At 46.4% G+C, this 72,089-nt stretch overlaps 1 long non-coding RNA gene and 1 pseudogene across 1 annotated transcript; one reads left to right on the forward strand and one right to left on the reverse strand.

The window, feature by feature from the left end:
* Window positions 1-31,612: 31,612 nt before the first annotated feature.
* Window positions 31,613-37,351, reverse strand: LOC120660541 (annotated as a pseudogene).
* A 16,408-nt stretch (window positions 37,352-53,759) lies between these two features.
* Window positions 53,760-60,087, forward strand: LOC120660542. Its single transcript, XR_005669641.1, has 2 exons — window positions 53,760-54,407; window positions 58,308-60,087. It is a non-coding gene; the product is annotated as an uncharacterized LOC120660542 (long non-coding RNA).
* Window positions 60,088-72,089: the final 12,002 nt, after the last annotated feature.

Genomic DNA, 72,089 nt, shown 5'->3' on the forward strand with positions numbered 1-72,089 from the left:
CCATCTTCCATTTTTTTTCCTTATTTAATCTCACCCGGAACCGACTCCTTTCGCCACAAATTCATCTTCCTCCCTCAGCCAACAGCGCAGAAAACCCCAACTTCCTGTAGCCATGGCGATCTCCTCCTCCTCTGTCTTCAACTCATTCGGCTCTCCTCTCTCCCCCTCTTCCTCGAGTTCCTCCGCCTCTTCCCTCGACCCCATCTCCGAGAGCCGGGAACCGACGCCGGAGTATGATCCAATGGTGGCGCACGAGGCACTCGCTCCTCTGCATTGGTACGCAGCGGAGTTCGACTTCGAAGTCGTCTCCGAGGACGATGAACCCAAGACCGATGACGAAGACCTCCGGCTCCTGTTCCAGGAAGAGCCGGAGGAGAACAGTGACGATTGTTTCTCCTGGGACGGAGCTGACTCCTCCTCGGAAGAAGAAATCGACTCCTCCTCTGTTGAGGAGAACCCGATGGCCGAAAGGGCCTTCCGGTTCCTTGGCTCCTCCGAGGAGGAAAGCAAGGAAAACAGTGATGGCGGCGGCGGCGGCTGGAGCGGCGACGACGAAGCTAGCAACGGCAGCAGCACCGACGAGAGCAGTGGTAGCGACAACGATGGCGACGACAGCAGCGGCAGAGACATGCCGGCGCGAAGTCCCAAGCGCCGTAGGCATTAGGCACCTACGGGTGGTAGGAAGTACTGTAGGGTAGTACTGTAGCATAGATTGAGTCGAAGGATTCGTTCCTTTGTCAAATCGGCTCTTTCCCTTGTAAAGACTTTACCTTTAATGATTAAAGTCCCTCATCTCTTAGTTTCTTGCTCGGACAACCCTCCAAAAGCCGATCGCACCGCATCGAGCTTTACCAATAACCAAGAGCCGACGGAATTCAAAATTGGAAACAACCAGTATAAGAACAGAACATCACCTCCACTTTGAACCCAACTCGAAACAGATATTCCAAATCCGAGCGCAATTCGAGAATGCCGCTTCATAAGTTTGAACGAAAACTCACAGCATCCAAAACTTGAACCAGAGCCCGCAAAACAACCAAACCCTAAGTTAGTAGATCTAAACCATGGCGGACTCTGAAGCTCAAACAACGAGATCTCCAAACATCGATATGGCAATCTTCGGCCTGAAGGTAATATTCAGCCCATCCTTTCAACTTTTTTCAGCTCATCAATCCTCCGAATAAATTAAGCACTGAAATATGACACCATATACAAATTTCTGAATTTTTGAAACTCCATGCTTCAGACATCCTTTTGCCGCATCCTTCCAATCTCAACTCCTTTTGTCTTGGTCCACGAGCTTATGAAAATCCCACGGATCTGATCTCCTGTGAAGCGAATAGAATCCCTTTCATGTGTCAAGACATCAATTTAAATTCTTGGGCCGACTGCTTAAGAGCCTGGCCTAATCCACCTAAAAGCTGGATTACATGGTATAGCAAAGTAGCAAAAACCTACATGCCCTTGTGTCAAGAACTAAACATAGCTGATGCACTCAGTCTATCATTGTCCTCCCTAGATAAAGATGAAAACCTTCTGAAGACCATCGGCTATTTCTGGTCCGACGCTCTGAACTGTTTCCTCTTTGGTCATGGACCCATGACCCCTACTCTGCTAGATGTTACCATGATTACTGGCCTAGACATTATGTCCCCTGATCCTGCAGCTCACAGAATGGTAGAAGTCCCCTTCAAACTTTCATCTAAAATAGACTTCACAAACTGGAGCACTTACATGAACCAGCACATGAAAATGAAAGGTCCAGTAGGTAAAAAGGAACACATAGCCTTTCTAAATTTTTGGTTAGAACATTTCATCTTCTGTGGTCCTTCCTTAGCCCCAACCAAGAATTATCTTCCTTTGGCTTACCATCTGGCCCTTGGCAACCGCACCAGCCTGGGCAAGCTTTTCCTCGGAGAAACATACAGATGGCTCCATTTGATGACAACTAGCTTGCTCAGCCAAAGGAAACTCAGAACTGGAGGCCCTTGGTGGTTCATTCAGTTATGGGCACAACTCCACTTCCAGCACCAGATTCCAAACTTTCAAAGCCTAGTCAAGAATTCCTTCCCTGACGAGAATGGCAAGCCGATTAGATGCACCAGCTATGGCCAAGCCTTATTCAGCCTCCCTGGCATTAAACTGAACTCAACAGATGTAGCAAAATGGTTCAGAGTTTTCTACAAAGGCCTAGAGAATCCCCTCTACTTTCCATTCACTGAATCTGAAGCCTTTGAGAACCCAACTACCTTCAGGCTAGATAACTTTGCCGATGACAATAGCACTCGGCATCTATATTCTCAAATGATCCGACCTGGCTTCCTTCCTGTCGACATAAGCACTTCCAACAGAATCATCAAACCAGGTTATGAAACCTATCAACCAGTTATACCAGCTCGGCAATTCGGCCTAGGACAAGTCCCTCCCCACTTCCATATTCACCACTTGGTGGAGAGTAGAGCCGATCTACCTGACGGTCTTACCAGTTCAAGATGCTACAACAAGTTTGACAATCTCCACATTCCAATACCAGCCGATCTATCTCTTACTCCCTCGTCAACCGGCTTTAACACATGGTGGGGAATGTGGAAAACTCATGTATTCAGAAGAGCTTTAGGCCCTCTACTGCAACAAATTGATCCTGAATATACAATCCCCGAGGCAGAGGTACTGAATCCATGCACCTATTCTTTCTAAGCCTTCTATTGCTTTACTTGGCTAACCTTGCTCACCTTGTTTACAGCAGCAAGATGGTCCAGAACCCATGACCAGTAACAGGGAGCCATTCCACTTTCTCCCAACCGCCCCTGATGTTCTTTTTTGCAAGGGATCACCTCCAATGAAGAAAGTGATAATGACTGTTCAGCCAGACTCACCCCAGTCGGCCTCTAAGCGGAGACAAATCTCTGAAAGTGCTGCCCCCCCGAGTCCCAACTAAGAAAAGAAAGATCTTCACACGACGAATCATCAAGAAGACAGCACAGCCTCCCTCAGATCGATCAGAATCCAATACCAACCAGGTAATTCACTCTCCGAAACTTTTCTGAAAAATTCCTTTCTTATGCACATGTACTCTGGTTGATTGTAATCTTTCCTCCAGGACACAGCTGAAGACATCCTTAGCACTGGAAGCCCATCACAACAGAGAACCGCCGCTCATGAAGTCGATACTGGAACAACTGAAGTCCAAGAATAGCGAGAACCACCCATCATCCCAGCAGAAATTCGCAGTGAAGAAACTGCAATAGCCGATGTCGCTGTTATTGCCCCAACTGAGCCGATCACACTCGGACCGACCATCGCTTCTTCCTCACATCATGTAACACCGCATGAGCTGATTCTAAATCAGCCGATAACTCTGTTGATATACCTTGCTGCCAAAACTAACTCTGATATCTCCACAGGGCTTCAATATTTCAGATTTGCTCTCCTTTGACCGGGCATCAATAGGTCTGATCGCCCCTGGAGCGAAGGTACCACCACCACAACAGCCGATTGACCTCGCGGACCAGCTTCAACACATCAAAAATCTGCTATCTACTCCAATCAGTACCCTGGTTGATGACTCCAGCGAAATACAGAAAGTCCTTGAGCAGATAGAATCCCAACTCCCAGAGTCACTTCGGGTCAAGCTCTGGCCAGCCGGCCATCTTCCCTTCTTTCGGGCAGAGGTGAAAGCAGCGCAATAGAGGATAGAATTAAGGCATTCTCAAATTCCTCTAAAAGCCGACATCGCTGATAAGTGCAAGATGCTAAACCAGAAGAAGGCAACTCTGGATGCCAAAGCCGATATCTCAGCGAGTACAAGGCGACTCAGCCTCCTGGAGAAAGAACTAGCAGAACTCGAAGAAAAAGTCCGCACCACACAGAGACTGATCCAAGAGGAGAAAGCCTCGATTGCAAACTCCAAGCAAGAAGCCCATGAAATAACCAAGCAAATACAGGCAGAGTTTGCAGAAATCAACACATTGAGTCAACAGATAGTAACGGGCGATGACAAAGACGATGAAGCAGTCATAGCAAGAGCCGACGCCGTACGCGCAGAAGCCATCCATGCCATAGAAGGATTCCTGAACTAGTAGAATAATTCAGAAAACATTTAATGTCGCCTGTTACACTGAAACTTGTATCTATTAAAAACATCTTAAGTCGATGGTTACACATCGGCTGCCTTGCTTCTCATATAATTTTTACTTGCTGGCCAACTCAACGTGTTGGCCTTTCTCACTTTTGCCCTTTTTTTTACTGGCCAACTCAATGTGTTGACCTATCTCATATTTTTTTTACTAGCTAACTCAATGTGTTGGCCTATCTCATTTTTTTACTGGCCAACTCAACATGTTGGCCTTTTATAATGCAGCCAGATGGATCTCATCGGCTCTTGTTAGTCGCCTTCCCACATGCTCAGAAAATATTTCTTGAGGGGTTGGCCATTGACGGCTACAGAAACTTGACACCATCTAATTCTTCAAGCATGTACGCATTTCCAGGCAGGACCTGATCAACCTTGTACGGTCCATGCCAAGTAGGAGACCACTTACCATACTTCCTGTCTTTAGTTCCCAATGGTAGTACTGCCTCCCAAACTAGGTCTCCAACCTGGAATTCTTTCGGCTTGACCTTTTTGTTGTATGCACGAGCAACTTTAGCCTTGTTTTCCTTGATCTTCTCAAGTGACCAAAGTCTTAGCTCTGTAAGATCCTCCACATTATCGCTCATCAAGGCTGCATACTCTTCAGCCGATAGATCATTCTGAAACTCAACATGCCTTGATCTGGCCGTGATCTCCCATGGCAACACAGCGTCTTGACCGTAGACCAGATGGTATGGTGACGTCTTGATGGATCTGTGACACGAAATACGACATGCCCACAAAGCCTCTGACAACACCTCATGCTAGCGCCTAGGATATTCATCGATCTTCCTTTTGATCAGCTTGATAAGGCTCTGGTTGGATGCTTCAGCCTGTCCATTAGCCTGGGCATAATATGGGGATGATCTGATCAGCTTGAACCCCATGTCATCGGCAAACTTTCTAAATTCCTCCGATATAAAGACCGATCCTCCATCGGTCATGGTCTGAGGAATCCCAAACCATTGAATGATGTGCTCTTTAACGAAACTGATCACTTCTTTCGATGCCACCGACCTCATGGGTACCGCCTCCACCCATTTTTTGAAATAATCCGTGACAGCTAACACCCATTGGTGACCATTGCTAGATGGCGGGTTAATCTGGCCAATCATATCCATGGCCCAACCCTGAACGGCCATGGCTTAATGATAGGATTCATTACTGATGCCGGCACCATCTGAATCTTGCCGAATCTCTGACATGCCTGACATCCTTTGTAATATTTAAAGCAATCCTCAAGCATGGTAGGCCAGTAATATCCCGATCGTCTAATCAGTCATTTCATCTTATGAGCCGATTAATGAGTACCGCAGGCTCCTTCATGAACCTCATGCAAGAGCCGATTCAACTCCGATGGCCCTAAACATTTAAGCAGCAGTCCTTCCAAAGTCCTGTAGAACATGTCGTCCCCTATCAGAACATACTTCAGAGCTTTGAGTCTTATCCTTCTGGGTGCCCCCCGAGCCGAATCCTTCAAATAATTGAAGATATTGGCTCTCCAGTCTCCAGGTTCTAGAAACTGAACCTCTACATCGACCCCATCGGCTGTTTCCTTGTATCCGGAAGCTATCTGTGCCAAGTCATTGGCTTCACTGTTCAAAGCCCTTCGTATCCAGTGGAAATTAATGTACCTGAATTGTCACATCAACTCACGGCACTGCATCCATATCGGAAAAAGAAGCTCGCTCTCACATTTATATTCTTCCGTGAGATGAGAAATCACCAGTTTCGAATCCCCAAATATTTCCACTGCTTCTGCACTAGCTTCCAGGAGTAATTCCATCCCCTTGCGAACGGCCTCATACTCTACTAAATTATTGGTGCATGGAGTAGCCATCCTGATGAAAAAAGAATAAGTCGACCCACGAGGCGATACCAAAAGAATTCCTACGCCACACCCATCATCACAAGACGATCCGTCGAAAAACATGGCCCAGGCACATACAAAAAGTGCAGACACGTCAGTGTTGACCCTGTTTGCAATGAGATCCGCCAGTGCCTGTCCCTTGACTGCCTTTGCAGGTTGATATCGGATATCGAATTCTGACAACGCAAACATCCATTTTCCTAGTCGGCCTTTTAGAATAGGTGCCGACAGCATATGCTTGATGACATCCGATTTACATATGACGATCGTTTCCGCCGAGAGCAAAATATGTCGAAGCTTTGTACATGTAAAGAATAAACAAAGGCAAAGCTTTTCAATTTTAGGATACCTCGTCTCGGTGTCCAACATGCGCCTGCTGAGGTAGAAGACAATCCTCTCCTGATTGTCATGTTTCTGAATCAGAACCGAGGCGATGGAAGTGTCACCCACGGACAAGTACACGTAGAAAGGCCTATCATGTTGAGGCAGAACCAATACTGGAGGCTTCGACAAATATTCCTTGATTTCAACAAAAGCCTGCTACTGTTCTGCCCCCCAGTGAAACTCATCCTCGGACTTGATCTTCACCAGACCCATGAACGGCTCGATACGCCTAGACAGATTGGAGATAAATCATCTGACAAAGTTGATTTTGCCGATGAGCTTCTATAACTCCTTCTTCGTAGTAGGCGGCTTCATTATCTTCATCGCTTCTTGACTCTTCAAGCCGATCTCGATTCCTCGCTCATGTACCAGGAATCCTAAGAACTGACCGGCCGATACACCAAAGGCACATTTCTTCGGGTTCATTTTGAGCCCAAACTTTCGAGTTCGCTCCAAAACCTTACGCAAATCTTCTAGATGCCCCCCAGCCGATGTGGACTTGACCACGACATCCTAAATGTAGATTTCTACCAGCTTGCCGATGAGATCGTGAAAAATGTAATTCATGGCGCGTTGATACGTTGCGCCAGCTTTTTTCAATCCAAATGTCATAACCAAGTACTCGAACAAGCCGACCGCGCCTGGTACTCTGAACGCGGTCTTGCTTATATCCTCTAGGGCCATGAAGATCTGGTTGTAGCCGGCGTTACCATCCATAAAGCTCAGCATTTTGTGACCGGCAGCGGCATTGATCAACGTTTCTGCGACGAGCATCAGATATTCGTCCTTTGGCGTCACTCTGTTGAGGTCTCTGAAATCCACGCAGACTCTCCATCGGCCATCCTTCTTCTGTACAGGGACCACACTGGAGATCCATTCCGCATATCTACATGGCCTGATGAACCCTGCGTCCAACATCTTTTGCACCTCTTTCTTGACCTCCTCCAGGACTTCAGCCTTCATCTGCCTTGGTCGTTGTTGAAACGGCTGAAATCCTTTCTTAAGTGGGAGCCGATGTTCGACGATGCTTCTATCCAGACCAGGCATTTCAGTATAATCCCACGCGAAACAATCCCGGTATTCCTTCAACAGTGCTATCATCAGCTCACGCAGGCCCGGGTCTAGCTTCTTGCTGATAAATGTTGGTCGAAGCTTATCCCCAGGACCGATATCAACTTCCTCCAAATCGTCAGCTGATATAAACCCAAACCCCAACTTGCTGTCGCCTGTAAAATCGATTGTGGATGCAGGCGACTCGTCATCATCTGCCATGTCGACAGCAAACACGGGGAGATGACAAAAGAAAATTTTCGACCGACCGAACGGGCCGGCCGTCTCTATATTACCCCTCGAAACTGAATGCTCATTAATTAACCAACTGCCATAGGAGGCTAAAGTCTGTCCACAATGTAACAGTTTCGACCCTAAACAAGAATTGTCTATTTTTTTGGGGCCGGTCGCTGGGACCGGCCTCTCTAAACTTGCTAGGCTCCGTAGCGTGCCAGGATGTATTTATTCTGTGAGGCCAATGGATAAGACCAGCCTCAATCTGTTTTTTGTCGCTTCGATCCGATCACAGTCTTCCAGCGCAATCCCTGAGATCGGCTCTTGCCCTTCCGCGTCCCAGGCATTCATGTCTGCGAGCGAAACCTCGCTGGAGTCATCTGTACGGACCAGCTCCACTTCATCGCCATCCCATTGGACCAAACACTGGTGCATCGTGGAAGGAACACAATAATTGGCGCGAATCCAATCCCTCCCAAGTAGCACTGTGTACGTACTCTTACTATTGATGATGAAGAATGAGGTTGGGACGGTCTTGCGGCCAACTGTCAGCTCCACATTGAGGACGCCCTGTGCCTCCGACGGCTGGACGTTGAAATCATTGAGCATCACGTTGGTCTTGATAAGATCAGCAGCAGAACGACCCAATCGGCGCAATACTGAGTACAACATTAGATTGACCGCGGCACCAGTGTCGACCAACATCCTATTCACAGGCTTGCCATCGATGAGACCCTTGAGATATAATCCCTTTAGGTGCTTGTAGCTTTTCTCCTTGGGCTTCTCGAAGATGATCGGCTGTGGGCCAAGATCCAGCTGCGCGACGGTCAATTCCTCCGGTTGGGGCGCCCGAAACTCCGACGGGGGCACGAACACCATATTCACATCAGCCGATGGCTTTTCATCGGCTCTTGGCTGCTTGGGGCGCCACTCCCTCCATGGGGGGCGCCATTCCACCATTCGCGGGTGCCTGACTTGCTCTGCGAGATCCGGACGCGCTTTTCTCAGCACGTCGAGGTACCTTGCTTCTGCCTCCTCGAGATTGTGTAAGCGCTGCACTCTTCGCTTCTGTGAGCGGCTGAGTGTTGGCGCTCCTTAAGTATCTATTTTATCCACTATTTAACTTTGATAATGGCATGAATTTAATATCAAAATCACTAACCATCCTAACCTCGGCCCAATTATTGGTCATTTTCGCGTTTGCACATATATTTTGGAGGTACTTCATTTTTGCAGGTTTTTGACCAATTTTGGAGCATGAAATGAGGAGGCCCACGATCACGCGATGACACGAAGAAAGACGAAGGCCAAAGCCCGAACAAAGGACCGAAGGCCATGATGATTAGAGGCCCGTTCGTGCACATCCACCCTCCAATGAAGCCCAAAGGACAAAGCCCACAAGATAAGATCAAGATACTTCGGGGCTAAGCAAAGTAAAGAGAGATTTAAGGAAGGATTTTCCACCCTATCCTTTTCCTCGAAGAAATCTCGAAGATAACGACGTCTAATGGGGTGCAATCGTGAAAGGCATAAACTCTAGAAGACTCCAGGAGACTTAGGGAGAAAGGAGGACACGAGGCGGCGAAGAAATGGGCTAGGCCGGCTGGCTTGGGTCCATTGGGCCGGCCGGCCCAGCCCCTTTTTGAGGCGGTTCGGCCTCCCCTTTGACCTAGGGTTTCCTGAGGCTATTTAAAGACCCCTCCCCAAGGTTCACGAAGAGATCAATTCGGGAGACGACGCCAAGGAGCAGAGAAGATAGAGGGACACCTCTCGGAGAGCCGAGGGTCGTGCTAGTTGTCTAGGAGCTTCCCTAGCCGACATGGGAACCTTGCAAGGAAGACCGCGTCAGAGTTCTGGAGCTAGGATCATCAAGATCAAGGTAGGGCCCCGGTTGTGATCTTGTGATGTACAATCATTCATGGTGAAGTTATTTGTGATTCCGAATGTTTAGCGACCATGTTCTCTCTTTCGATTTCGTTCTTTTCTTTGGGTTTGCTTCATCCTAGATCTATTATCGAGATAGATCGCTTAGCATGATCTAGTAGTCATGGTGGCTAGAGGTTCATGGCGGAACTACCAAAGGGGGTTCGACTTGCTTCAGGGTACTTTCGTCCAAAGGGGGGCGTCGTGACAGGGCGTTGCCACTGAGTAGGTGGGGTATCGAGGGATCGGATTGGAGATTTTGAGTTTAAAGATGCTTTTCATTGAGATTCACATCTATCTTACTTCACTACATCTAGCTGGAACTATAACATATACATGATCTAGGTGATCTAGATTGGTTATCTCTAACTTTCTCTTGCTACCTTCGGTGTTTGTCGTTTTTAGTAGATTAGATTCGTTTTTCACCATCTCAACACAAAGGAATCTCTATGCTAGTAGATTGTTTCTTGTATCTTTGGTTCCATGGATTGATAAACCTTGGGGGAATACTCTAAGGGAAAAGCTACATGAACTGTGCGCTTGTGGTATACAAATCGGGAGCGCTAAGGAGCATCAACACTGAGCCCGTCAGGACACCATCGTGGACGATGATACTTATCTTCCCCTTCTAGCTCAAGATCATCCCTGGATGGCCGCTCAAAATGGTCGTCGTGACATGCTTTGGGCCCCAAGCGCTGGAACACTGACGTCTCGCCTGGCTGGCGTCCCCAAGGCCTGCACTCCTAGCAATCATCGATAGTAGGCAATCGGCTCTTGCCGGAATTCCAACAGTACCTGAAGAACGGGCAATGCCAGTGGTCACGTATAGCTTGGCGCCTCCCCAGCGTCCTCCCTGTGCGGTGATCATACTCCTCCTCTTCCGATTCATATCGGCGGTGCAACTTGTACTGATACTGGTATTTTTCCAGAAGCCGATTGGAAGCTAGGAGTTGATTGCGGATGTGACGCACTTGTTCTTCAGTAACATGTTGCTACTCCAGCTTGTCTTCATCCTGGGGCCATTTGCCAGAAGCGGCCTCTTTCCTCTGCTCGTCACGGTGGCGCATGAGTCCCGCCATGTTAATCTGGAACGCCAAGTTCTGGCCCTCAGGTCTAAAATCCGACAGCTCCACCACCATAGCTTGTGGGAATGGTTGATTGTCCACCTTCATCGTGTGTTGGGCCAGAATTAATCGGCCTTGCTCGATAGCCGATTGGATCTGCCGACGCAGCTCCTTGCAGTCAGTCGTGGCATGGGTGAACGAGTGATGCCACTTGCAGTACAGCCTCCCCTGCAGCTCTTGCGTCGTTGGCAGCTTTTGATTCTCTGGGAGCTTCAACTGCTTTTCCTTGAGCAGTAAGTCGAATATCTGCTCTACCTTGGCCACGTCAAAATCAAAGCCCTTCACAAGCCCCTTCTGTTTGACCCACTTGCACGGGACGGGGTTTGCCCCCCGGGTCCACTCTGCCATAGCCATTTCTTGTTCCCCGCTAGAATCATCAGAATCATCTGCTTGGGCCATATTCACATGGCGCTTGAATTTTTCCTGGTACAGCTCAGGGTGATAATGTTCATGTGTCATGAGCTTCTGTACCATGTGCGCCAGTGAGGTGAATTCCAACTGAAAAGCCAGATCCTTGATCGGCTTAGCGAGCCCCAGATCTGCCAAATTGACTGCCTCCTTTTCTGTGATGCGCGATGAGTAGCATCGATTCTTAACCTCTCTGAAGCACTGCACGTACTCTGACACACTTTCCCCCCGGTTCTGCTTGACTTCGGCGAGGTCGGCAATCCCGGTTTCAACAGCCTCTGAGTGATACTGGGTGTGGAACTGATCTTCCAGCTACCTCCAAGTGCGGATCGAATCTGGGGCCAATGATGTGTACCATCCAAAGGCTGAGCCCGTGAGATACTGACAGAAGAATCGGACCCTCAGAGGATCCGATACCGAAATCATCCCGAGCTGAGTTAGGTATCGGCTCACATGTTCGATGGAGCTAGCCCCTTCTGACCCGCTGAACTTGGTGAACTTCGGGAGCCGATACTTGAGTGGTAACGGGATCAAGTCGTATTCGCTTGGGTACGGCTTGGAATAGCCGATCGCCTTTCTCTTGGGTAGAATGTTGAACTGAACCCTTAGTATTGCGCTGATCTGATCCACACTAAGAACTCCTGGGGCCGAGGGCTCAGCACTCGGCCCGGTAGCGTACTTCGCTAGCCATGCCTGTTTCTCCGCATCTGCCCCTGAAGCTCCTGTACCCACCAAATGTCCCGCGCGTGTTGGACTGATGCTGTCAGGTATGTACACGCACGTGTAGCCGTGCGGGATCTCCTTAGGCGGCTCGTTCAGGAACTGGCCCTCCCCGGGATCACCGCCGATCTTGTGGACGACGTAGATCGGCGAAGCCTGCGGACCTGGATTTGTGATCGAATACGATATTGGCGGCCTAGATTGAAGTGAGTCCTCTCCCCTGTGACTCCCCAGGATTGGTCCTGATGGGGAGTACTGGTTCTTGATCACCTCATGGACGACACGATGTGCCACACGCTCGAGCTCATTCACCAGGCTTTCTGAGTGTCGATGAAGCGTGTGAGCCAACATGTAGTTCATCTCCTGGCGCAGGTCTCTGGTGCGCTCCTCTGATGGTACGGACAAGTCAACGTTGTCGAGAGCGCCTTCAGGTGAGAACCCCTTCCACCTGATGTCGTGGTTGCGGGTCCTCTCGAAAGAGCCGATGAGATTGGCTTCGAACTAAGCTTTGAGCTCATCGTATTTCTGCTTGTGCTCGGGGGTCAGCTCTTCATACGTGACAGGGCTGGTAATCGGCGCTTGGCTCTGAGGTCCAGTCATTCCGGCGGTGGACGTTGTTGCCGATGAGTGTCCAACCAGGCGTGCCAGAATGTGTTGTCAGTCAAAACCCACCGGCGAGTAGTGACAGGCAACACGAGGAGCCAGGAGGCTGCCGGGGCGTTGGCTGGCACCGGTCCCTCGGTCAACGGCACAGATCCTGGCACACGCCGTCGCTTCTGGAGATGAAGGACGTGCCACCTGATCTATACCCGATCAAGAGGGTGCGAACGTGCCTTTGACGATTTGCCTACAAACACAGACATGTGTAAACATTAGTCCGAGCCGTGGTCGGCTCCCCGGGACGACTCTTGCATCGGCTTTAAAGAGATGATCGAGTCCCGGTGTCAGATTGGATCTGCATATCCAGATGGTAATGGATAAAGCAAATAACTGCAAAAACTGCTTCAATTAAACCTAGCTAATCTAATCCATGACGGTAACAGCTTCACTGCTAGATCGGAACATCCTACACGTAGTTAGGCCTAACAAGCGTAAACGATAACTAAACCTTAACCAGAAAAGAGGCCTAAGAACATGCGAAAGCCGATTCCCGGATCAATCCCTATCAAGATCAAGGCAAAGCATCTAATACGTCGCAGATTGTCAAACTGAACTAAATCTAAAGATACATGGCCCACATGGCCTAAACACTCACGCAGGAGCTGATTCGTAAGCCTCCTTTAATTTCCTCATTAAGCCCAACTCACTCGCGGCCCATTAATTAACCTGTTAATTTATGGTGATAACACTCCCAGCTGTGTTGGCTTATGAGCGAAGGGAACTGCCTACGCTGGTTGTGGGCCGCGCCGTGTCCGACCCAGGAGACTGGTTGGGCTGTCCCTGCACGAGTCAAGCCCGTCAGGGGTCCCGAGTTTACACCCCCGTCACCAAGGAAGAACAGAGAATGGGGAATGAGTTCTTTCTCTATTCAGTTCATAACCCAGACAGTAATCAATGGTGGCCTTTATACCACAAGCTTACCAGAGTTACAACGGGCCTTGCCATGATATAAGACTCAGCCCAAGATGGCCCAGACGCTGCCCGGTCCATGACAAAGAGGGGATCGGCCGGCGGCCGCGTCGCATCCACACAACACATGGGGGGAGAGAGAGAGAGAGAGAGAGAGAGCCCGGCCACCGCGTCTGCCTCTGGCTGCCCCTGCTGCTTGGCCTAGGCGGTTGATTTCTTTTGGTTGTTTTGTTTATTTTATCCCATCCCTTCCGGTTCCGGCCTTCCGCCCTTCCCCCGCTCCCCTTCGGCCCTCCCACGGCGCGTGGCCGCACGGCGACCACAATAACTAGGGGTGGGCACAATTACCCGAACCCGAACCCGAATTACCCAAACCCGATCCCGAATTACCCGATCAATATTTCGGGTAGGAAGTTAAGAAACCCGAATTTAATTCGGGTAATTTGGGTATCGACTCTCGGTATCCGAATTACCCGAACTTTACTGAAAACCCAATATGTCATGGCCTAATCCACTCACTTGATCCCAACAACCCAATAAGAAATTTATTAGTTTGATTTTTTGATTGCTTGTTTGTTTGATTTGTACAATAATAGTAATATATTGATCTTACTTTTGTATTTGATCCTCTTTTTTACTTATTGCCTAATGGGAAAGACAAACACTTAGCAGTTGATCGGGTATTTCGGGGAAACTCGAACCCGATATTTTCGGGTACCCGAAATTTCGGGAATTCCTTTTTTCGGGTAGATTTCGGGTAGCATTTCTAATTACCCGAACTTTTCAATACTCGAATTACCCGACCGAAATTACCCGAATGCCCAGGGCTTGTGAAACCCTGGAGCAGCAGTGCCCCACCGCCGACAATTAATTAACGAGAGCCAGAGCCCAGAGCCTTGCATGCTGCATTGGCATTGGCATTGCATTGCATCCACTGGATTGACTAGGCGGCCAAAGGCGAGGCCTCCATCTGGGTCCGGCACCAGCCACTACAGGATAACATAGAATTAAAGGCATTTCTTAAAGTCGACTACTCAAGCTACCGCAAGGTCCTTGCTCCAACAGGCTTGAGTACTGAAACGGTACGCACGGGTAAAAATTGCCCGGGGAGGATGACTCTGGTACATACCTACATGTTCCTGCATACAAGTAGATACAAGATCAGGAAAAACGCATAGGAGCATAGAAAAGTACTCGAGCAAAGAGGCCAGGCAAGGAGTTTACCGGTTCCGGCGGCTTCTCGGCGGAAAACAACTCGGGGAGGTCAGGAAGGGCGCTGATGCCAAAAAGCGCTCTCTTCACCATCTTCAAGGCCAACCCACTGTCCAATTCTTCAGCAGACAAGCGGGAAGGATACCTGGCCCCAACATATTGATATCCAAAGTGGTTTTGCTTCTGCAGAGGCTACACTCGCCTTTGCAACCACGACAACACCACCGAGGCGCCGATAACTCCAACCTCCCTCATCTCTTGGATCTACTTGAGCATATCCCGAACATTAGGCATATCTGATTCCTCGACTCGGACTTCCAATTATCATTTGGCTTGGGCACTTCGTGAGTCTAATCAAGCAATTGAGGTGAGTGGTTCCCTATGTAGAACTAGCAATCTTTCCATCCTAACAAACTACTCGGAGTTTCTCGACGTACTCAGGCCCCCGACCCTGATGCAACTGAAAACCATAACCCCCTATCTTGTGGGGATTCCTGCCATCTGGCTGAGGTTTCAGGTGGAAAAGATAACGAAAGAGATTCCAGTGGGGCTGGATCCCAAGAAAGGTTTCACAAAAATCAACATAGATAGAAATGTGCATAATGGAATTAGGATTCAAATGATGGATCTGAACCCCATAAAAAGAAAGAAAACCCTGAAGATAGTTAGAGGCTGTAAGAGCAAGTCCGCTCTCGACGAAATGTTGAAAAATGACAAGTTCATCAACATTATCGTAAGGCACTAAATCATACTCGGGGGCTCACCACTGCACTACTTTCTTAGGCTGAAGCAAACCCTCTTTCACAAGACGAAGCAGGGTAGATTCGTCACACTTACTTTTGCTCTATTTGCCCTTGGGCGGCGATGTTTCTTGTGGCTTCCCCTTCGGAGTGCCCTTCTTCCCTGCCATTTCCTCCTCCACGGGTGGATTCTAAAACTCGGGGGCGGGAAGGGGAAGGGTCTGAGTAAAGGGGGAGGTCAAATGAGGCGAGATCTCGAAATGGCAGCACTGTGAGAAGTGGGGATGATATAGTCAAGAGGCAAGTGAAATAACCCTAGGTCACCGCGGGGTTAAATAGCCAGCGGGATGGCAAATGGGTAATATTATGGAAGCTGAAGCAGTTTTCACCAAGCAGATGTGCTTTCACATAGTAATCGCTGCAAATCCGACGAGTCGCTTTTTCTTGGACCTGTCTCGAAAAAGGAGACTATTGATTTATTGCTATAATTGAATCAGTGTACATATTAATCTAAGTATGCCACGATGTTTTGGACCCTTCTCTCCAAATTTGGGAATTCGGGAACAAGGCTCGAGGGCTACTAGATATATATGTGCATCAGAAATTTGTTTTTCAAAAACATTTGAAAAATATTCGATCAATTTCAAGATTCAAGATTGTGGGAACGGAACGGGCGACCAGAGGGGGATGAATGGGAGCCTTCAAAAACTCAGTGAAAAAGCTGACTCCAACTCACTGCCCCAAAACCCTCTCTTCTAATCGCCAAGATAACACGAGTCAACTGGTGACACGCTCTTTCTAGAAATGATTAGGAATCCTTGACACAAAGTGGAAGCCGAAAATCTACTACCAAAAACACTCTCCAAAGAAAATAGAACAAAATCTAACTAATTCTTTTTTTTCTTTTAAATAGGCAAGCAAGAGTTAGCTAAAATTAGCTAGATTAAAACTTATTAAAACTGACTAGCTAAGCATGCAAGCAAGGATTAACAAGCAAAAAGTAATTAACTGAAGCTAACTAACCAGGTAAGGATTCACCCCCAAGAACAAAAAATAATTAGCATCAAAGTAGAAAATAAACAAACGTGAGAAAATAAAAAGGGAAAAGGCTCACCATGGGCCACGTGCTGTACCTTCACGTGGATCAGGCCTGCTAGCAGCGCTAGTGCTCCTGGGCCACCAGCAGCGCCCTCCTGGGTCACGCCTGCCCTCTGCTGGCGTTTTTTCTATTTTTATATTTTTAAAAACATTTTTTATAAAAATATATTTTTTATTTCACAATTTACAGTTCTATATCCCTACCGCCCAGCAGGGGGGCGGCAGGGTGCCTACCGCCCGTCTGCGGGGCGGGCGGCCCCCTGCCGCCCCCTGCCGGGCAGTAGGGACCTATATGTAATTAAAATTTGAGTTCTATTGCATGGAGGCCCCTACTGCCCGGTGGAGGGGCGGCAGGCTCCCCCAATATAAAAGCTGAGGTTCCCCCCACCTGCATTTGCAGCAAACAACATCCATAGAGGGAAAAAGGAGAGACGTGGTGTGAGGGAGGGAGTTGCAACAGCGAAGTTCTGTCGGATTCCGCACTTGTGATCTGCAGGTAAGTTATGTATGAATCCATTAATATTGTAAAATAATTTAATTTAATTAATGCTATAGTATTAAAATTTCATTTCAGTATTAAAATTTCAGTTTATTACAGACTTGTTTCTAAATTAATTATAAATTAAATAGAATTAAGTTTTGGATAGTGAAATATAGTATTAAACTTGTTTCTAAATATTGCAGCATAAGGCAATAGCTGCCTCCAATTTTGAAGGATTTTCATGGACCGAAGAAAAATCTAGTATAATACTTGAGATCATGACACATCTTGTAATCAGTAAGAAGTTGGATGTATTAGCAGATGGTACGATAGAGATGGTGTTGTCCAAATTAGTTGAGTTTAAAGATTTTACATTATTTCGTGGTATTACAACGCAAGATGTAAAGGAACACCTGCTAGAACGTCGGAAGATATACATGAGGATACGTGAACTAGCGAATCATCCTAATGTTATTAGATTCTTACAAAATACTTGTAAGATATGGATGCAGTCAGAGGTGTATGAGATGCAGATTAAGGTAACTCTTATTCAGTTCTAATCCCGTCCGTCATTTGTAATCCATATTTACGAAATAGTAAAATTATTGTGTAATTATATGCTAGGATTATCCCGAGGACACGGAGTTGATTAACAAATTGATACCAAATTTTCGTAAATTGGTATGTATCTTCGGTGGATTTATGCCACAAACTAGACGAAGGAGGTAAAGAAGATCTTCGGGTGATAGTTCTTGGCCTCCTCAAGAACAGATGACCGGAGGTTCGTCAAGTCATGCTGCACCACCTCAAGCACCAACTTGTGTTAACTGGGATGACGATATGGATGACTTCATGCCCTCCAAACCATGGCCTCCAACACATGATATTCCTCCCCCTGTACACGAACCTAGAACCAGAAAAGAGAGAAAGGGAAAGGCAAGAGGTTCGTCAAGTAATGCTGCACCACCTCAAGCACCAACTTGTGTTAACTGGGATGACGATATGGATGACTTCATGCCCCAAAATCATGGCCTCCAACACATGATGTTTGTCCCCCTGTACATGAACCTAGAACCAGAAAAGAGAGAAAGGGAAAGTCGAGAGGTTCGTCAAGTCACGCTACACCACCTGCAGCACCACCATCTGTCAACTGGGATGACGACCTCGATGATTTCATGACATGATATATAACATATGATGTTCATCGGTTTTAGATTGTGATATAAATTGTGACGGGACAGCAGACCTCCTGTACCTTTAATTGCAATACTTATATGTTTGCTATGTTTGATTGCAATGATTATATTTATTTGTGAATCTTGAACCTCGTGTGGCTCTATGATACAATACCACATAAGATACAATGAATGAAATATAAATAGAACGTTAAACAAAATACCACATAACATATTACATTGAAGGTTTTATTCGTTACAACCAAATTCGAGAGAAATACGCACTGCCAACTAATTAAACAAGACATCTAGACATAGTATATACATAATATACTTAATTTCATACACACAAATACTTTGCAAGCTGTTGCGTGCACAACTAGATGCGGTGAATTCTTGTAGGTGGAGCCGATCCATCCGTCGGATTCCCAGAAGGTCCAGCCTCGGTACAGATACAGAACAAGCTGCGATGACATGGGAGCATGGTAAGTGATGCACCTTTGGCTTCTGGCATCTGCAGAACACCCTCCCATCAATGGTTATCAAAACTTCTTGAACTATCCTTTGTCTGCGAACACCCTGTCCGGTCCTGTCCCTGCATGATACCTCAAACCTTTGCTCTTTTATGCCCATCGATATAACTGAGTGAAATCGAGCCTTTTCCATCTTTTTTTTCCATGTACTCATTGACCCTTCCGTAAAAACGCACTCCTGGATCATGAAGTAAGGAAGCGGTTGATGCGTACCGCTCCCTAAAATACCTTACACATCCATACATGATGAACTCAACAATGCCAACAAGAGGAAATCCACGAACATGATGCATTACCATATTGTAACACTCAGCATGGTTGGTCGTCTCGATCCCGTCACGCCTCCCATCTGTGTCATACAGAAGTGACCACTTCTCTTTAGGTGCACCATCAATCCACTGTGTAAATGGTTTAGTAGTTCGAACTAATGAATCTGTAGAACGTCTCCTGCTGGATGATGAGGTCTGGCTCTTAAGCAATTCGGCGCTCATGTCATCAATTATACCCCACAAAGCATCGAACTTCCTCTGCTGATTCTGAGTGCACAATCGCTTGAACAAATTCATCAGATCCTTATTTTTGAACCGCTCATAAAAATTAGCAGCCATATGCCTCACACACCACCTACTGAAACCATCTGGCCATATAGGAGGTGAAAATGGACTACCTTCTTGGAGCTGCCTTATAGGTGCAAGGAGACCTGCATGCCTATCACTGATAAGGCAAACATTAGGCCTTCCAGCAACAACGTGATTCTTCAAACATTAAAGAAACCAGTACCAGCTTTCTGTGTTCTCATTCTCAACAAAGGCAAAGGCGATGGGAACTATCTGCTTGTTGCAATCAATTCTGATCGCCGTCAATATTGTTCCCTTATATTTCCCTGTCAGGAAAGTGTTGTCAATACACAGAATAGGAAGGGAGTAAATGAAGGCCCTCACACATGCACCAATGCAGAAGAAAGCTCGCAGCAAACTGCTTGACCCCCCTGACAAGCTCGGTACACTGTATGTATCAAAAGCACTTCCAGAATTTCTGTGCACAATTGCTTCAAGCATACGAGGTAGGTTGTCATATGAAGCCTCATAAGTGCCAAACCGCATCTCAAACACTTTTTGTTTAGCCCGCCAAGCCTTTGCATAGCTGATCACATATTGGAAATTCTATTCAATGTCCCTAATTATTAATGCAGACTCGTAATCCATTTTGTCAAGAATCACCACATACATCTTCTTGGCCACGAAAGTAGATGTGATATTACGGTGATGTCCCACAACACCTATCAATCTACAAGTTTGTGGTGTAACAATTGAACATTCCCAGTGTGTTTTGAACTTCCCCTTGTAGCCATGCACTCGCCATGTATAGTCTCTATCTGCACACCTCACCTCATATTCTTTGCTGCTAGACTTCAACACTCTGAATTCCTTCCTCAAAGATATAGCCCAGACCTTCACAGCATCCTTCACATCTTAAATGGTACGATACTTTGCCCCTTGTATGACCTTATTCACTCTGTATTCAAACTCCGGACATCTAATATCTTGTACCACTAGATTCCCAAAACCCTCTTCACGCCATTCACCTAGCACTAGGAAGCGCTCATAGTCCTCATCGTCCGATGAGTCCCCACATTGCTCTATTATTTGTGCATCCTAGTCTTCTTTCTCCATGTCCTCCACAATTCTAGGTATCAGCTCGCCTTCATCTGCTAAACCTTGTGGTTCTGGTTCTGGTTTTGGTTCTGGAGCTTGTACGTTCTCTTCTTCTTTATCCTCTTCCAATTCTTCATTCCAGTCATATGTTGTGTGTGTTGATCCTTCACCTAAATCACCGACCTTCTGGTGAATCTGAATTACCATTGCAAGAGGCTACCCTCTTTGAAGAGCTGTGTGTATGTAATGTTTCCATTCTTCCGTACTACTTATAAGCGTCAACTCCCAGAAATCCCCATTTGTTTCCCAGGAAGTCACGGTATGAACCGTAAGCAAATGGGTCTTTGGATTCACATTGAACTTCCCGTGAAACCATTTGCGTATGGAACCAAAACTCCTCTCTAGGGGTTTATCTAGACTGCACTGTCTTCGTTCCAATGCTGATAGATTTACTCCATAGAAATCACGAGTAATTCTATATAAATCACCGTAACGAACTTGAAACGCCACCTTGCTCGACATATCTGGCCATTCAAAGACTTAATTTTAATTAAACCAATTTCTAAAACCATGGTACAGCTTCAATTATAACCACTAATCTGAACCCTAAGCGGTTACAATTATAAAAAAACACTAATCATAGAATTAAAAATACAAAAAATTTAGAATGACAAAGTTGAGATATATTGGTTACATGTGGTTCGGATCTAAAATCCGGCAGGGCTTCACTGTTGCAACTCCCTCCCTCACCCCACGTCTCTCATTTTTCCCTCTATGGATGTTGTTTGCTACAAATGCAGGTGTGGGGGGCTCAGCTTTTATATTGGGGGGAGCCTGCCGCCCCCCTGCCGGGCGGTCGGCCTGCCTGCCGCCCCTCCACTGGGCGGTAGGGGCCTCCATGCAATAGAACTCAAATTTTAATTACATATAGGTCCCTACCGCCCGGCAGGGGGGCGGCAAGGGGCGGCCGCCCCGCAGACGGGCGGTAGGCCCCCTGCCGCCCCCCTGCCGGGCGGTAGGGGTATAAAACTGTAAATTGTGAAACCAAAAATATATTTCTGTAAAAAACATTTTTAAAAAATATAAAAATAGAAAAAAGGCCCCTCTGCTGGGTTGTGCCTTTTCCGGCCCAAGTGCGCCTGTTTGCCACTCGTGCCTGGCGTCCCTCAGGTCACACGAGAGGCAGGCGCCGCCACCACCGCCTTGCAGCTTGCACCGTCGCACCGCAGCAGCAGCGCGCCGCCAGTGGCTGGCTGGCTGCGTGAGCGCCGCACGCGTCCCGGTGCACGCTGGCCGCGGTCCGGCTGGCCCACCGCCGCGGCTCTCTCCCCTGTTCACAGCTCGCTCCAAAAACAGAGGAAGAAATAGAGGAAGAACAAGAAGATCCGAGACTTCGATTCACAAATACTCGCTCAAATCTCAATGAATCAAAGTGAAATTCGAGTCATAGAAGCACGGCAACAAGGACTAACAGAACCATGAAAAAATCATAAAGAGATGGAGTAAAACTCGCAAATCTAAAATCACACGAAAATACCTTCAAAAATAGCAGAAAACCAAAAACGCAGGGAACTAAAATCGAGAGAAAATTGCATGTTTGGGACTCTAAATGCTGCGCTTCACAGTTTTGCCATTCCAAACATTGACTTCGTAAAAACGAGACTCCAAACGTTAGGCACTTGATTATACTGCCATTTAGGGTATTTTTCCTCTTCTCTTTTTTTCTTTTCAGGTATTTGGGAGGGTGAAATGTCTTTCTTGCCCATCTGTATTTGTATCATGTTCTGGACGAATCGTCGAATCATCTTGTTGCTGCTATCTCCTATCGTGCTGCTGTCTCCTATCGATACGAACTGAAACGCAACCCTAGACACCGGCCGGCCACCCCACCACCGGCGGCACCCCACTACCGGCCACCGCAGCATGCTGCTCCCCGCCCTTGACGAGCTGAAAGGCCCTTGTTTGGTTTTGGTAATTGAGTGACAACTTAGATGGACTAATAAGTATTTATGCTGAGATACACAGGTGATTAGTCCACACAAAGACACTAGTATGAGCAACATGTGCCATGGAGGAGAAATGGCTAAGTGTTAAAGCTATACTCATATAGTGTGATGAAGGAACTCATTGCATATGAGACATGACATGGAGTCATGTGACCAAAGTGGAGAAGATCAAGACAAGGCTTGGCTTGATGGACCGGTTGCAATGGTGAAGGGCAAGTCAAGACTTTGAAGCGATGGACCGCAAGGTGGTGAAGTTTGGGTAAGACTTGGCACCGATGGACCGAGGCGACGGTGAAGAGCGAGCAAGGTCAAGATCGATGGACCAAAGAGGTCATGGGATGATATGGAGTGGGTCATATCATTCAAGGAAGATCAAGCCAAGTGTTGACTCATAATGATGATCAAAAGGCTTGATGGAAATTGGTGCTTGTGTGGCATCAACATTTGGAAAGATAAAATAGAATGCGCATGGCAAAGGTATGACTTGTAGGACATTTTATTTTACCGGTCAAAGGTTGTGTAGAGAAGTGCATGAACAGATTTAGGATAGATGGCGTATTATCAAGAGGGGCAAACTTGTTTGCATATCGGTCATCTAGTGCCACTTGAGCGATATAGCATTGCGATGTTGTTAGGATCAAGTGGCATGGTGAGATCAAGTGAAAATCCTTTGAAAATGATTGTGAAAATACTAACACACATGCACATGGTGTTGTTCACTTGGTGTTGTTGGCACATTTGCAAAGGAGAAAGTGTTGGAGTTGATGTTGATCAACTTGGGGAAGCAAGAAAGGTTTTTCGGTGTTCTCCGGAAACTAGGTTGGCTCTTGGAGTAGAATACTACTTTGATCCATTGTGTTTTGGATCAAATATTCAGTTGGGTTGTGTAGCCCTCTGAATAATCTTTCTATAGAGTCCAAGATCACCTAATTTGGACATTGGAGCAAAGAGTTATGGCCGTTTTACCGAGGTATATTTCTGCTGGAAATAGACCTGCGGACGGTCCGCTCCTGGGGGGCGGACGGTCCGCTGTTGTCTCATATGAGCTCGAACAAAACTGATTTTGGCTCTGGATGGTGGTCCAAAAAGAACTGCGGAATGTCTGATCCTTCAGGACGGACGGTCCGCCATTAAAAACTGAAACAAGCGCAGAAACTTGGTCTTTCTGTCTAGGGTGTCCAAATGAACTGCGGACCATCCGCCATTTGTGAGGCGGTCCGTCCGCCCGGGCTGTAACGGTCGACTTCGAGAAGCATTTATTGAGAATATAGCCTTTGGATTTGAAATGGCAGACCATCCGATCCCTGTGGGGCGGACAATCCGCGAAACCACTGTTTTCATGGGATTTGAGTGTAACGGCTAGTTTGGGGCCTCCCACTATAAATAGAGGTGGTGGCCGGCCATTTGAGAGGTTGAGCACCTTGGGGACTTGGTGTCCTTGTGTGAGAGTGCTTGAGAGCCCTCTAACTCACTTGTGTTTAAAGCAATTCATATTCGCTAAGTTAGAGAGCGATTCTAGTGCGTTGCATTGAGAGATTGCAAGAGTTTGGCACTAGGTGATCGAGTTGCAAGCTCGTGGTGCTTGTTACTCTTGGAGGTTGCCACCTCCTAAATGGTTTGGTGGTGTGTCTTCGTCGTGAAGTACGCAAGAAGATTGTGCGGTGCTCCAGAGAAGTGATTGTGAGGGGTATTGTGCTCACCCCACGGGAGTCACGAAGAGCAACTCTAGTTGAGCGTGACGCGAAGAGCAACAAGTGGTCTGGTCGGATCATGTGCTAGTGCTCGGTGCGAGCACTCCACGTGGGAGAGTGTGACTTGAGAGTCACCACTAGCAAGAGGACCGGCGGCAACCTTGGAGCTTGTCTCAACGGGGACTAGCTTGGTGGCAGCCAAGTGAATCTCGGGACAAAATCTTGTGTCTCCCCGCTAGTTTGATTTTCTTTATGCATAAATTACATTTGTGATGAAGTTGCTCGATATTGTGGTGCTTGTGTTTTGAGTGCAGGAACATGGAGATATATTTGAGGAAGTAAATTCAATCATCATCTCCAAGTTTGGCTTGATTCAGAGCTCTCTAGCCTCATTCTTCAGTTTGGGAGTTCACTGCCCGGGCAAAACCGGTGGCACCAGATTTGGAAAATCAGTGGTACCGGATTTTCTAGACAAACACAAGATTGTATTTACTTGCTCATTTACTTGTGCTAGTTTGTTGTAGTTGCTCGTGTGTAACTAGTGTGCTTGTGTAGTTAGCTAGTTTTTCTCTCTTGTGCTAGTTTGTTTGTGTAGCTAAGTAATTTTGAGCTCTCTAGTTTGGCTTGTGTAGCCTTGCTCTTGAGCACTACTAGTTGTGAATAGGCTTTGTGCGCTTTGCATACTAGTATGAGTAGGAGTTTCCTCTTTTCTTGAGTACTAGTGCTTATGTTTGTGTGACCTTGCAAACTAGTTTTTCTTAGGTGAGCTCTACCTAGCCCAACACCTTAGTTGCTCCATTAGGATCATTTTGTAATGTGCAAGTTATAGATAGAGGGGTGTAGTAATGGCTAGACCGATTAGTTTAATTCTGTATTTATTTCAGTTAGCCGGCAATGTTTTAAGTTTTAGAAAGGACTATTCACCCCCTCTCTAGTCCGCCATCTCGACCGTACACGGGCTCCCGGCCCCGCCGGCTATGCCCCAGGGCAGCGGCGACCTGGCTGTGCTGGGCGTGGGCGCGCCTACCCCGGCCGATAGCGGAGGCGTCCTAGCTCGACCCGGCATGGGCGCTCCTGCCCCGGCCAAGAGCGGAGGTGGCCTGGCTTGGAAACGTCTGCGCGCCCTCCCCGGCCAGCTGCAGCGTCGCCATGTGTGGCCAGGCCTGCTGCACGCCCGCGGCAGCGGCCGCAGACTGCCTGCCAGGGGCGGCGGCGCTCATCCTGGCGGCGTGCTGCACGCCCGCGGCAGCTGCAGCAGCCTGCCTGCCTGCCTGCATGGGCGGCGGCGGGCCAACCAGCCTGCTAGGTAGGGGCGGCAGCAGTGCTGCAGGGGCGGCGGCAGTTCCTGCCCCAGCGACAGGAGACGAGAGCAGCGACTCGATCGTCCAGAACCTGATGCAAATACAGAGGGGCGAGAAAGACATTTCACCCTCCCAAATACCTGAAAAGAAAAAAAAAGAGAAGAAGGAAAATACCCCAAATGGCAGTATAATCAAGTGCCTAACGTTTGGAGTCCCGTTTTTATGAAGTCGATGTTTGAAATGGTAAAACTGTGAAGGGCAACGTTTGGAGTCTGAAATATGCAATTTTCTCTAAAATCGAGGACTCAAATCTTGAGGACACAAGGAAGTTAGGGCCTACTTTCCCATCAAAATCTTCAACAAACCCTAATCCGAAAATTACAAGTGAAAAAGAAAATGGGGAGAGAAAGCCATGCCTATTAATAATAAGAGGTCCTCGACGAATGATTAAAATACCCATACGCTAGTAACTACGGTGACCACCCACGCAGGGGTCCATCTTTTTATAGAAATATCGATTGGACATGCTGCCTTCACGACTTTATTTCGCTTCGACACAAGCTTCGCGATGGCGCCACGTGCCCTCCACTTCGGTAATGCAGCTGCACCGGACGCGCCTCCAGTTTTGAGGCCCAAGCCGGCAAACCTGCCTCCGCCCGGTTTTGAGGCTCAAACCAGTAAATCTGCCACCTCCGATGTCGACACGTGTCTGGACTCCGCCAATCTTCGACGCCTTCAAGTCTTTTGTGCTCCCTCCGCACGGGAAGCCTACTCGAATTTGCCATCGCCTTCCTCTTTGGCTTGACCGACGCCGTCTTCATCACGCCCATGTACTCTTGCTCTTCCGTGCACTATGTGGATCGCCCGTGACTCCGCTCGGACTCTTCGGGTCCCTCAGTCCAAGCCTACTCGCGTCCATCCTTCACCGTCTTTGGTCCATCGGCATGAACCTTTCGCTTGACCTTCACCGCATCCGTAGACCGCCATGTCGCATCATGCGCCTACACATCATGGGCCAAGAGACATCAAATTCACACCATGTTGTCAATCACTCATTATCCAGGGTTGACTACCATTGGTCCTCAAAGATGGACCATCAGTCTGAATTCGTTGATTCAACCTAAAACTCGGGGGCTACTCCATATAGAGTGCGATTGTCCATCACACACCATATATGAATACTTTCATCCGAAGCTATCAAGACTACTCAAGCAGGAGGACCACATAGCCTTAGCACAGTCCAAGCAGCACTCAGAAGGCATGTTTACGTGAAATTCAGGAACTACTCGATGACGGCTTCAGAAGTACTCGGAGACCTACGACTACTCGGCTACGAAGAGGTCGAGGGCTTGTCAGATCGGGGGCACGTGATACCTGACATGGCACGATTTAGTACTAGATATGGGAAGGGGCATGTCCCGTACCCATATGTCATATAACTAGTCAGATAGACTTAGAACTAGTCGGTATGAAAGGAAAACTACCCAAGTGGTACTCGGGTGAGATTTCTAGGCTCATATCGGCCAGGGTTCCATGTAATCCTGCCCCCTCGGCTTATATAAGGGCGGGCAGGGACCCCTCGAGAACACCTACGCACCCATCTACACCCATGGCAATATAAACCGCCCAACAGGACGTAGGGTATTACGCACCTCGCGGCCAGAACCTGTATAAACCCTTGTGTTGCTTGCACCATCGTGTTCTTGATCTCGGCAACTTTCCACGATCATTCTCCTACATAAGGGTATCCCTAAATAAACGTGATGGTAAAATATCAATACTACACTTGTGTCATAAAAATTTGAAGTGTTAAACACACAATCTTAAATCGTTCACACAAACTCAACACTGAGTTAATCACCTGAATTTCTCTTTAAATATGGTGATTTCGGCTATGCACAATATGAGACTCATCATTGGTATATTGGCTCGATTTCTCACCACCGATCGTTTTGCGTGTTTGTGCATTATTGCTATGCCAAGCGCATGCACAAAAGCAGCGCGCGGCGTCAGGCAAGTAAATTTTGGAGTGCGGCCGCCGGCCAACGCAGCTTGGCCTGGCCTTGCGGCCGGTCTCGGAGAGACTCGGATGCCAACTGAGAGACACTGTCCATCTGTCATTACAAAGGCTTCAAAGGAATAATGCACGATCCAATTATCCAAACGATTACATGTGGGCGTACACATACGTGCGAGCGAGCGTGCACATACACATCTATCTCTCCTGACTCCTGAAGATGATCGTGCAACGACTGGCACGTACTGTACGACGATGCATCGCCTCGAACAATTGATCAATCCATGGACGGCTACGCATGTGCATGCTTGCTGTCAGAAGTTGACGCGCGAGCTGTGTGTCCGTTACACGCCGGGACAAGCCGTGTACTGTGCGCGCGCGGTACGTGCTCCAGGGGCGATGGTGGAGTGCAGCTGGAGTTTGTTGTCTGCAGTTCTGCATATGCGGTTGTAGCGGTACAAGCCTAAAGTGCTGCCAAACCGTATGATCATACAACAACATCATATTACTAAAAATATCAGATTTTTTTTTAGTATGCAGAAGAAGCTCGGCCTATCACCAACTTGCATTGTTCAAGCTAGATTTCTGCATAAACCAGAAGTTGATGAACCAGCAAATAATTAAATAATAATCCCAACAGGACATTTTCATTCAACTTGCATTGTTCAAGCTAGATTTCTGCATAAACCAGAAGTTGATGAACCAGCAAATAATTAAATAATAATCGGTGTTATCCACCGATGCGTGTGCCTAAACGCTCACGGCCGCGCGCGCCGCCGGCCGGCATCCCACGCCGCCAGGCGAGCGAAACCAAACGGCCCGCCGGCTGGCCGACCCATGTGTAAATAAGGGGGACCGATCGACGACCATGCATTGCAGCCATGCCAGCGGCTACATGCATGGCTGACATATACTCACGTCTGGCGTCTGATGAGCTGGGTGATGTTGTACACTCACTACCGGAGCGGAGTGCTTTGCCGAGTGTTACAAACACTCGGCAAAGTTCACTCGGCAAAGGTAGTGACGACGAAGACGACTTTACCGAGTGTCTTTTTTCGAACACTCGGCAAAGTCTTTGCAGAGTGTCAAAAGGCACTCGGCAATTTTTTCGAGACCAGATCTGAAAACAGTATTTAAAAATAGCAAAAAAAATATTTTTACCCGGTAACCACACCAGTCATACATCATCATCAAGTTGCAAGTCACAGTGTTATTTCGCATTGAATCGACGCTTCGCGGTTGCCGTGATTCGAACTCGTGACTTCTTGCTTCGCGCATAGCCTCCTCTACCACTCCACCCCTGCATCACATGAGTCTAGGTACCATTTTGATTCCTCACATATTATACTGACCCGAGATTAAATTGCTTGTTTAAGGTTATAAACGAATTCAAATAAAAAATTTTGAACTACAAAGTTTCATAACTTCTCGAGATCTACAACTTTGATATTGTAAGTTTTTTGATCCGAGATCATTTACAAAATTTGAATTTCAAATTTGAGAAATTCAAACACATATTCAAGATTTTAAATGAATTCAAATAAAAAAGTTGTGAACTACAAAATTTCTTAATTTTTCTAGATCTACAACTTTGATGTTGTGAGTTTCTTTATCCGAGGTCATTTGAAACACTCCAAAAATTCTAATTCAAAATTCGTCCGAGAGGCTTTGCCGAGTGTATATTTATGGCACTCGGCAAAGAGAGGCTTTGCCGAGTGCCAATAAAATACACTCGGCAAAAAAAATTAAGCAAAAAAAATTAAAAATACCAAATGGATCTGAAAAATCACCAAAATTTCACGTTAAGCAATCTATGTTGTCTGTTGTTTATACAAAAAGTTTTGAACTCAAACAACAATTCGACCATCAATTTGACTCCAAATCTTATCGGATCCTTCTCAACTCTTTGATTTTTCTTCGGAGATGTATCGATTTGTAAACACGTACGTGACAAAGTGTGCAAAATCTCCTCAATTTTTTCCCACAACTTAAACATATGATATTATGACATCTTGCCAAATCTCATATTTTTTAGACTTTGTTTGCTATTTTTAAAATTTTTAAAAAATTCAGAAATGGATTGTTTGCCGAGTGTCCACCCTTTGACACTCGGCAAACAACTCTTTGCCGAGTGCCAACCCCTAGGCACTCGGCAAACAACCTTCTTTGTCAAGTGCCACCAACTCAAATTAGCCGTTGAGTAGCCGTTGCCTTTTTCTGCGCAAGGCGTCAGATAATCCGACTAGGTAGCGTCGGATAATCCGACCCCACTGAAATTCCCCTGGTAGCCGTTAACTTTCAAACCAACTACTGACGTCATTTGTCCGACGTGTTTATCCGACGCCGTGTTGAATGTTGCGTCGGATCATCCGGTGCCTTCTTCAAATTTGAATTTCTTTCAACGTTCATTGATCATTCCTCCTGTTCATTTGTCCGACGCTTAGATACAGCCATGTCGGATCATCCGATCATGAAGCATGAAATCCAAGTGAGAAAATAGGCTCTCTGGTACACTATCCGAGCCTTTGTCCGACGCCCACTTTCTTAGCTTCGGATAGTCCGATCTCACAGACATTTTTCAGCTCTCGAAAACATGCTCTCTGGTACATTCTAGCACTCAAACTCCGACGTGTAATGTAGAGGGTGGGATAATCCGGCTTCTTTGAAGTGTTTATCCAACCTGGCAGGTTCGGATAATCCGACCCTACTGAGTTTTGCAGAACTCGTCCAATTCAGCATTTCTTTGAGTTTTTTCTTCGTGTTTTGCTTTGCTAAGGCATTTTACTTCATTCTTGGGACCTGATGAGATATGTTCGGTCGGCCGCGGCACCCGCCACGTCGTTACCTTCCTCCTCCTCTACACCGCCACGCCATTGCTCGACAACGAGCGAGCACGGCGCTTGATTGGTTCTGTCCGCGGGCGCGGTGCTGCCGGGGCATTGCTTGTTTAGGCCATGTTTAGATGTTTTGCAAAAAAATTTGTGATGGAATCTTGCTAATTTGAAGTACTAAATGAAGTCTATTTACAAAATTTTTTGCACAGATGAGTTGTAAATCGCGAGACGAATCTAATGATGCTAATTAATCCATAATTAATTAATAATTAGCGGATGGTACTGTAGCATCACTGTTGCAAATCATGGATTAAGTAGGCTCATTAGATTCGTCTCGCGATTTACAGCCCATCTATGCAAAAAGTTTTATAAATAGACTTTATTTAGTACTCCATGCATGTGTCGAAATATTCGATGTGACTTTTTTTTACGTTTACGGAGTTTATGGGGGTGTGAACTAAACAGAGCCTTAATTTGGTGGGTTGCATGGCCGGAGGATCGGAGGAGGGGGCCGGAGGATCGGAGGGCATTCAGGGTCGCCGGCGCCGGAAATAATTTGCTTTCATGGAGAGCGTCGCACGGATGATGCTCTCTCTTTCCATTTATACGAAAACATCTACAATATCAAATAAATACATTGTCAATATATATTTTACAATCTATATATCTCGTGAGACTAATTTTTATCAAAAGTAGAGAAGTTTGATATAAGACAGCTAAAAATCAGCTTATTACAATTTAGAACGAAGGAAGTAAATATTGGTTAAGATTAGAATGATATCCACCGACTTTTGTGCATACGCAACTACAACAGTTTCTACTAGCAACATTAATATTCCATGTGCGCATCCTGCCTTATTTCCCACCCTCCTCTAAGTTCTAACTCCTCCGAACCCATCCATTTTTTTAATACTATATGGTTATACCTAACAGTTTTGTTGAGACTGCAATTTCTCAGAATTTACACTTTCTTCCATTGTTATCATTTGGCCCCTTCATGGTCACAACTACCGGATCGGGCTTTTTGTCCCGGTTCCAAACTGCCTTTTGTCCTTATTTTGGAACCGAACTAGGCTTCCGAGACAAAAGCTTGGTGCACCCCGCCGGATTTGGTCCAAAGACCTCTGGCCTCGCGCACAATTACCTTGCCAACCCACCTACGCAGTGCATGTGACTTGACTCAGTATAAGATATCTTCCTTTTAAACTATCACGTGGAGAGGCCTTTAGTCCGGGTTAGTGGCTCCAACCGAAACTAAAGAGCTCTTTCATCCCCTAGCTTTTAAAACCAGGACTAAAGAGTCATTTGGTCCCAGATTCAATATTTGCTGGGACAAATGTAAAGAATCAAAACATCTTTCTATAGTAGTGGGTCCGATCCGTTTCATGGTACGAAAATGACATGGAGCAGCCTCAACAAACTACGCAATACTTCACGGTTTGGCGCCATTGCTCATGGCTGACATCAACGCGATCTTCTTATAACCGAAACTAGTAGAGTGCCCGTGCGGCACGCACGTGTTAACAGACTGGCAATAACAATAAAGATCTTTACAGAATAAGCATCTAGTTCCATTGTTCTCTATGTAGAGTAATCTAGACAAAGAATAGCATCATGTGGAACAAATTACAGGTCCTTTTTTGAAGTACCGGAATGCAGAGCTCAACACACAAAAAAACTGATATGGCAGCTTCATGTGTGACTAAATTGAGTGTCTGGGGCCATTTGAGCTTTGTGCCATTGACATTGCCCAGCCTGCCATCTGTTTTGCTTCACCGAACACCAAGGGCGCAGCATGTTATAGTTCATCATCGATCTGGATGGTACCACTGGAAGGAAAAGGAAATGAAAAGGATGGATTTTAGAGCAATCAAAATAGGAGAAAAATGTGCAATGTGTGAATGTACAAATAGGCATGCATCGTTATTTTACAAGAATGCTAAAGAATCTAACAGGTGTCATGGTCTTGCTCACATTTTCCAATTCTGAGGAGCTTGTTTTTATCCACTCAGAGAGCTACAAAAGAACCAGAAAAAGAATCTCAATCAATAATGTATTTTTAAAAAGTATTAAAAAATAGTTTTGTTTAGTAGACAATAATTTATCATCACATATAGGAAACTTGTTTTCAATAACAAAAACATAACACTGGGCACAACTATTGAGATAAGCCACTTTGTCCTTGTACGATAGTCCTTTTCTTTTTTCCATAATGCGCTTATGTTTTCCCTGCAACATCCCTCTGAAATGAATTAATAATGTATGAGTAAATAAATAATTGCAATTATGGGCAGCTAGTGTTATGACATCCATCTTGTTCAGAATTTTCAAAAACACAGGCAAGCATACACGTCAAATACCCCCACTTGGCAATCGGCATTATAGTGGATTGGAGCGATTTTTTTTCAAATGCTATAGTAATCTGATAAGTTCACTCTCACATTTGTTTCTTATAGCCCACAAATCAGCTAGGTGGCACATTGTTGCCCTAACATGGGGACCTTATTTAAAGTATCTAAAGAGCAAAAACAGTAATAATGTTAGTCAGTATTTTAAAGAGCAGAGACACTATGAGGCAGGGGCGGAGCCAGAAAGTCATTTTTTCCATTGTTAGGGGGGGCCAACCATACAAATTTATATAAAAATTTAACCAAAATTTAAATTTTTAGTGTAAATTTTTGGATCATAGGGGGGCCAGGCCCCTGCCCCCCCCCCCCCCTCCGCCCCTGCTATGAGGTGAACAAATTACATACACTTCTGAAAAGATTCAAACTTTCAAAAAATTTGGTAGTGTTAACAGCTCTTTTTTTGGTAGTTTTAACAGCTCTTTTTTTCAGATAGGCTAGAAACATGTTCCTATAACAAAAAAATTTGGTAGTTTTAACAGCTCTTTTTTTTCCAAATAGGCTTGGTGTAGCCGTTTATGTGCTAAAAAACAGATGCTAATAACAGCTCATCTATAAATGCCATTCAGTTATCATGTTAGTTCTCTAACAGAACCATTGATATAAAAAGTTCAGATTCTCTAACAGAACCATTGATGTAAAAAGTTCAGATAATAATAAGCATAAAAGTGATGTAGCAGACTACATCATGCATACAGATAATGAGCAGGTGCACATCCCACCTGAGCAGTGCAAGTGCATAACCAAATCCTATTATTTGACACATCTAAGCTGACTCATACAGAGAGCATGAGTAGAACCATTACCTGAAAGCAATCAGTTCCATAAACTCAGTGTCAATCTGCAAATGCATTGAGGGAACCATATTCATGATTAATCCCATAAAAAATGCAAGCCGGTTAACTGAAGAACAAATATCAGAACAATCTTTTAGTCTAACATTAACAGGACAATCCATTTCTTACTCCAGTCTCCTCCTTGACCTCTTTGACAGCTCCTGTAAAAATGTCCTCCAACTGCCACAAAGCAGCCAAACGTTCTTCAATAACGGACATCGCAATTTGAGCTCATATCATACCATGCATCCGTCTAATTGTCTGACTCCTTAACGCATGGATGAATCCCGTTGGGAGTTTCCAAGCACCAAGCGACGTTGAAGCAGAATACTTCTCATGCACCACAAGAACCTTGATGAGTGCTCAAGGAAATAAAATGCCGTCAGAATCACATACAAAGTGCAAACACATCACAGACTTGTACTGAACCTTCCACTGTCACTCACTCATCGATGGAAAATGCACTGGCGCATGATGAGAGTCTCACCTCCATTTGGTCGTTGATCACGAAGCCCCCGACTCCAACCTGGTGAGAGGCATTCGCCGGGAGCAAGAAGGGCTCGTCAGGGATCCAGTACGTTAGCATCAGATACGTCTCCTCTGCGTGATGGCCGACTCTATATTTGGTTCAGATGATCTCAGAATAGTAACATTGTACTCTAGATCATTAATGACTTTGTGTTCTTGTGTTTCTGAAATGCCAAAAGCATGTGGAGTTGTCACAGGCAATTGTAATCTGGTCATAAAAGTAGCTAGGAGTTCTGGCAATTGTACTCTAAATATCTATATTTAGCTTTATACTAAATTAGCATGAAAGGGGAAAGAAAAAGTGCATATCAATGGCCACCTCTTGAGCCCAGTTCACTTCCTACTAACATATTTCTTCTCTATTCCAAATCTCTACATAAATGGAATATAAGAAAATGAAATGTCTCCAAAATACTACTTCTCAGCCCATTTAGGGAGTAGTTCATGAAGAATTGTGATGTACTCCAGAACAACTTCTTGTTTAGACATAGCACCAAGCTTAAGCCAAGCATTCCTAGCATATTGAGATCATAAATGAATAACCATGGTTGTGAAATTTAGAAGAAAGAGAATGGTGCAATTCTCTTTGGTATCATAGATATGGCTGTGCTGCATTAGAACACTAACATATGGAAACATAAATATAGGAATGTGATCATGCCTATTGCCCGGTATATAGGCCATTACAAAATGCCCATAACAGGAAAATAGAAATTAGTAATCAATTCCATCTGTCGCTGCCTAAATAGATCGCAAATCACTAATCTGTCGCTGCCTACACAAACATGCAGAAAATATGAAGGGGCTTGAGATATGGATTGAATCGTTCACCTTTCCTTTTCAAATTTTGTGTTGGTGTCTAGTACCATAGTCTAAATTGCTATTGCCAAACTGAAAGTGAATAAAAAATTGTTTGCAACAGTGGCTCCTTTACAAAAAAACATATATATATGCATTTCAAATCACAAAAAGAACTACTTACCATTTTATTCCTGAACTAATGAAGAACTGACAACAAAGTGCAATGAATTATCATGTTAACAAGACAAGCAAACAACCCATTATGGCATCACATGGATTTCATCATGTCGATTAGGGAATCATTCTATCAGTTCATAAAAATAACAATGGCAAGGCGTGGGTTCACTGACCTTGAGCTCTAGGTTTCGGAGGCCAACGTTGTTCTGCCTGGATCCCTAATTGTGTGACAAATGGTTCACTGACCTTCAGCTAGCATGCCATCTGGTAACTGGTGGTTACAACAGGCAGCATAGCCGAGATTCAGCTGCGAGTGCTTGGCATAACAGAACTCTGCAGCAAGAACATGGGAGAAATGAAAGAGATCAGTAAAATCCCTACAAAAAATTTGTAGTAATGTAACTGATCTGAAAATAGCCCAAGAAACGTTTTCCAGGATGAAGTTTGTAACTTAAAAAGCTGCCAAGTGTTTTCTCTGCCATGTTGCTATAAGAATTCATACAAGAAATCTCATGCCATAAGCAAATCAACTATCAAATTGAGAGTTTATTGACGGAAGCCAAAAGTTTATTGACTGAAATAGTAAAACAAGCAAATTAAAGGCTATATGAAACTGAACACCAGCTAACCTGCCGATCGAGAGTCTTCTTAACCTTGTGCTGCCCTTATCATTCTTCTGCAAGCAGATAAATTGAATAAATGACCAAAGATAATAAGGTAGTAGGCTATACACTTTCCATTGGTTTCCTGTTTGACACGTTCAACAAAGTCTTCGGTTCTTCAGTTTTGTAGTTTATGCATACATCAGCACCCAAATCTTTGCAGGCTGCTAGTTTTTCTTCGCTTCCTATAATATTTTGATGGAATTAGTAGGGCATTATCAATAACATTTAACTATAATATCATTTCCATTACAGTGAACAAACCTGCAGTCACAAAAACCTTAATTCCGAGGTGCTTTGCAATCTAAATAGTGAAAGTACCAATTCCACTTGATCCTCCATGGATCTGCAAAATTGAAGGTACAGAGTCATTAGGAATAAACAGAAGACAACAAAGAGGTTCACTCTAACCCTGGGCCAAGAACACCAATTGTTTACACCATTTACTGATAGCTACTTGTAACCCTTAGTGATTTAGGTATACAAAAATTGGGATCAAGGAACTGGGATTCTATCAGTCCACATCACGGCACGCAGTTGTGGAGAAGAAAAGAGTGGGCTGTTCTTACGAGGAATGATTCGCCGGGGTAGAGGTGGCTTGTCATGAATACGGTCGACCAGACGGTGCAGGCGGCAGGCCACCTCGGGCAAGCCGGCTGCGCCCGTCAGCGGTCAGCGACACCCCCTCTGGCACAGGCAGCAGCTGCCCCGCCGGAACCACCAGTTTCTCCGCGTACCCACCGCCTCTTAGCAACGCGCACACCTGCAAGAAGAAGCCAAATCTCGATTTGCAAAACAGGCAGGCAGCTGATTCAGGTCCCCTTGTCGCCGATGGACCATCGCGAGGGCATGTTGGGACCGAGTGCGAGGATGGTGCCGGAGCACTCGAGCCCCGGGTACGGGGACGCGCCGGCGGGCGGTGGGCGGTGGCCGTGGCGCTGGAGCGTGTCAGAGCGGATGACGCCCGCGGCGGCGACCTGGAGGAGGACCTCGCCTTTCCCCAGCGGTGCCGGGTCCTCCACATCCTGGGCCTCTAGCACCTCAGGCCCGCCGCCGCGTGTGATCACCACCGGCCTCATCTTCCTCCCTCCAACCGCCTTGGTCCGCTTGCTCGCTGCAGTTGCTTGCTCCTTTCGATAACTCCTTTTTTTAGGATCCTCGCCTCGCCGGAGCCGGCGCGCCTCGGCCTCCGCCCCCGCTCGCAGCCAAGCCACGCAGCGCCGCGACCTGGCCCGCCCGCGGCTTCTCCCTCTCCCTGCCGACGCCGGGGGAGAAGACGCTAGGGTTCGGCGAGGACGCGGCGGCGCCACATCGAGGGGGAGGGAAGGAGAAGGAGGTGCCCGCCACGCACCCGCCGCCGACCACCACAACGCCGTGGACGTTCTCCGTGGTCGTCCGGGGTGGCAGCTTGGCGGCGATTGGTCGCGCGGCGGCGTGGCGTCTATGGCGGGCGGCGGGGAAGAAGGCCCGGCGGGCGCGCTGATAGCACCGCGGATGATGGGAACATGCGCTTGGCGGCGCCCGCAGCCTTCTCCCCTCCGGCAGCAGCGTCGTGGGCTCCGACGCGTGATCTTGGCCTCCGGCCGCCAGCGAGGCCGCCGCCTCCGCGCCCAGCGGCCGCAGCCTGGGCCGCGCCGCCGTGCCCGCAGGCCCCGCCTGCTCCTGCTGGTCGCCATGCCGCCTTGCCCCGCCGCCGGCCGGCGCTGTGGCCGGCGGGAGCCCCGCCGGTCGGCCAGATCCGCGCGCAGGCAGTAGGGAGCCAGGGTGGGGGAGTGGCAGGGGGGGGGGGGGGCCAATCGGGATTCCCTGACTTGCTGAAGGCAAGTCAGGCAATACTGTAGCGGTGACTTTCGGTGTATTTCCGGCCGCCCGATCTGAGATGGATGGTCAGGATGGGGGGCGGAGGAGGAGTGCCGCGGGGGAGGAGGAAGAGTGGCGCAGCGGTGGGGGCGCCCAGGGCCGGAGGAGTGGGGGACCGGGGGTGGCGTGGCGTCGGGGTTGGCGCGTCGCGAGGGAGGAGAGGGCGCCGTGGGCAGGCGGAGTTAGGGGAGGCGCGTCGCCAGGGAGGCGGCGCCGCGGTGGCGGCGTGATAGACGGGGGAGATGCTCCTCGCGGGCAACGCGACCCAATCGGATCGCGGGAATGGAGGGAGGGTATAGGATGGGGCGGTGGAAAAAAAACTCGCGGAGGGGAGGCGCGACCTCGCGATTGCATTGGCGGAGGCACCATTTTCAGTCTGCCTGTCAAAACTTTTGGACTTTACATGTGGGTCTTAAAATAAAAGTACGTGAGGTGGATATAGAAATTAACTTTGGTGATGAATTGTTGGGGATTGGATCTCCGGGACAAGCTCCTACCCTCGGAAATGCTACCTAACTCTTTTGCATGGCTCCAACAAGAGGAGGGTAAGCGTACACGAAGGTGACGAAGGATCACTCAGAAGCACAGGCTTAAAGACCCAGACCTTCGGTGACAACTTTCGGTGGGCAAAGGAAACAAACCGCCGCTCGGAAGCAAAAGGTCTAAGAGCAAGACCTTCGGTGCTCACCTTTGGGGGACGAAGGTGACAAACGGCTACTCGGAAGCATAAACTCGAAGGCCAAAACCTTCGGGAAAAGAGATCACCGCCGGGAGCGAAGATGACGGTTGATTGCTCGTTCATGGAATCTTCATGGCTCAAACTCCCGGAGGTACCCGAAGGTTGTTATAACCTTCGTCGATTGTAGACATGTGAGAAAAATGTGAATATATGAGAAGGTCGGATTTGTACATCTCCCGAATACGTGAAAAGGTCGGATTTGTGAACCTCTCACCTTGTAATTTTACACAGGAATCGGCTAAGAGTGAGCTGTAAATGAGTTGGGAGGGGGCAATTTAGGAAACCCTGGCCGAGGGCTAGGGGTATAAATAGCCCCTCTCTCCACAGTGTAAAGGGTTGAATTTTCTAATTATTATTGGAGAGTTCGATATCTACTTTCATTGTCATCTTTCTTACTGTTCATGCTCCCTATCTGGGCATCTAAGAAGCAAAGATCCCAATAGCGGCGCCCACCGTTCCAGCACGAAAGACAACCCTCGATGGCCCCAGCGAAGAAGAAAACCACCGCCGGCACCACAAGCACCTCCACTGAGTCTGGCCGCATTCTCGACGGCCCTCAACCGCAGCACGAAGGAGCCAACCCACAAATGGAAGACATCACCAACGAAGCTGCTGCTCATGGAGACCTGATCGATAACACAGAAAACACCGAAGCTCATCAACTCACAGAAGCAGCACTCAAGCTAAAAGCCCTTGAAATGAAGAAAAAGAACATCGAAGCCCAGCTTGCCACCAAAAAGAGGGTACTGGACCAAGCAAACAAGCTAGCCGAGGCCAGGCGCAGGCTAGCAGAGATGGAGGCAGAAGTTGAGAGCTTGCAGAGGGCATACCAAGAAATGCCCGAAGGTTCCTCCCAGCAAGAAAACCGCGTCATCCTCCAGACATCCTTCGCCCATAATGAGAACCAAAGGCCACCGCCGGTCAACCTCCCATTTGACTCGACCTCCCCACTCTCAGTCGCTCTGTAGCGAACTTTATGGCCGCTCGGCTACAAGCCAACACAGCTCCCCAAGTACAACGCTACAACAGATCCAACTCAGTTCCTCATGGCCTACGAAGCAACCATCGCTTCGGCCGGAGGTGACGACTCCACCATGGCCAAGTCCTTCGTCATGGCCTGCGAAGGTTCTGTGGCCAACTGGTACTCGTACTTGCCTCCACAATCAATCAACAACTGGTATCAGCTGAAAGGAAGGCTCCTACAGGACTTCCAAGGCTTCAGAAGGCTCAACGCCAACACTGTAAAAGACTTCAAATGCCCCCAGCATGACCGTGAGCCTCTCTATGACTACTTCCGGAGGTTCGTCCAAAAGAAGGCTCAAATCCCAAACTTCCCAGAGAAAGATGTGATAGAGAAATGCATCGAAGGTCTCCTGCCTGGCCAGCTTGCTTCCCACCTCATTAAGAGAACCTCCGAGGACTCTAGAGGAGCTTTATTCAGAAGCAGAAAAGTATGCGAAGTCAGACGCCGACCACCGCAGAAGGGTCGAGCAAAGAAGAATCATGCGTCAGGCAGAGAAATACAATCAACAAATATGGCAGCAAGAAAAGCAGCCAGCTCACCAACTGATCTTACCTCTGGAACCTTCGCATGAAGATGAGGATCAGATAACCTTCGATCCCTTCACGACACCACCAGAGTCGGAACCCCAACGCTCAAACGACAAGCAACCTTCGTCCGGGGCACGGGGCAGAGGTCGCGGCAGAGGAAGGGGCCGGGGTCGTGGACCTTCACGTGATCCCAAAAAATTCTTCTGTCACTTCCATAGGTCGGACTCCGACCACAGAACAAACCAGTGCCCGTAGAAGAAGACGACCCTTGACATAATGGAGGCTGAGAAAAAAACCAAGCTAGTTGGGCACACTACATGGCCACAGACCCAACGCCCTCAACAAATACAGTACACGCAACCTTCGTTCGTTCCACCTCCACCATTTACACAAGCATACCGCCCACCCAAGTTTAATTACAACTACAATCACAGTTGGCAGCCGCAGCCAAACCCTCCAACGCAAACCATTCAACCCACAACCCAAGCTCAACCCACTCAGGAGCAGCTACCACCACCCCCAGCTCACCCACCAAAACAAGAAAACCAAACCACAAATAGCCAACCCGCAGCACTACCATCCTTCGGCATGATCATGCCCATCTCAGGAGGCTCTACCCTGGACTTCGAAAACAAGAGGCAACACAGGGATTACTTCAGTCTAGTCCATTGCATGGTCTCCGAAGGTCCAACCAAGAGAACCCAGTGGTCACACTCTCCGATCACCTTCTCTGAAGAAGATGTCAACCTCATCAGCTACCCACACACAGACGCTCTTATCATCGAGGCAAACATTCAGGGCTGGAGGATTGGCAAGATACTAGTTGACACCGGCAGTTCTGCAAACATCATCTTCTCCGATACCTTCGATAAGATGGGTATCGACCGAAGCCTGCTTCAGCCTTCGGAAATCCCTTTAATGGGATTCGGAGGAAAGAGAGTGAACGCAATCGGCAAACTGTCACTCCCCGTGTCCTTCGAAGATACGGCCAACGCAAGAACAGAGCACATCACCTTCGATGTGGTAGAAATGTCGTACCCATACCGCGCAATCTTAGGAAGAGGAACAATCAACAAGTTCGAAGCTATCGTCCATCAACTATACTTGTGCATGAAAATGCCAGCTCCCGCAGGGGTCATCACCGTTCGCGGGGACCAGCAACTTGCGCGGGACATTGAACGGGGATACACCCCAGGACAGAAAAATGTGCACAATCTTCGGACTGAATCCAAACCAGTTACCGTCGAAAAGCACCAAAGGGACAGCGAGAAAGCAACCTTCGAAGAAGACTGTGAAGTCAAGAAGGTCCCCCTCGATGTACACCTCCCCGACAAAATGGTGACTATCAATGCAACCCTAGAGCCCGAAGAGGAGAAAGAACTTCTCGAGTTCCTCCGCAAGAACCAAGATGTTTTTGCATGGTCTGCCAACGACCTTCGGGGAGTCAGCAGAGACATCATCGAGCATCGCTTGGACACCAACCCAAACATCAAGCCGAAGAAGCAGAAGCTTCGCAAAATGGCAGATGAAAAAGTCGCAGCAGTCAAGGCCGAAGTCCAGAGACTGCTAGATGCAAATGTCATTAGAGAAGTCAAGTACCCAACATGGCTGGCAAATACTGTGCCGGTCAAAAAGAAGAATGGCAAATGGCGCATGTGCATCGATTTCACTGACCTCAATAAAGCCTGCCCGAAGGATGACTTCCCGCTGCCAAGAATCGACAGAGTCGTTGATGACGCAGCAAACAGTAAACTCATGTCTCTGCTGAATTGTTTCTCCGGATACCATCAGATATGGATGAGAAAGGAAGATGAAGAGAAAACAAGCTTCATAACACCATTCGGCACCTACTGCTTTGTGAGGATGCCTGAAGGGTTAAAGAATGCAGGACAGTCTTTTTCAAGAATGTCCTCCGTGGTCTTAGAACACCAACTTAGAAGGAATGTCCTGGCTTATGTTGATGACATTGTTGTAACCAGTTCAATAAAAAGCAACCATGTGGCAGATCTGGCCGAAACATTCGCAAGCCTAAGAAAAGCAGGATTGTCCTTGAATCCCAATAAGTGCATCTTCGGAGTTAACAATGGAAAGGTGCTAGGATGCCTAGTGTCCACCAAAGGCATCGAAGCAAACCCCGACAAAGTAAAAGCTCTTTGGAACATGGAGGAGCCAAAGTCCATCAGGGACGTACAGAAACTCACAGGAAGAATTGCAGCCTTAAACAGATTCATCCCCCGCTCTGCAACCAAAGTCCTTCGCAACGCAAACAAATTTGAGTGGGGCCCCGAGCAAAGTGAAGCCCTCCAGGCGCTCAAAAACCACCTACAAAACATGGTCAAAATGACCTCACCTGACCCAAAGGACGTGTTGCTCCTGTATATCGCAGCATCCTACTCTGCCGTCAGTGCAGCGCTCGTGCTCGAGAGAGAAAGCGAAGGAAAAAAGAAGCAACTACCTGTTTATTTCGTATCAGAAGCTCTCGCAGGCTCGAAGCTCATGTACTCAGAGCTAGAAAAAATCGCATATGCAGTAGTCATGTCTGCCTGGAAGCTTCGACACTATTTCGAAGCTCACAAGATAATAGTGGTCACAGATCAACCTTTGCATGATTTGTTCAATAACAGAGAGGCCTCAGTTAGAATTGCCAAATGGGCTTCGGAACTCTCTGAGTTTTACATAGACTTCGAAAGAAGAACATCCATCAAGTCACAAGTATTGGCAGATTTCATTGCCGATTGGACATCCCCAACCTTCAAGGAGGAACCTTCGACTGAAACCTGGATTGTGCACTGCGATGGGGCCTGGTGCAACGACGGAGCGAGCATTGCTGCAATCATAGAATCTCCTTCGGGAGCAAAAACAAGATACGCTGCACGACTAACCTTCGGAAACCTAGAATCATCCACCAACAACACAATCGAGTACGAAGCCTTGCTACTGGGCCTTTGCAAAATGAAAGCCCTTGGCCATGAGAACTTCATAGTCAAAACAGACTCGAAGGTCATCAGAGACCACATCGAAAAGGACTCGGAGGCAAGAAAGCCAGAGCTTATTGAGTACCTTGATGCAGTTAGATCCATGGAGAAATATTTCAAAGGCTTCGACATCGTTCATATCCCGAGGTACATGAACGACGAAGCAGACAAACTGGCAAAGACAGCATCAAGAAAAGAGCAGTTACCATCATATGTATTTTTCGAAGAAATCACAGAACCTTCGGTCAAGCCGAAGAAAGAAAAACAAATCTCAGTCATCTCAGCCGAAGATTGGAGAACACCTATAATGGAATACCTTCAGGGAAACATCGAGCTGCCAAATGAGAAAGAGGAGAAGAAAATGTTCCAAAGAGCGAGGGGCTACGTTATCTCCGAGGGAGAAGTGTTCAAGTCAGGTGTAACCAGCCCATGGTTAAAGTGCATCTCAACGACCGAAGGAATCGAGCTCCTCAAGGAAATTCACTCCGGGTCTTGCGGATCTCACATTGGCTTGAGACAACTTGTCTCCAAAGCCTTCAGGCAAGAATTCTTCTGGCCAACAGCCCTGAAGGACGCTCAGCACATAGTGAAAACATGCCAAGCATGCCAAATGATGGGCCCGAAGTCCACAAATCCTTCGGAGCCAATTCAGCTGATACCCCCGATTTGGCCTCTTCAAAGATGGGGAATTGATCTAGTGGGCCCCCTACCCACAGCTCAGGGCAATTACAAGTACGCAGCAGTTGCTGTTGAGTACTTTACAAAATGGATCGAAGCCAAGCCACTCATCAACATCACATCAGAAACAATCAGAAAATTATTTTGGCAGAACATCGTCTGTAGGTTCGGGGTCCCAAGGGAGATCACCGTCGATAACGGAAAACAGTTCGATTCACAGCTCTTCAGAGAATTCTGTTACAGTCTTGGCACGAAGGTAATCTTTGCTTCGGTGTACCACCCACAATCCAACGGGGCTGTCGAAAGGGCCAACGGCATCGTCTTCGGTAGCATTAAGAAGTGCCTGTTCGATCAGAAAAAGGGCAAATGGGTAGATGAACTCCCGAAGGTCATCTGGTCCCACAACACCTCAGAATCAAGAACCACCAAGTTCACCCCATTCAGGCTACTATATGGTGCCGAAGCAATGACACCAGAAGAGCTTAAGAATCGAAGACTAAGGGTGACCCATCAAGTCGAGGGCACACCCTCTGAGGAGAAAGATCTCATAGAGCTAGACATCTTGCAAGCTTCGGAAAATCTAGAAAAGTATCAACAAGAAACCACGAAGTGGAGAGACAAGAAAATAGTGAAAAAGGACATCGCAGTCGGAGACTAGGTCCTAAAAAGGAAGCCAAATGCCGAAACCTCCAGCAAACTACAACCCAAGTGGGAAGAACCATTCCTTGTAATCAAAAGCAACAAGCCAGGGTCATATCACTTGTCCGACGCCGAAGGCAATGAGCTGCAGCATCCTTGGAATGCCGACAACCTCAAAAAGTACTACATTTAAGTTTGGAAAAAGGACGCATCGCGAAGCTATAAGCGATCGCGGACCTTCGCACTTATTTTCTGTTATTTCTTAAATTGTAAATGGGTCGTACTCTTTTCCTCACAAGGGGAAACTCTGCACAGGAGGTGAGGTTTTTGATGAGGCGGACCCAGTGTAAACAATCTCAATACAATGAATTTTCCCCAAACAGTGTCACTCTCGCCTAAGCAGCCAAAATGGCAAGCTTCGGCAAGCATCTGCATGCCAAACAAAACAGTAAGTTAGAAAAGTATGCAGAATCCGCAAACTTTGCATACTTATCAAAACAAATGCACAACAAGTGCAAAAAACGCCAAGGGGCTTCGACTTTTCAAAAGGTCCGAACCAAAAAACCTTCGGCACAAATGCACAACAAGTGCAAAAAACGCCAAGGGGCTTCGACCTTTCAAAGGGTCCGAACCAAAAAACCATCGGCACAAATGCACAACAAGTGCAAAAAAAACGCCAAGGGGCTTCGGCTTTCCAAAAGATCCGAACCAAAAAACCTTCGGCACAAACGCACAACAAGTGCAAAAACGCCAAGGGGCTTCGACTTTTCAAAAGATCCGAACCAAAAAACCTTCGGCACAAATGCACAACAAGTGCAAAAACGCCAAGGGGCTTCGACCTTTCAAAAGGTCAGAACCAAAAAACCTTTGGCACAAACGCACAACAAGCGCAAAAACGCCAAGGGGCTTCGACCTTTCAAAAGGTCCGAACAAAAAAACCTTCGGCACAAGCAAACAACAAGTGCAAAAACGCGAACGGCCTTCGACCTTTCAAAGGGTACGAACCAAAAAGGGCACAATAAGTGCAAAGTGAAGTCCAACAGGATGCCTCGCAAAAATCGAAAGATGGATGCCAGAAAGGGGGGGACGTTTTTTTTCCACAAGAACCTTCGGCACCCATCATTCGATTTACCCAAAACAAAAAGAACTAAGACCTTCGAGGACAACAGCATGAAAGAAAGGGGGGAGACATTTTTTACCAAAAACAAAGTTTCCGCGCATTGCCCCATCGGCAAACAAATCTTATATCGAAACAACAAACACTCCAGCAAAAATACCTCCGGGCAACGACTCATTAGGAAGGGGGGAGACGTTTTTTCAAGAACCACCCTAACGAGCGTCGCCCCGGATAAAAATAAATTACATACAAAAAGGTCCTTCGGCAAGGAAAAGCGAAGGCTATGGGGGGGAGACGTTTTTCTCCAAGAGCCCCACAACAGCAAAACTCTGTAAACTTCGGGTGCAAATATGCCTAACACATCGCGCAACGCAAGGCACCACGAAGGATGCACAACACAAGGCACCACGAAGGATACACAACAAAAGGCACCTCGAAGGATGCACATCACAAGGCACCTCGAAGGATGCACATCACAAGGCACCTTGAAGGATGCACATCACAGCACCTCGAAGGATGCACACATAAAAGAAACCCGAAGGATACGCAATAAAAGCCATTACAAAGGCAATCGCGAAAGTCACATTCAGACAAAGGGGCAAAACATGTTACAATGAATTTCTATCGGACCAGATTAAATATTCCGCAACGCTGCATCCAGGACGAGCAAGGCTAAAAGCCTCCCAGCTCATCAATACCATAGTATTGTTCACATCCTGCACCATGGCAATATTTACAGACCAAAGTGCCAGAAAACTACCAAAGTAAACTACAAACCAATCTACACCTGAGCCCCCGAAGAACCAGCAGCAACATTCCCCGAAGGAGACCTCCGATCCTCGGACATTCGATTGTCCTCCGAAGGCCGATCAGGAGTCGCCTCCTGCACCAAAGAGATGAAATCAATTAAGAGCAAACAAAAGAAGAAAAAAAGAAAGATTGCTGGAACCAACCCTACCTCAGCAGCTGCGGTCGCCAGAGTCCGAACGGCAACTTTGCCAGAAGTCTCCCAGAACCGCTCAAAAAACGCAGCCTTCACCTCTTGAATTCTTCCCACCTCCGCTGCCAAGCCTTCGTAGGGTACATACTGAAAATCATCGAGTCGGGCAAGATCAACTGCGCCGGCACGAAGAAGATTTCCAACAAGTCCCTCGAAGGAGACAGAGGCCGCGTTGTCATTTGCAATACTCATCACTTCACCGAGGCCCTCGAACTCCGACAGCAACCAATCCAAAAGCAGGAAGAAAACTTGGGGACCTTCGACCGACTCAGGCAAAGGCAAAGGCTTCGCTCCAAGGGCAGCAAGAGCCTTCTTGTACTCTTGGTACACCCCATCGGCTCGTTTGGCGACCTCGGGTAAGACCCGCTCGAGCTTAGTCACTTTCGCCTGAACCCACTCCAGCTCAGTGATCCTACTCTTGAGGGCAGCCTTCTCGTTCGCATCCCTCTCAACGATCCTCCGAAGGCTCTCAAGAACCTTCTCGTTATCCGAAGTAGCAGACTCCAGCCTCGAACACCTGGCCTTCAGTTGCTGGTTCTCGTCCTTCAAAACGAGAATCTCCGCCTCAGCCCGCCGGAGCTTGTCAGCCAAACTCAGTCTCTCGGTGGCACTCGCCACCCGAAGGTCAGCGTCCGCCTTGGCCTTCTGCATCGAAGCACGGCTGGCGTGGGTAAGCTTCTTGCTCAGATCAGCAACAATGAAAGCAGCGTCGGAGGTAGACACTTCTGCCACCGCCACATTAAATCCTGAATCAAAAACAAAATCACCTTCGGGAACACTAAAAATTGATCAAGAGACAAAAATAAAACAAGACCCCACACCTTTCTCGGGAGGGAGAATCCCAGTCGCGTCAGGCCCGTGCATCATGGCCAAGAGCTGCTGCATCGATGCCGATACAGCTGCAGAAAATAACATAAGTAAAAACCCCTTCGGAAGCGGCGAACGAGCTAGGTAATCAGGAAAAGCCAAGTAGGTGTCCGAAGTGGAGCAGAGGAACCACCACGAGCCTCTCCACCTCTGAGCGCCATCAGCGTCTCACCTACCAAGATCTCCCCCTCCTCGATGTTCACCGCAAGAACAGGCTGCACGTCCTTCGGCGCCGGAGCCGAGTCCTTCAGGACATCAGCCGTTGAGGCAGTCCCCTTCGGCAGGGCGGCTTCGGAAGGTCCGCAAGCTTGGCCCCAGTCTTGACAAGGCTCTGAATCCTCCGGCGTTTCGTCGTACCTTCGGATGAACAATGAAGATTAATCAACGCTTTCGCCACCTCAACCCGACGGCCGGAACCGAAAAGCATGGTCCCGTACTCATCGCTAAGATCATAACGGGATCTAAAAAGCCTCCCTTCGGGAACTACAATCTCCCCGCCCACCGTCCCCATGAGCTCTTCCATAAATGAGGGTGTACCGCTGTCGCCCGAAGAAACCTCCTCATCTTGCGCCTTTCTCTTGGCGCTCTCAGCCCTCGCAACTGAAACCTTCGTGCTCGAAGGTTCCCGACCACGGCCGCGCCCCCGCGCACCGGTAGCCCCGAAGCTCCCCGCCTCCTCCACCTTAGCTTTACCTCTGGACTTCGATTCAGGAACCTCCGAACCTACGTTCCCCGGTGGCGTCATCCTTTGAATAGCGTTAGCCGGAACCGACCGAGGCTCGTAAGCGACGCCCATCTCAGCTAGGCACAGTTCAACCGAAGGTTCCCCCCGCACACCTCCACCAAAGAACGGTACTCCTTTTTGTTCCATGGCCCCAATATCTCCGCAGCCCGACGCTCTAGCTCATCAACAATAACTTCGTCACTGGCACCTTCGGGTCTCCGAAGCCCAAAAAATGGAGAAATCACATCATACTTCAAACCAACAAAGCGCTTGCGCTCGAACCTCAACGGAGACCAGCCAGCAGCCAGTGGCCAAACCTCGGCAGCCAGAAATTCCTCGACAGCATCCCTGCCACCACAAACTTGGCAAGCCGTCATGAAAGCTTCCAGACACGATTTGAAACCTGGCCCACATTTGCTGAAGGCAGGCTGATAGACGTGATCGAACATCTCAATGTCCGAAGCAAGAAGATACTTCTCCTCGCTAAAACCTTCGGGATCAGGGAAGCCAATCTTCGCGTAAAACCAGTATCCCAACCAGTTCCCCTCCCACTTGTTCTTGTAAGCTGTCGAGAGCATAACCTTCAACAGGCCAGTTCTGAACCTCGCTAAGCTCGGCATCATCATCTACATAGACCTTACGAGGTTGGCAGTGCAGCTGAAAAAGTCTGCAAAAGACATCCACAGACACTTCCCCTCCGAAGCTCCGCACTACCCACAGAAATTTGGCCAATGTAACAATCCCGTTCAGAGTGAAATGGTGTAGCTTCGCGTTGAATGGCTCCAAAAGCTTCGGCACAATTGGATCCACCGGAAGTCTAAGTCCCGCTGTAAAAAAATCCTTAAAGACCACAACCTCGCCGGTCTCCGGTACAGGAATCAATTCTGCCCCCGGAGGGCGACAAACCCCCTCGGCGAAATAGCCCTTCGTAACGTAGAGTCTATCATGCTCTGAGATACGACAGATGGCTCGAAAAGCAAAGTCTTACGTTTCTCCGGAGCCATCAGTTCCGACACGTCCGCAGACACAGCCGAAAGGCTCTCGCTGGACTGCTACTGCTGAGAAGGCTGCGAACCACCCGCCTCTCCTTCGGGAGCTGGACCAGAGTCTGTACGGAGAACCGCCCTCTTAATGAATGCCATAACTATAAAAATAAATAAAAAAACAAAGTCAAATTAGAAACAAAGGCTCAAACGAACCTTCGATCAACCTCGCTGTCTGTTTAGTGCGAGCCATGAGCCGCAAAGTTACTTACACCGAAGGAAACGAGCAGCTTGACCGCGCACGAAACCAGAACCTTCGGACAAAGCGCTTTATAGCAAAAAGCGACGAAGGAAAGCAAAGCTCGAGAGGGCACAGGTTTTACACCCCCTCCGCTTATATAGGCGGTGAAAAGGAACAGTTCCAGCGGTAAAACCGAGGAGACGGCAGCCCAAGCGGCGCAATCAGAGCACGACACGTATACAACAAAAAACGACCGTTGCAGCCGACGGTTCGGGAGATGTTTTTCCTCGGGAGCTTCCCGAAGGTTACACGCAATCTTATTCATTAACAAGGGTTCGGACCGTCGGCTTCGGACCTCGCCCTCGAGGGGCTACTATTGGGGATTGGACCTCCGGGACAAGCTCCTACCCTCGGAAATGCTCCCTAACTCTTTTGCAGGGCTCCAACAAGAGGAGGGTAAGCGTACCCGAAGGTGACGAAGGATCACTCAGAAGCACAGGCTTAAAGACCAAGACCTTCGGTGACAACCTTCGGTGGGCGAAGGAAGCAAACCGCCGCTCGGAAGCAAAAGGTCTAAGAGCAAGACCTTCGGTGCTCACCTTCGGGGGACGAAGGTGACAAACGACTACCCGGAAGCATAAACTCGAAGGCCAAGACCTTCGGGAAAAGAGATCACCGCCGGGAGCGAAGATGACTGCTGATTGCTCGTTCATGGAACCTTCATGGCTCAAACTCCCGGAGGTACCCGAAGGTTGTTGTAACCTTCGTCGATTGTAGATATGTGAGAAAAATATGAATATGTGAGAAGGTCAGATTTGTACACCTCCCGAATATGTGAGAAGGTCGGATTTGTGAACCTCTCACCTTGTAATTTTACCCAGGAACCGGCTAAGAGTGAGCTGTAAATGAGTTGGGAGGGGGCAATTTAGGAAACCCTGGCCGAGGGCTAGGGGTATAAATAGCCCCCTATTTCCACAGTGTAAAGGGTTGAATTTTCTAATTATTATTAGAGAGTTCGACATCTATTTTTATTGTCATCTTTCTTACTGTTCATGCTCTCTGTCTGGGCATCTAAGAAGCAAAGATCCCAACAGAAATATTTTAAATGTCATGGATCTTTATAGTATAGATATAGGGCAGGGCACCAGCACATTGATGATTCACCCAAAACCCAGCGAACCTGGATATCATTGTAGTTAGTTGGCACAACTCTACAAAATGTTGGAGGGGCAAAACGGAGATCAAAATATCAGGCACTAAATTGCCCTCGGTCCTTGGGCGATCAGGGGAGCTGTCAGATACGTGTGTAGGACAAGCCGGTGGGGGCGTCCACGCGCGGGCCCCACGCTACGCGACAAGACCCCAGCTCACCAGCCTTTTTGCACCCAACCCCCAGCTAAAACCTACGTCTCCCCGGATGAGGTCCTCACGCCTCTATTTATTCATTCCACCAGCTCTACTGCCTCTCCCACGCACACCGCACACGTCGTCGCCGCACGCGCACGCACGATCTTCATCTGGCGCTGCTCGCTGTTGCCAGATACATGGAGGGGAGGCGGCGCTCGCCGTGCCACGGGCGGCGCCGGCGGCGTGCGGCGGAGACGACAGCGCTGATGAGCCGGAAGGTCCGGGAGCTGCGGCGGCTGGTGCCCGGCGGCACGGCGGTGCCGGCCCACCGGCTGCTCCTCCGCTCCGCCGACTACATCGTGCGACTCCGCGCGAGGATCGAGCTCCTCAGGGCGCTCTCCGAGCTCGCCGCCGTGACGACGAATCATGGCTGCTGCCATGTCGACGGCGACGCCTCTAGGCTGTAGCTAGCTGGCTGTCATGTCGGCGGGCTAGCTGGCCACGTACGGTGGTTCGTGTGTGTCGTACATATATGTAGCGTCCTCGTATATATATAATATATGCACAATATATCATGGATAAATCTCAGTTTTTGGTACTATGTACTACTCCCTCCGTTCTAAAATGTAGGTCTTTGTACACTATATTGTTTGTTATGCATCTAAATATAACATATGTCTAGGTATATAGTAAAATATATGAATCTAGAAAAGTCAAAACAATCTATATTTTAGAACGGAGGGAGTAGAGACGAAAGATTGACTATTTAGAGTGAATTAATGTTTGTAAGTCATCTGTATCAATCTGTCTTCCTACAGTTTTGTTGCTTCCTAATTAATTTCATTATTCTCTCTTAATTTTTTCCCCAGAGACGACTTATATATTTATACTTTTGTCACTGTTTATATGTCGTTTGATTTGTCAAGAGTACGTGGCTTTCTTGAGAGATGTCCTGCTCTTTTTCATCCAGAGGGGTTTGATTATTTTGTGATATAGTAGAGTGCTTGGTTTTCATCAATCAGAGAGTAGCTTTGGGTGGTTTATTGATAAATATCTTGTTCTTAAAAAGGTGAGAGAGTACTTACGATTGCTGCTTGATTGGTATGATTTTAGACATATAGTACATATGATTTCCTGTAAATCGTTTCATTTTCTATATATCTATGTTAACTTGTTTTGCTTTTCACGTAGCTTTGCAAATTTGCAAGTTGGAATTAGAAGTGAGAATAAGATGGAAAAAATACACTACTATTTATAACCATGGCCTCAAATAACTTTTTTTTAGGGTACGCCGCGGATTTTGCAGTATTGAAAGCCATGTGTGGTTTGTTTTTCCAAAACCATAACACTCTTGATAATAAACATAAGTTTATTAGAACATTGGCATGTAGCCATATCTATTAATTCTAACGTAGCATATCTTGAATAAAAGTGTTATACTGTAAAAAAAGTATTTGGAATGAAATAAATAATTCTAGTAGTGTATTGAGAATCTATAGAAGTCTTTGGTTATTAGTAGTCAAAGTAAAAATGGTTGATTTATAAAGAATAAACAAAAATAATTACAACCCTATTGTCGGAAGTAATAAACGAAACAATAAATACCTTGGCACCTAATAACATGAAAAGTTTGCCAGCTGTAGTATATTTGAAACTGATCTTTCAATGCTACTTCTTCCGTTCTAAATTATAGGTCATTTTAACTTTTCTACCTACATAGATTTTGCTATGCACTTACAGATATATGCTATATCTAGATACATAGAAAAACTATATACCTAGATTATTTGCCCAAAACGATATATAATTTGGAACGGAGTGAGTACCTATCTAGTTAGTGGGTAACTGCAAGTTTTCTCAAATAGTATGACTATATTCTATTTCTTACCTTTGTCTGTGGGCCTTTCAGTTTTCTTCGCATGATGAGATATGTGAGCTGGATCGGAAGCTGGCTGTATCTATAAATACACACATGCATCATTTTGCTTAGCTGGTCTTAATTAAAAGAGATACCCAGCTAGCCGGTCCATTTTTATGATAATGGCTTCTTAATGCATGTTATCACCTGTCTCTTTTCGACAATGCTTGAAAAAAGTTAGTTCCTCATCTTCAAGATAAATGTTTCATAAATTTAACGTAGCCACATATATGTAAAGTTTCCTTTTCTTGTCAACAATGAATTTTTCAACAAAATATTTGTGAAATCCCTTCAGTTTCAAAACATGCGTGGCACCACCTGTAAGAGAAGCTAGAGCTAAATTTACATGGTGCACCCGATGTTACATTGGGATAATAATTCTAGGCTAAAAGATATACATATAGCATATATGCTCAAAAATAAGATTATTACTATGAAACTGTTGATTTACCCTAGTGCCTAAGTTCCACCATAACTTTGCTTCTATTTGTACTATTTTATTATGTAATTAGTAAAATACTAAAGAAATATCTATATGTTTTACATTAATACATAATCATCGGCGGTACTGGCGGCCCCGCGCTGATGGGGTGCTACTCCTCTGCATCGGCCGCCAAGCTCCTGAGCTCCCCAGTACTGGTGGCCCCGTGCTGCAGGAGAGGGGGAGGGAAGGAGTGGCGACGAGGGAGGGAGGGGCAGTAGGGAGTGGCTGGAGGAGCGGTGGAGGGAGGTGAGTTGGTAGGGGAAAAGAGAGGGGAGAAGTTGGTGGCGGAGAGAATGTGAGGACGAATGATGGTCACTTTTGGATGATGAGCGATTGATAATATCGTGTGGATTTGATGTGTCTCTTGGCTCGTGATGTGCAGGTGTAGAATGCGACATACGGTCGACAGCGCGAGGTGAAGGTCAGGCGAAAGATTCACGCTGAAGGACCATGGTGAAGGATGAACGCGAGTGGGCTCGGTGGAGCGAAAGGTTCATACCGAGAGACCAAGACGGTGAAGGATGGATACGAGTAGGCCTGGATCAAGGGACCGAGGAGGCCGGACGGAGTCATGGGCGGTCCACATGGTGTGCGGAAGAGCAAGAGTACATGGTGATGAAGACGGCGTCGACCAAGTCGGCGAGGATGATGGCGAGTCAAGTAGGCGATCCGTGCAGCGGGCGCGCACGAACGACTCGAAGGCGTCAAGACTCGGCGGGAGGTCGGACACACGTCGACATCGGCGGTTTGACCGGTTTGGCCTCAAAACCGGGAAGTCAGTCAAGTTGTGCGGTGGCGTGTGAGAGGGTTTGACCGGTTTGGCCTCAAAACCGGGAGAGACAGATTTGACTGATTCGGGCCTCAAAACCCGGGGCGGACTTGACGTGGTCAAGGTTCGGGCGGAGGGCACGTGGCGCCATCACGAAGCTTGCGTCGAGACGAAGCGAAGTCGTGAAGGCGGCGTGTCCGTCTTTGGCTCCTACAAGAAAATGGACGAAATTGTCCCTGCGTTGGCATATACTATAATTAAGAGTTTAGGGGTATTTTAGTCTTTTAGTGGAGCCCGGAAGATAAGATGAGAGGGGGTTCCTCTTTGGCTGGCTTTTCATCCCGTCGCCCCGTCCCTGTTCTTCCCCTTCCTCTCTTCTCCTCACCCAGGGTTAGAGATTGAAGATGGAGATTTGAGATTTTGTACCGCGGATTCATGGGAAAGGAGGCCCCTCCCTCCTTGTGCCCTCCTGGATTTTTGAATTGATTCGATCGGTCTCTTGTTCATCTTGATTTCCCGGTGTGCCTCTGTTTTTCTTCTTTGGTGCTCTCTGCTTTTGGACTGCAGGGCGGCGCTGATTTGGCTTTCGCGAGCACCAGCAAGGGAGGCAGTGCTGCGAGCGGCGCAAGGCAAGGTAGGCGCTAGCAGCAGGACGGAGCAGAGGCGTTTGGGCTGGGCGCAGGCAGGCCTCGCGCTGCACAGGAACGGCAAGAACACAACAAGTAGGATCAAGGCGCTTGGACAGCAAGGATGTGTTTGGCACTAGTGCAGGGCCCTTTGGCGTGCGGCAGGGAGCAGGCAGCAGGCACCAGCAGATCAGAGCAGCGTAGGGAGGAGCTTGATGGCCTTGCCGCCGAGCAGCAGCAGCAGCAGCAGCAGGCAAGCTGTTTGACTGAATGCCTCACTAGCTGCGCTTGCAAGTGCTGCTGGTCCAAGAAGCTACGGCAAGGTAAGTTTCTTTTAGTTCGAGCTCTTGTATCTTATCTCGGATATTGTTTTTAGGTTAGCTTGTTGATTGCCTTGGCCACTAAAATGACTAACGTGCTCACATGTTTAATTCCTACGGCTCCTTGCTTTGATTAGCTTTTACACTGGTTAATGTTTGTAGGTTCTTTGCTTGCTTAATTGACTTGTGCTAATCTTTGTCAAATCATCACCTAGTTAGTTAAGTGAAGCTTTTTGTTGGTAGCTGTGCTAGAGTCGTTCGTTTTGCCTATTCATCCATTCTGTGTCGAGCTCATGGCATTTTGATTAAACTCGGCTTCCGCTTTGTGTTGTGCTGTGCTCAAGCGATTCGGGTTTCACTTGCTTCCGTTTTGCGTTGAGCTTTTCCTAACTGTTACTAGGGTGAGCTAGTCACAAGTTAGCTTGTGTCACCTTGACAGTTAGAGAGATGTGTCTTGACAGTTAGAGAGGTGTGTCGAGTTGAATTCGGGACATAGGCCTTGTTCTTTTGGAGAATTTTTTTATCGGCTCCCATTCACCTCCTCTCTGGTCGACTGTCCGATCCTTCAGAATGGAAGCAGCGGGGAGGCGAGGCGGCAGCGAGGAGGAGGGGCGATAGGGGGAGAGAGGGGAGCCAGGGAAGTGGACGGGAGGGGAAGCGAGGCGGCGTGGCAAGGGAGGGGAGCCGGGGAAGAGGAGGGAAAAGGGGCGAATCCAATTGCGCGAGGAGTGCTTCCTGGCGCACGATTTGACAGCACCGATGAGCTGTCTCCCCACCCACCCTCCCTCCCACGAAGCGATGTATTCCTTAATTTTCTCTTCTCATTTCAAATTTTCCTATTAGGTTCCCTAATAGCAGGTGGTATCATTTCCATTTCTTTTCAGATTTTTTCTTTTACTTTCCATATATTTGAAGTTCTCTTGATAACTTTTTTATAAAAATTATATTAAAAAGATATACCAAGGATTGTAGTACCTATAAGTTATACGATAAACTTATAAGTGAAAAAATTGAGCGAGAAATTTTTCTGTTGACGCAAAAATCAACACACTAGAATCCGAGAGCAAGTGTTCGCCAAGCACGAAAAGTAGACCAAGCGTGCTAGTCAATTTGACATGTTGATTGACAAGGAGACAAAGTAAACGTTAAATTCAAGGGTGTATCGGCTGGAGTTCCGATTATCCCTCAGATAGGTGTATCGGCAAGCTTTGCCGATACAATACACGACAAAAGAATATTTTAATGCAAGCGTGTAAAAAACGAGTGCGTCGGTAGGATCAGCCGATGCACTAGACGACAAAACCGGATTTGAGTAGCCGATTATGCGTGTGTAACAAGATCTAAGCTACGAATGTGTAACTCAGATGATGCAAACTAAAAACAGATCTAAACTGGCTCTTGAGATAGCAAAAGTGTTACTGCAAAACCTAAAGCCGATCTAATATGTTTTTAGGTGTGATAATGGCCAAAAAACGTAGAAAAACCTACAAATCTAGCCGATATCGATAATTGGTGAATAAATCTAGACGAGACGACAGCGATACGCCCGGAAGTCAAAGCATAGATAAACTTGATAACTTTTGAATAGATCTGAACGAAGCCACAACAATGCGCCCGGAAGCTAAAGCTCAGATTTACTCGGTAAACGAAAATTTACCAGCAAATCAAGTCGCTCGAATGTGATGTGTCCTTAATCAACTCGAAAGAACTCGCCGAAAAGAAAAGAAAAGTGGCGAAGTTGCCGAAAAGTAAATTGCAGGTAAAAAAGTAGAGTTTGTTTGTTGATCGTGTGATAAATCTTTTACAATGGACGGGGTACATATTTATAGCCTAGACATCTAAGCCGGTTACAGCACACCAAACTTGCTAGAAAAGAAATATCTAAACAAACTAATATTAAGATACACGGATTCTGTAGAATTCTCGTCGATGAAGCTTCCATCATGCGTCTGTTTCGGCCAATGTAATTAAATTAGGAAATATTGTATTCCTATCAGGCCGAACATCATTATGCCGTTGCATCTTGTCCTTTACGGATACATGCACCTTTTCTGCACATTACTATAAACGACCTTTATTACTCTGATCATCTTCGCATAAACATGCTGGCTCCTTTCTTTATTCTATTCAGCTCAGCATGCACGCATTGACCTTCCGTAATTAATCAATCCGGCCACCTGTCCTTAATCATCTTGCATGCAAATTAGAAGCATCCCCTTAATACAAATACGCACATGTGCCCGTCTATATTCGTAATCTCCTGGAAAGGACAGATGACATTAGAAACTTGCCGATCGTCGTCCGCTTGATCCCTCCTGTTGCTTGTGACTCGTGCGCACGTATACCAATACCTGACAATCTTCAAATTACATTAGGTTTACCAAAATCTGATGTCAACACAAGTCCCCCAGTTTCGGAGTATGAAGGCCTCATGCTTCGAAACTCTGTAAATCCAATGTCTCAATTTGCTCAATCACTTTATGGACTTGAGACCTCGGCTTCTCTTACGTTGCTTTTTCATAGCCGATGTCTTCCTTGCTTTTTCATAGCCTTGATCCTCTTCATGATGTGCATCACAATTTTAAAGCCAACTTGAGGGATCAAGTCAACTCCACTCCTTCTGCTAAATAACTTGGGTTTTTTGAAAGATTTTTAAATCAGAATAAAATTTTGCTCCTCAAATGACTCTCTTGGAGCGCTTAATGTGCATGATTCATTGCCAAGGCATTGGGTTACCTCTTTCCTCCCTATTTCTAATAAGGCTTTTCAGTGGAGCTCAGGGTAGGGGATGAAGATGACGCATACTTGTACCTCATATATTGCAAAGTAAAAAACTGGATCCGCTAGAGAAAACATGTCACACAATCAGATCAAGATGTGCATGTGTGTGGAATTTTCTGGATGGAACTCGCACCCCTTTCTACATGACTATCTTTTATTTTGAGATATGGGCTATCTTTCTTTTTCTTTTTCCTTTTCCTATGCTTTTGCGCACAGATACTTTTTCTTTTCCTTTCGCATAGCCCATATTCTTTTTGCAATATGAGAGTCATGTCAAAATGATAAGAGTATTTTTGTGTGGATGAAAGGCATGTTTTTGCGCAACTTCCAGTGTAGAAGTCGGCACAAGTATATGTGAAGTGTTCGTGATCTTGATCTTAAAAGCATGAAACAAATATCACAAGGGTCACAAACAATTTGACAAAGCTCAATGCAAAACAAGCAACATATGTGTAAGGTTTTCAAAGATGTCAACATGCATATGGCTCTGGTAGGAATTTGTCATGCCATCGATGAGCTAAGCTATTTTTATTTTTCGCAAAATAAAATTCCCAAGTAATTTTGCAGTAAGAAGTAAGGTTTCTCTAATCATACCAGTATTGGCAGTGGAGCGGCAGCAACATAATCTTGTGATTGTCAATCCTTGCTGTTCAGTAATCATCAATCATCGGCTGTATATTTGTATTCACCATGCCTGTGTGTCTTCTCGAGTATGTAGTCCTGGTCGACATGTAGCCTTCTTTTGATTTCCAGCATTTGACATGCATTTGTAACTTAATTAACTCTCCAAAAACAAAAGCCGCTGGAGGTTCCTTTAACAGTAGCCGATGAGACTATCCAACAACTGTTGTGTTCTTCTGCATATTTCTCATCGGCTTTCCATATTCAAAACCGATGATCTGACAGCTCTACCTCTGCTTGCCTCTGTAGTCTGTCTTCTCGCATGTAAATCATTCATTATTTCTCCAATCATATGACGCATGTACGTATATGTTCAGGATGCGCACAAACACTCTGCTAGCTTATATTGCTTCTTCTTTGTTCTTGCTGTTGACTATGATGATGAAATCGGTGCCCTCATCAAGATATTGATAATTTGTTGAAATCAATTCTTTCCGTCAGAGCCGATGCACGCTGAGTAGGACCGCTGAGCCCACAACACTGGATCGGCAACACTCTTCTAGTATCGGTGTCTCCGTAACGTCGCTGATAATGCTGTCACCATTGTCGTCACATCAGGAGCAGCGCGCCGATTTGGTCGCCGAATATCTTGACGATGTGAGTCACCCCATGTCCTGTGGTGTCCCCGTCGTCTTGAAATAATCTTCTAGTCATCCAGCAGTCTCGTGCAGCAATCAGGTCGTGATGGATAGTAACCCTGATATTCTTCAGTTGTTGCGGGCGAAGTGATCGGCACAGTCGTGAAGAGGCATCGCGTACCTCAGGCCGATCAGTATGGCATCATTTTGTTCCATGAGGTCTTCGATAGCTCGCGGATATCTCATCTATCCGGCACCCGTTCATCAGAAAAACCGTCATCGTGGCTTGACGCGCTTGCCGCAGTGGCAGAGCTTGCGCTGTCGTCAGCGCCGAAGAGCATAAGGAGTTGACTGGCAATCGGCGGCGTACGACCCGGCCAGCGCGCATTTGATGTTAGCGCTAGTGGGAATCATGACGGATGACGATGAAGAACTGCAAATGTGGCGAGAATGCTGTTGATACTGCTCCGCAGCAAGCCCTTGGTTCAAATGTATCCTTGGCTATTTAAAATATTCCATCTCATCTGATATGAACCACCAAGCCGATAATACTCGAGTTATGTATATATAACTCAGCTTTGATCTTCAGTGGCCACTAAGAATCGGTCTGCCCCATAGACAATTATGCCAGCTGGTGATAGAAATACGGTCAATTGATCTTTCATGTTTTCTGAAACCAGCGGCTCAACTGGCTTCTGACGATGACACCAGCATCAATCAGCTGATGCTCTCAGACTTCGATACATTAACGCTTAGCCGATTGAAACATCTCATCAGCTTTCAGTATCATAACTTGCTCCCATTGGCTAATGCAAAAATTGGACGATCGACTCTATATCATCAACCAAGGAACAATATTATATACCTTTTGTTGCCGATCAATTTTTTACGCAGCTGAGAAAAGGGGAGCTGATAAATTAGCCCAACAACTTCATCGGCTATTCTTGTTATCGGCAGCACAAACTAAAATAGCTAGCTTGATATCCTTGCTTTTCTTCTGGTCGTATGTGTATGCGTGGTCCAAGTAACTTATGCATGCTTCTGTGAAGGAGATTTTCTTGCTTGCATGTGGAGCGTCGCCGTCGGCATGATTCTTCAGTGAAGATGCGTCAAGAGCACTGATTGTGCCAATCATCAGGGAGCCGATGAAACCCCATCGAAAAGCAAAAGCTGTTAACAGCTCGATATGCTACACCAACAATTCTTCATCGACTGCTTCATCACCACAATATATTCATGTATATCGGTTCTGATGGTACTTGAGAAGGACTAGCACCCGCAGCCGATACATGTCCTTTTTGAATTTCAACCCCACCGTCATGTGTCCTGGATGTCACTGTGTTCTCGATATCGGCCAGATGCTCCTCAATGGCCTCCTCCTGTGTTTTGGCAATTATGAGCCGATGAAGCAGTGTGGATGTTTCTGAGGAAGCCGACGAAATCCCAGCGACGTATCATCTTCATCGGCGGTGTGCCGGCTCCTTGAGTATCACAACATCGTCATGTCCAATTTGGGTTCGCGGATATGCATGCATGTACATATGCAAGACGCATGCCCACACTCTTGCCGCTGCTAGCTTGCTTCTTTCATTTGAAATATTCTATCCTGAAATCGGCCATCAACCACAAAGTCATAATGACAATGCGTACCATCTTCTGACTTCTTTCTCTCTTGTTTATTTTCTATTGGCCGATGGAACGTCTTGGAACCGATGGAGATGAGAACAGCTAGCCGATGAGAACAGCCAGACTTCAATGTCTTGATCACTTTAACTAGCTGAATTAAATAACCATCCGGTCGACTAGCACACTCGAGACAAGCTCATAAACCGCCGATGTGTCCATCCTTGACATCAAAGCATCACAAAGAAATCAAGCCCCTATTGTCAGTCAGGAATAATGCCGTCTACATCACCGGATATTGGCATCGGCTCTTTACGCCATGTAGCCGATTGACATTAGCATCGGCTGATTTAAAATATCGGCCTTGTGTTTGCTGACTGGTCGCAGCTGCAATTCATATTGGAGGAAGTATCTTCATATTTGAAACTGAGTACCTGAACGCATTCGGTCAAGAAGTAGTTAGAGGCGCATGCACTGGCCTCCAACACGAGCGACGCGCCGATATGTCGCCTCGCTGATGCGTGGTCTCGCCGATGCCGATCTGCACCACGCATTTACCCACCGTGCCGATCCCAGCGTAACTGTGCCGACGAGCTGACGCGCGGTGTTGTGGTCTGGCGGCTAAATATCTCATCAATCAATTGCTTCAAAATTGATTTTCCGATACCCTCCAAGATACACAGTCAAAACTGAATAACTGGATGCATCGGCCAATATATGGAAGAAAAAGCCACCATAAATACATCAATGATTCTCCCAGCCGATGTACACAGCAGTTTAAGCTATCGGCTTCATTATCTTCATTAATTATTCCAGTCATATGGTCTCCAATTATTAACTAATCTTCCACACTTCACACTGACCTGAATATCCAACTATTATTTTGAATGCATCGGCCAACACTCCTGCAAACACAGCCACATCGGCAATTCCGAGGGACACATTCGAACTTAAATGCAATAATCTCTGAACCAAAGACAGGTTGACACTCTACCACCAGATCATCTCAAATAAATCTCTTCATTATCCATCGTATCATAGACCATATTCCAATACACACATGTACATGTCAGGTCGAACATTGATTCCACTGATCTGGTTCAACAAACAAGTTTGCATTCAACTCATCATTGAGTGTCCGCCTTTTCCACGATTAATCTGGTATCGAACTCATCTGAGTAACACGTAGCCGATAGATGTACAAACTATCATGTAGCTATCGGCACACCTTTCTTGAATGCCTGTTTGCCGATGCAACTCTTTTCTTGCCATTGGATCAATATTCATTCAATATTATATCTAATCTCCAGATTGGCAATCCCATATGTACTTCCTAGCCGATCAATCTTCATCGGCTGCGGTATTTAGTGCAGTAGCAACTCTGTCCACATGGATCCCAAGGAAAATAATCTCCAAGTAGTCGATAATTCTGAGCAATAATTTTTTTGCTCTTGATCACCTGGCTTCCACGGAAGACAAATTCCAAGCACCCGATATTCCTGAATAATATTTTTGGAAGGTGGGCAATAATTATTCCAAGAAACAATCTTCTTCATTGCCTCTGCAACCTCCATCCATCCATCGACCACTTCAGCCACTTCAGGCTGGAAGAATAAAATATTGGCCATCCTTGGTAGACGGCCATCAAGCATAACAATTTTCATTGATCCAGACCTCTCAGGTTCTTCTTTGACATATGGGCATGAAGTCAGCTTTATATTCTTTACCCATTCAGTCAAGCTGATTTTAGCCTCTTCCTTCTTAATTGCTGGAGCTTCTTCTTCGTGAGGCTTTTCAAAGATATGTTCTTCTCTACATTGGTCACTGTCTTTGGATCTGCTAACCGAATTTTGTGCTTTATAATCTATGTCTCCTGATTTATCAGTCATTCGGGAATTCAACTTTTCAGACTCGACACATTTATTTTCGTTGTCCACTCTGGCCAAGCAGGACGGAAACAAATCTTCGCTGACCCTCATCAGCTGTGCAAACTCCTTCCATTGAGCCTTTTCTTGCCTAATAGCCGATTGGACCTTATGATGGATTGATGGCTGAAGAACTGATGCTTGCGGCCAACAGCTACCTAACCGCTGTTGTTGATGAGTCATCGGCTGTAGCTGCCGGACCATTGACCATGGTTGCTGACAGGCCATCGGCTGTGGAGTCGATGCATAATATTGATAACCACCCGTCTGAGCCGATGTTTGATGCTGATAAACCATCGGCTGTGAGGTGTGATGATCAAACTGATGAACAATTTTATCAGCATTCACACCTTTGATTGCATTATTCGCCGTGCTCGCCAGGCTGTTAGTCTAGTTGATCATCGCTTGTTTCATAGCTTGCTCGAACATCTCCGTTGGAAAATTCATGATGATATTGTCGTGTCCCACCGGGCGTGCCAAAATATGTGTTGACGCAAAAATCAACACACTGAAATCCGAGGGCAAGTGTTCGCCAAGCACGAAAAGTAAACCAAGCATGCTAGTCAATCTGATCTGTTGATTGACAAGGAGACAGAGTAAACGTTAAATTCGATGGTGTATCGACTGGAGTTCCGATTATCCCTCAGATAGGTGTATCGGCAAGCTTTGCCGATACAATACACGACAAAAGAATATTTAAATGCAAGTGTGTAAAAAGCGAGTGCGTCGACAGGATCAGCCGATGCACTAGACGACAAAACCGGCTTTGAGTAGCCGATTATGCGTGTATAATAAGATCTAAGGTACGAATGTGTAACTCAGATGATGCAAACTAAAAACAGATCTAAACCGGCTCTTGAGATAACAAAAGTGTTACTGCAAAACCTAAAGCCGATCTAATATATTTTTAGGTGTGATAATGGCCAAAAAGCATAGAAAAACCTACAAATCTAGCCAATATCGATAATTGGTGAATAAATCTAGACGAGACGACAGCGATACGCCCGGAAGTCAAAGCCTAGATAAACTCGATAACTTTTGAATAGATCTGAACGAAGCCACAGCGATGCGCCCGGAAGCTAAAGCTCAGATTTACTCGGTAAACGAAAACTTACTAGTAGATCAAGTCGCTCGAATGTGATGCGTCCTTGATCAACTCGAAAGAACTCGCCGAAAAGAAAAGAAAAGTGGCGAAGTTGCCGAAAAGTAAATTGCAGGTAAAAAGTAGAGTTTGTTTGTTGATCGTGTGATAAATATTTTACAATGTACGAGGTATATATTTATAGCCTAAACATCCTAGCCAGTTACGACACACCAAACTTGCTAGAAAAGAAATATCTAAACAAACTAATATTAAGATACACGGATTCTAATTTCCCTTTCCGTAGAATCCTCGTCGATGAAGCTTCCATCTTGCCTCTGTTTCGGCCAAGGTAATTAGATTAGGAAATATTGTATTCCTATCAGGCCGAACATCATTATGCCGCTGCATCTTGTCCTTTACGGATACATGCACCTTTTCTGCACATTACTATAAACGGCCTTTATTACTCTGATCATCTTCGCATAAACATGCTGGCTCCTTTCTTTATTCTATTCAGCTCAGCATGCACGCATTAACCTTCCGTAATTAATCAATCCGGCCACCTGTCCTTAATCATCTTGCATGCAAATTAGAAGCATCCCCTTAATGCAAATACGCACATGTGCCCGTCTATATTCGTAATCTCCTGGAAAGGACAGATGACATTAGAAACTTGCCGATCGTCGTCCGCTTGATCCCTCCTGTTGCTTGTGACTCGTGCGCATGTATACCAATACCTGACAATCTTCAAATTACATCAGATTTACCAAAATCTGATGTCAACACTTTCTAACAAAAATAACTTTACAGAAGTTGTGCTAAAAAATTATGCTCCACAATTTTTTGAATATATATATTAATTAAAATTGTATGTATCGTAAAAGTTGTGCTAAAATTCTTCAAGAAGTTGTATGAAAGACTTGTACTTAAAAGTTGTTTGTACCGTAAAAGTTATGATAAGAATCTTTCTTTCAGAAAGTATGTGCAAAAAATTATGTGTAAATATTGTGTTTGCAAGTTATGACTTTCCAAAGAAAAAAATTGGGAAGAAAAAACTTTCCGAAAAAGGAATGGAATCTGCTGTCGGAGATCGGGCGCTAGTTGGGCTCCTGGGGTGCGCGTTCAGAATAGCAGGGCCCGGGGAAAGGAGGTAACTGGGAAGGGACGCGGCGAGGAGGAGGGGAGACGGTGTGGGAAGGGAGGGGAACGGGAAAGAGGAAAGGAAGGGGAACTACGGTGAACAACATCATCGTAGGATCGTAATACCAACTGGCGGTGATGGGTATTTGGATTGACTTATTCTTATAGTAGTATATCTCATCACTTCCTCTAACTCCTTCGTGTTAAGGAAGGTAGGATAGCCGAAGCCATTGCACCTCACAATCACATTAGTGCAGATGGTTAGATTCTCTAGGCACAACACAAAATAGAAGGCTTTGATAACAAGGTTATTTGAGCTTCTCTGGAGATCACCGAAGGCTGAACATAGATTCTAAATTGTAATATTAGGCTACAAGTGCAAACCCTTCCCAGAACAACAAAGGAAAGGATCACTAATGCCAATTTTATGAGGAAAAATTCAATTTACACCCTTCAACAATCACACAAGTCAAATTTTTAACCTTTAATTACAAAACAGGGTAAAAAGAGCACCTAACTGTCAAAACAGGACAAGTTTGACTCTTTGGGTGGTTTCATAATTTCAAAAAAAAACTTAAAAATTTAAGCTCAGATAAGAAAAAAAATCAAAACCAATTCATTTAAATCAGAAAAATAAAAAAAACTAGTACCCAAATTTTTCTAGAAATGTAATCTATCTATTTTTTCTCTATTTGAATCTTACTTATTCAAAAATAGTAAGCATAGCTACAAGCAAATAAATACTAAGCATAGCTACAAGTAGTGTCAATTGTTAGGTTACATTTTTATAGAAATATTGGCACCCGATTTCGACAGTTGGATGATCTTTGTTATCCGGTTTTGTAGTTGAAAATGGAAAATCGAACTTTTATGATAGTTCGAGAGTATAAAATAGACTTTTTCCAATTTCATGCTATTGATCTGGTTCTTGAAGAATAAAGATAAACTTTAATCACTTGCTTACTTTTTTATTTTTTATGAAACACATTACAGACGCAAACGCTCATCACTCGTATGAATACACGCACGCAATCCTACCGGTATGAGCATCTCTGAGAGACTGAGCCGGCATATCCTGGAGATTGATGAAGTCACCACAAGCGACTCGTTGTCGACGGACGTGTTGCTTAGCACTGAAAAAATAGTGCCGGTTAAAGCTTGTTACAATTCTAGGAAAATACGAGCACTCGTGCTGAGTCGAGGACTCGAACCCCATGTGGACAGGTTCTACCATAAGGAACCACACTAGCTAAGTTCAATTCGCTCGCTGACTGTTATTTAGATAATACCAATATCTATTCTATTGGGAAAAATATAGCACCCATGATCAGTGGAGCAAAATATACAAATTTTAGTTCTATATAAAAATAGAGCAACAATAATTTCATGGAATTAAAACATGGGAATGACTACCTAACTATCGACTAAAAATTGTGATTCTATCACTCAAATTTTTGAAGCTAATAGAATGAAGCCACATGGCATTAGCACTAAACATAACTTGAGTGATGCAAAGAAAATAATCACTCGAATTTTTCACAAGGATGCAAGGAGAATTCAGTTGAAAAGCTGGGGACAATCACTCGAAAAAGTGACCCCCACCTGTTGACACCGTTTTCTGCCACGTGTCAATCCGTGGACTAGGAGCTAATGGAGAATGGGCTGGTGTTGGGCTGAAGGAAGAAAGAAGGATGTTTTGAGCCAGAGAGGGCATCGCAGCCGATGGAGCTGAGGAAGGAGTTGGTGAGGCTATGTCAGCAAAGTTATCTTCCAGATTTTGTTTCATTCGATTAGGCAAGTTTGTTTTCTTGATTCGCAAGGTGTAATCTAGCCGTATTGGCACTGGGGTCTAGGTTTAGGCTATAAATAGCCAACCTCTGGCATTTGTAAACTTTGATCAACCACATCCAAACACAAACTTTACATTCATCACATCTACCTTTCAGTACAGCGGCTTTGCCCTAGTTGTGGTAGATTTTCCCTTTATGAGTTTTTCTTAGCAGGCACGTTCATCGTTTGTTGGTAAGTTCCGAGTCGAGTTGCGTGGATAGATCTAGGTTGACGATGCATCGCTTCTTCCTCTGTTCATAGCGCTCAAAGTTATCGAACACGTTAGATCCATCCAGCGGGGCCTAGCTGTTCACCAATTTATTGAGCCTGTTAGATCTGTCCGGCGGGGTCTAGCTTGCTCACCAATTTACCGGTAGAAGTTATCAATTTGTTAGGTTAATTGATTCGTTAATCTAGCTTGTTGCTACTTTTACAACAAGTTATCGATATTTGTTTAGTTCTTGCTAGGTTAATCCGTTTAATCTGGTTTGCTCTAACTTTATATCACAAGTTATCAGTAATTGTTTAGATCTTGCTAGGTTGACTTGTTAATCTAGTTTGTTTTAAGCTTTCACCACAATTTAGCCAGCTTGGATTTGCTCGTTGTTGGCTGCTCACGTGATTCCACACTATAGCTGATAGGATTCGGGTCTAGGTGTTGTTTCCTAAAGCTACATCATTTTAGATCGGCTTGTTCCCTTAGATCGGCTGTACATTAGCCGATTGCTGACGTCACCCGCATCGGTTGGCTAGCCGATAGCACCAAGAAATTTAACGTTTATCTTCTTTGTCAATTGTAGGTCAAATTGACTGCACGCCAAGCGCACCACACACGCGCCGACTGGGTTCAGTACTCGGTGTGAAGCAAATCTCCCCGGCCCTAGCGTATGTGGAGAATGAGAATCCATCCGGTGGGATTTTGCATCAACACGCTTCTTGGCACGCATAGTGGGACACGTCATCAACATCCACGTGACATCATGTACGCCTACATCAACATGGTCGATGGCAAATCGGCCGGAGGTGACGAAGATAATGATACTCGTGCTGAGATGAGCACCAACAACACCCTCAAGGTTACTGAAGATCAGCTCAGCGAGGAGCGAAAGCAAGCAATGGCTCAGGCTATCGACGGCTTCAAGGAGGCCTGTCTGTAGTCGTTCAGTATGGTTGGCAGGGGGCTAAGATAATCCAGAAGACTGATTTCCCCACGCCACGTCATATCACCATCACTGAGAACCCCATGAAGTTCCAGGAGATGTTCAATCAAGCCATGCACTGATCAACCAGTCAAACGTCATCACCAACACTGTCAAGAATGCCATTTATCAGATGATGACTGGCAAGTGCGAACCTGGATACACAGGGCTGTGTTATTTCCAACCGGAACCATCGGACGCCGCAGCCAGTAGGGCAGCAGCTTCAGCTGCAGCAAGCGTCGGCTCCCAACCGATGCCATCCTGTGCAGCACCAGCGAGCTCAGGATCTGCTCCTACACCACCGCCTTTCTTCCAGCCGCCGGCGTTCCAACCAATTGGGACCCCAATGCCATCGGCTCCGACGTACACCACCTTATCGTAGATAACTTCGTCGGCGGCGAAGAATCTGTTCAGCACTCCATCCGGCTACATCCCTACATCATTGGGGATGCCGCCGCACATGATGAGCAGTACATGGCCGCAGTAGCAGGATGCCGTAGGCCTAGCCGGACTTGCTCAGACTACTCCGCCCTTATCTCAGAAGACCATGCTGATGGTGGCTCATCAACTGCTTCCTCAGCAGTAGGTGGGCAGCCCTCAAGCATCGCCGTCGGCTCCACTTTCAACGACTATGCCCCCACAGTTCGATCCATCGGCTGTTTGGGCAGTGATGATTGCGATGGCGCAGATGGCCAGCGTTCAGGCATGGGGGGCAGCACAGCAGCAACCTCACACACCTGGGCAACAGCAGCAGGCGCCAGCACCACTACCGGAGCCACAACAAGCACCAATTCAACCTCCTACATCTCCAGCTCTGCAACCCATGCAGTATGTGCAGGCTCAGGTACAACAACGGCTTATCCCACAGCAAGTTGTTGCACCACAAGTTGTTGACTGGTTAGAACAGATAGCTGATGTGATGAAGAATTAGTTCGGTTTGAAGCCAAAACAGCCGGCATTCATGTATCGTAAGGCTTATCCTGAGGCTTATGATCAGATTCCACTACCTCATCACTATAGAGTGCCGAATTTCACCAAGTTCTTCGAGCAAGATGCCATATCTACCGTGGAACACATTAGCCGATTCCTAATCCAGTGTGGAGATGCTGCTGGAATCGATGCTTTGAAGGTTCGGTTGTTCCCACTATCACTGTTTGGTTTGACCTTTGCGTGGTTCTCCTCCTTGCCACCAAACTCCATACTCATATGGGCCGATCTGGAGAAGCAATTCCACAAGTACTTCTTCGCAGGAGTACATGAGATGAAGCCCGCAGACCTGACAGAGGTCAGGCAGAGGATCGACGAGCCTGTCTCTAACCACATCTAGAGGTTCAGAGACATCAGGAGTGTTGGGTATTTTAACGACTGCGAATAAATCCGCAAGCGCACGGATACCGTTGTAGCTTTCACCCGTGAGTATTCTAGGGTATCGTATCCACAGGGAACGTGTGTGCACTAACTTCTAACAAAGTCAGTCCAAGGACACACCAAGAGATATGTGGCGAGGATGGAGAGGATTCCTGAGGTAGTACTAGGGATGAGTTAAAGGTCGATCTCTCGGGTAAGATTCGCTTCGGGCACCGGCTTACCCCTGAAATGGTTAGGAGACTCCGGCCAACGGCTCTACGCTATATCCGAACGTGGAGGACTAATAAGGACCAACAGGGTTGTCACCACCTGTGGACTACCTCAACAGACCGTGGGATATAAGGCAAACGAAGGTAACCCTTAGCCTAGACACCACATCTAAGCTACTGATTACTACTGTAGTCTAACTACGTTTGGTACCCCGTAGCAAACTACGGCACTCTATATAAATACAGAGCGACGAACCCGCGAGTAAGAGAACTGATCTCACTCAAGGATAAGTACTATGCAAGAACAAGAAATCACAAATACTGACTTACTTTACTCCAAAAAAAGCCAATATCCGTAGAGGTGCAATCTTGGAGAAGAACACTCCTCCTTTATTCTATGCACTAGAGAACTAGCACGTCGCCTTTGCAATGTGGCACTACTCTACCCTTGAATGGTGTGTGAAATGAGGGGTGAGGGAGAGCCCTATTTATACTAGTGGAGGTCGGTTCCCGCCAAAAGCACATATGGAAGGTGATCAGGTGCCTTGGCCGTGACTCCTCCTCGAAGTGCACCTAGACGGGATGCTGTCCAGGTTCAGCCGACCCCTGTGTTGTCGCCACGCAAGGATGGTGGCGCCTCCCCTGGCTCATCCTTCTCTGGCAGGCTTGGACCTGTGGACCCCTGTGGTGGCGCCTCCCCTGGCTCATCCTTCTCTGGCAGGCTGACAGGTGGACCCTATTGTTGACCATGACATGCATCTTGCGTGGCGTGCCCGTTTGCTTTACCAGGTGGGCCCTCTTTGTAAGTGAAACATAGGATGGGGTCTTCTGTCCATTTCTTCTGTGTTCACTTATGTTTTCTCGCGTATTCCACGTGTGGGTGCCTGCAAAAAACAATTCACCAAAACTTGTGGAACTAATGAGTATCAAGCCCTATAGGTAAGTTTGGTGATTATTTGACACAAAAAGCTGAAGAAATTGACTGTTGATTTTAGACTTAAGGACCGTCAACAACACCCCCACATTTGGTCTTTGCTCGTCCTCGAGTGAAGGAGAAAAGACTAAGGTGAAATATAACTTCCAAAGGTATGAAGCGAGCATAAGAGATATTCCAAACCTCACCTTGCACTTGTGAACTTTGAAGTGTCTATCATGTCATCTTGGGTAGTTGAGGAATGGAACGGTCTTGAATCAAGTCACCTCAACTCCTTATGTCAAGTAGCTTGGGATCTTTTTTATTAGTTTTGAAAACAAACCTTTGCTTAGCTCCTCATTTGATACTCTCAGATCACTCATGGTGTTTCATTCCTCACCAAGGCCTTTTATGTGCCTTTCTTTTCCACCCTACTCCTAACAGCTTCTTTTTGTGGAGCTGTAGGTATGGAGGATATGAAAGCAGGCTTGCTTCTCATATTTTGCTAAGTCAAAAACCGGATCCAAAGGAGAAACAAGTCATAAACCTTGATCAAGATGTGCAAGTGTGTGGTTATTTTTTGTGGATGAACTCCTTTGCATGATCCCTCTTTCTCCTTTTATTATTTTTTTCTTGGATATGGGCTATCTTTTTCTTTTTCTTTTTTCTTCTTGTTTTTTACATGACTTGTGGGCATGTGGCATATCTTCTTTGGGTATGCATCTTTTCCTCTCTCTCTCTCTCTCTCTCTCTCTCTGTGTGTGTGTGTGTGTGTGTGTGTGTGTTTCTTTTTTTTGGCATGCCTTGTGGGCATGTGGCATACCTTCTTTGGGTATGCATCTTTTATTTCTTTTTGCATAGCCCATATCCTTGATGGTAACTTTGGAGAAAGAGAGTCATGTTATGGCATGGACTTTTATTTTGTGGTGGATGGAAGTGCTTGTTATCTTCTAGTGTGGAAGAATAGCATGTGAGTGGACATGTACGTGATCTTGATCATGTGAGTATGAAATGAATCTCACTAAGGGTCACAACAATTTGACAAAGCTCAATGAGAAAGCAAGTTGCATATGTGGAAAAGCTTTTCATGGTAACTCATCATATGGCTTTGGTAGGACTTTGGCAAATCAAAGAGGAGCTTGCAAGGGTTTTTTGTAAGTTTTTCAAATAAATTTTCCCATGTACTTAAATATTAAGAGAAAAGATCTTGGTCATCAGACCATATCACGCACACCAACTACTTAGATGAGCATGTTGACCTAAAGATATTTGTTCACAAGCATCAAGATGATAAGTATGGAATAAAACATATGCAAGCCAACCATAGAAAGCATGTAATGCAGATGGAGCATGTTGATTCATTTTATTTGAGCTTGATTTAAAGGATCAGTTTTAAGACTCATTCAAACTCATGAACCAAGGAGAGTGAAGATTGGGGTTGCATATCTTCGTTGTGTGTAGATGACCTGGGGGTCAGGCCACCCCCCCTCCCCCCCACACACACACTTATTCTTCTGCCTGCAATTTATTAGGGAACAAAGCAAAACAAAAAGGAGCCTAGGAAGATAAGGGTTGCCTAGCCTATTTTATTATTTTGAAAGTTGGTTTTAAGGCTAGGTTTCTTCGATGAAGTTGATCACATCATACTCTTTATTATCAGGTTCTAGGAAGATTTTTAAACAATGACCGTTTACCTTGAAGGTCTTACCTCCATCATCTTGGATAGTGATTGCTCCATGTGACGTGGCATTGACGATGGTGTACGGTCCTTCCCATTTGCTCCAAAGCTTCCCATATCCAAATAACTTAACCCTGGAATTAAAGAGCAATACCTTATCTCCTGGCTTGAACTCCTTTTGCTTGATTCTTTTGTCATGCCACTTCTTGGTCTTCTCTTTGTAGATCTTGGCACTATGGTATGCTTTGTTCCTCCATTCTTCCAGCTCTGATAGCTGTTGCTTCCGTGTTGAATTTCCGGATTGCCCAGTGCCCTCTGTGTTCCAGCTCGACAGACAAGTGGCATGTTTTCCCATACACTAGCTGATAGGGTGACATGCCTAGTGGTATTTTGTAGGCAGTCCGATATGCCCAAAGTGCATCAGGTAGCTTCATTTTCCATGATTTCCCCATCTCTTGTACGGTCTTTTGCAGAATGTTCTTGATTTGTTTGTTCGATGTTTCTGCTTGACCATTGGTTTGGGGGTGATATGGAATTGCAATGTTGTGCTTTGCTCCAAGCTCTTTAAGGAAGTTTCAGAAGGTCTTATCAATGAAGTGAGACCCTCCATCACTTATCACCATCCTTGGTGTCCCAAAATGAGGAAATATGATCTCATGAAACATCCGTCGAGCAT

The sequence above is a fragment of the Panicum virgatum genome, chromosome 2N (genome assembly GCF_016808335.1).
Source record: "Panicum virgatum strain AP13 chromosome 2N, P.virgatum_v5, whole genome shotgun sequence".
Taxonomy (NCBI): domain Eukaryota; kingdom Viridiplantae; phylum Streptophyta; class Magnoliopsida; order Poales; family Poaceae; genus Panicum; species Panicum virgatum.